Consider the following 72,089-nt stretch of genomic DNA (forward strand, 5'->3'; position numbering starts at 1 on the left):
CGTGTCCCCCTGCTTAAGCCAGTACATGTCCAGGCCCGTCTGAAGTTTGCTAGAGTGCATTTGGATGATCCAGAAGAGGATTGGGAGAATGTCATATGGTCAGATGAAACCAAAATATAACTTTTTGGTAAAAACTCAACTCGTCGTGTTTGGAGGACAAAGAATGCTGAGTTGCATCCAAAGAACACCATACCTACTGTGAAGCATGGGGGTGGAAACATCATGCTTTGGGGCTGTTTTTCTGCAAAGGGACCAGGACGACTGATCCGTGTAAAGGAAAGAGTGAATGGGGCCAAGTATCGTGAGATTTTGAGTGAAAACCTCCTTCCATCAGCAAGGGCATTGAAGATGAAACGTGGCTGGGTCTTTCAGTATGACAATGATGCCAAACACACCGCCCGGGCAACGAAGGAGTGGCTTCGTAAGAAGCATTTCAAGGTACTGGAGTGGCCTAGCCAGTCTCCAGATCTCAACCCCATAGAAAATCTTTGGAGGGAGTTGAAAGTCCGTGTTGCCCAGCGACAGCCCCAAAACATCACTGCTCTAGAGGAGATCTGCATGGAGGAATGGGCCATAATACCAGCAACAGTGTGTGAAAACCTTGTGAAGACTTACAGAAAACGTTTGACCTGTGTCATTGCCAACAAAGGGTATAACAAAGTATTGAGAAACTTTTGTTATTGACCAAATACTTATTTTCCACCATAATTTGCAAATAAATTCATAAAAAATCCTACAATGTGATTTTCTTGATTTTTTTCTTCTCATTTTGTCTGTCATAATTGACGTGTACCTATGATGAAAATTACAGGCCTCTCTCATCTTTTTAAGTGGGAGAACTTGCACAATTGGTGGTTGACTAAATACTTTTTTTCCCCACTGTATCTAAGAAAGTCTTGAGGTTTTGCTTGCCTGAGGTAGAGTATCTCATGATAAGCTGTAGACCACACTATCTACCAATAGAGTTTTCATCTATATTCTTCGTAGCTGTCTATTTACCACCAAAAAAATGATGTTGGCACTAAGACCACACTCAATGAACTGTATACGGCCATAAGCAAAAAGGAAAATGCTCATCCAGAGGCGGCGCTCCTAGTGTCCGGGGACTTTAAAGCAGGGAAACTTATATCAGTTTTACCTAATTTCTACCAGCATGTTAAATGTGCAACCAGAGGGAAAACAACTCTAGAACACCTTTACTCCACACACAGAGACGCGTACAAAGCTCTCCCTCGCCCTCCATTTGGCAAATCTGACCATAATTCTATCCCCCTGATTGACTCAGTCAATAAAAAAGTGGTCAGATGAAGCAGATGCTAAGCTACAGGACTGTTTTGCTAGAACAGACTGGAATATGTTCCGGGATTCTTCCGATGGCATTGAGGAGTACACCATATCAGTCACTGGCTTCATCAATAAGTGCATCGATGACGTCGTCCACACAGTGACTGTACGTACACACCCCAACCAGAAGCCATGGATTACAGGCAACATCCGCACTGAGCTAAAGGTTAGAGCTGCCGCATTCAAGGAGTGGGACTCTAACCCGGACGCTTATAAGAAATCCCGCTATGCCCTCCGACGAAACATCAAATAGGCAAAGAGTCAATACAGGACTAAGATTGAATCGTACTACACCGGCTTTGACGCTCGTCGGATGTGGCAGTACTTACAAACTATTACAGACTACAAAGGGAAGCACAGCCGCGAGCTGCCCAGTGACACGAGCCTACCAGACGAGCCAAATTACTTCTATGCTCGTTTCGAGGCAAGTAACACTGAAACATGCATGAGAGCATCAGCTGTTCCGGACGACTATGTGATCACGCTCTCCGTAGCCGATGTGAGTAAGACCTTTAAACAGGTCAACATTCACAGACGGATTACCAGGACATGTACTCCTAGCATGTGCTGACCAACTGGCAAGGGGCTTCACTGACATTTTCAACCTCTCCCTGTCTGAGTCTGTAATACCAACATGTTTCAAGCAGACCACCATAGTCCCTGTGCCCAAGAACACTAGGGTAACCTGCCTAAATGACTACCGACCCGTAGCACTCACATCTGTAGCCATGAAGTGCTTTGAAAGGCTGGTCATGGCTCACATCAACACCATTATCCCAGAAACCCTAGACCCATGCCAATTTGCATACCGCCCCAACAGATCCACAGATGATGCAATCTCTATTGCTCTCCACACTGCCCTTTCACACCTGGACAAAAGGAACACCTACATGAGAATGCTATTCATTGACTACAGCTCAGCATTCAACACCATAGTGCCCTCAAAGCTCATCACTAAGCTAAGGACCCTGGGACTAAACACCTCCCTCTGCAACTGGATCCTGGACTTCCTGACGGGCCGCCCGCAGGTGGTATGGGTAGCTAACAACACATCTGCCACGTTGATCCTCAACACGGGGGCCCCTCAGGGGTGCGTGCTCAGTCCCCTCCTGTACTCCCTGTTCACTCAAGACTGCATGGCCAGGCATGACTCCAACACCATCATTAAGTTTGCCGATGACACAACAGTGGTAGGCCTGATCACCAACAATGATGAGACAGCCTATAGGGAGGAGGTCAGAGACCTGGCCGTGTGGTGCCAGGATAATAACCTCTCCCTCAACGTGATCAAGACAAAGGAGATGATTGTGGACTACAGGAAAAAGAAGAGGACCGAGCACGACCCCATTCTCATCGACGGGGCTGTAGTGGAGCAGGTTGAGAGCTTCAAGTTCCTTGGTGTCCACATCACCAACAAACTAACATGGTCCAAGCACACCAAGACAGTCGTGAAGAGGTCACAACAAAACCTATTCCCCCTAAGGAGACTGAAAATATTTGGCATGGGTCCTCAGATACTCAAAAGGTTCTACAGCTGCACCATCAAGAGCATCCTGACTGGTTGCATCACCGCCTGGTATGGCAACTGCTCGGCCTCCGACCGCAAGGCATTACAGAGGGTAGTGCGTACGGCCCAGTACATCACTGGGGCCAAGCTTCCTGCCATCCAGGACCTCTATACCAGGCGGTGTCAGAGGAAGGCCCTAAAAATTGTCAAAGACTCCAGCCACCCTAGTCATAGACTGTTCTCTCTGCAACCGCACGGCAAGCGGTACTGGAGCGCCAAGTCTAGGTCCAAGAGGCTTCTAAACAGCTTCTATCCACAAGCCATAAGACTTCTGAACTACTAATCAAATGGCTACCCAGACTATTTGCATCCCCCCCTCTTTTACGCTGCTGCTGCTCTCTGTTTATTATCTAATCTATGCATAGTCACTTGAATAAATCTTCCTACATTGACTCGGTACCGGTACCCCCTGCATATTGCCACGCTATTGTTATTTTTACTGCTGCTCTTTAATTATTTGTTAATTTTATTTTGTATTATTTGATATTGTATTTTTTTGTGTGATTGTTTTGGTATTCTTTCTTAAAACTGCATTGTTGGTTAAGGGTTGTAAGTAACCATTTCACTGTAAGGTCTACACCTGTTGTATTCGGCGCATGTGACAAATAAGAATTGATTTGATTTAATTTGATTTTGAACCCTGGTCTCCCATGGGAGAAACCAAAGTCTTAACCAATAGCCCAAAAGGAAAGTCCCTTTACTTCAACACGAGACCAACTCACCTAAATGAGTAAGAGTCCAGCCGTGATGTATAGGTCATTCACAACTTAGGCATGCATGTCAAGTATACAGTATATCCCCACCGTATACTGTAGAGTGCTCCGACACCGACCACAGACAATTACTATTTGCAGTCATCACATCATAGTTGTCAACAAGTGAATGTAGTTATACGTGTTATACGTGTGAGGCGCCGCCATCTTGAATCAAAAGTGAATGTCAATAATATTTGTTTTTATCAATATATATATATATATATATATATATATATATAGATAAAAACAAATATTATTGACATTCACTTTTGATTCAATATGGTGGCGCCTCACACGTATAACAGGTCAAGGCAGGTAACGCTCAAGGTCACAGCCATGTCTAAGGAGGGCTTAGGAGAGGTTAGGAGGGCCTAATTCCAAGCCTTCAGCCATGGCTATATGCAGCATTCTCCCTCTTAGGGACCAGTGATGGATAGGTTGTGTCACCATGCTGTCCATAAGGGGTTTAGGTGATACATGAGTAGAGTAAAAGAAAATGTACACCAGGAGGCCATGTCCTGTTATTGTATCTAACTTTTGATAATCAAAAATAATGTATCTGGTTATATTTGTTATATTTGTTATTGTGGTTATATTTGTTATTGTGGTTATATTTGTTTGGTTTATATTTGGTTATATTTAGGGTTTCTCAGCAATGCTGTGAAACCTATTGTTATTGTCTGAATTCTAATTATTTTTATTTTGCTTGACTTGATCAAAAAACTCCTAGATTGGTAACTTTTTTTATAATTTGGCACACAGAAACAAGAGGCCATGAGTAACTTGGTCAAAAAGAATGGCACCGATTTGGCGATAGAGGGTGCTGTTATAAGCAGTCTCACTAAAACCCACATATCCGTTGCCCAGTTTGACCTAGAGACTTGAAACTTTCTAGATTGGTGTCTTTAATCATGCTGAACAAATCTGCCTCAAGGACCCATAAGGTCCGTCAGGATAGATTTTCCTCCATCTTGGAAATTCAGTATGTAGGCCCATGGTACATCTTTTAACTTAGTTTAAGAAAAGCTAAGGGATTGGTTAAGAGATGGCTGAGTTATTGATAAATCAGGAAATCCATGTCCATTTAAATCCTTTGCAAATCCACTTCACAATGGCCTATCAAAGACATTACCATGACGAACCATGTTAAGTTTGGCATTGATATCTTAAAAAATAAGGAAACTATTAACAATTCAATTTTTTTACAATACACTTTTTAGCGTTACGCTAATGCTTAAAATAACCTAAATAAAATATTATCATGGACAAACAGTCAGATTCATTCCAAATTTGATCTTTGCACTCATCACCTGCTGCATTAAAAGATAGCCAACCTACAGCACTAGACTAAACTTCACTTGTGTCATCCTTGTGGTATTGAGAGATAAACATGGTAATGCTTTCACTGACTGCACATAAAGGAAGATAGTTCCTACATGATAGAGGGCTTGCTTTGTTGTCCAAATGATATTGCGTCCTTTCTGTCGTCCTGTGAACCCCGTTCATTGCTGCTCGCTGCTATATTTACTCTTTCCTTTTATAACGCTCAAATTCAAAGCCATATTGTGCATATTTTTAAGACACAGCTATCAACGTGTTCCACCTAGTTCTTGTCCAGTGGAACATTTTGTTGACCATTGTTGGAACATTCCGTTGGAATTTTGGTAGTCGGAAGACATGCATGTTCCCAGACAGAAGGCAAAGCTGCTCAGAAGAACTTCATACTCTAGAGAAGCAAACATGATCCAAATCATATCTTCACAAACAGAGTGCACTATTCCAATATTCCTCACGTTCCATCATTCCATCAGGGTCCTCCTCCAGTTTTCTTTTAGAAACAAGATTCTCTGGTCTGATGAAACCAAGATTGAACTCTTTGGACTGAATGCCAAGTGTCACGTCTGGAGGAAACCTGCAGGCCAGCTGCCGCTACTAAGGTCATAGTGCTTACCGGGGACCCAAACACAGTATGTCGTCATGGGAGACGAATGATGGTAAACCTGATGCGACCACATCCAGGTAAGATAGGCTAAATACAGGTGACTATACATTTGTGAAAATTATACCAATATAGGTGTTGTAATTATATGCCTCACATAAAAGTGGTCTGGCTCTGGCATCCCAGTAAAAACTGCCACACAGTTGTTACAGTACACATTTGATAGAAAATACTAATGGAAACACTCATTTTATTCAAAGGTTCTTCTGGCCTTGATGACGCCAAGAAGATCTACAACTACCACCATCCCTACGGTGAAGCATGGTGGTGGCAGCATCATGCTGTGGGGATGTTTTTCAGCAGCAGGGACTGGGATACTAGTCAGGATCAAGGGAAAGATGAACTGTGCAAAGTACAGAGAGATCCTTGATGAAAACCTGCTCCTCAGTGCTCAGGACCTCAGACTGGGGCAAAGTTTCACCTTATAACAGGACAACGACCCTAAACACACAGCCAAGACAACGCAGGAGTGGCTTCGGGACAAGTCTCTGAATGTCCTTGAGTAGCCCAGCCAGAGCTCTGACTTGAACCCGATCAAACATCTCTGGAGAGACCTGAAAATAGCTGTGCAGCATCGCTCCCTATCCAACCTAACAGAGCTTGAGAGGATCTGCAGAGAAGAATGGGAGAAACTCCCCAAATACAGGTGTGCCAAGCTTGTAGGGTCATACCCAAGAAGACTTGAGGCTGTAATTGCTGCCAATGGTGCTTTAACAAAGTACTGAGTAAAGGGTCTGAATACTTATGTAGATGTGATATTTCAGTTGTACATTTGTAACACATTTGCATTTAAAGGTCTTTGCTTTGTCATTATGGGGTATTGTGTGTAGATTGATGAGGGAAAAAACCGATTTAATCCATTTTAGGATAAGGCTGTAACGTAACAAAATTTTGAAAAAGTCAAGGGGTCTGAATATTTTCTGAATGCACTGTACATTTTACATTTTAGTCATTTAGCAGACGCACTTATCCAGAGCGACTTACAGTTAGTGAGTGCATACATTATTATTATTAGTATTATTTATTTTATTTTTTCATACTGGCCCCCCCATGGGAATCGAACCCACAACCCTGGCGTTGCAAACGCCATGCTATACCAAGTAAGCTACATCCCTGCCCTGTAGGCTAGAGTCGATTGAGTTTCACCTCAGTAGAGTCAGTATACAGTGGAAACACTGTTTAGCTTTATCATGAATAACAAGGCATAGTGTTGCAAAATTCCGGTAACTTTCCCAAAATTACCAGGTTTTCCAGATATCCCAGTTGGAGGATTCCTGGATTTCCTGTTATTCCCTCCTGATTCCAGGGTCTTTCAACCAGGATTTCTGGAAAACCTGGGAATTTGGGTATAGTTACTGGAATTTTGCAACCCTAACAAGGAATCACATTGTGGGAGTTAGTTCCACCTGCTACAAAATCTGAAATTACACAGAAAGTGTTTTTTGATCTAATATTGACACCTTATTTCAAATAAAGTATTAGAGACACAGAGAGAAAAAGTAGTAACAGAAGTCGTAACCTCCCATGTGAGGGTAAATAGTCTCTTTAAAACAGTCATATTAGATTACCTTGATCCCATTAGCTAACACAACCTTTGGCACATCGCTGCTAACCACACTGCCAAATACGCATGGTGAGGATCGCACTGATGAATAGTTGGCCAGTTGATCTAGTTGATGCTGTGTTTGGTTGGAACTGTATGTTGGTTGGTTGGTTGGTTGGTTGGTAATAAAGGTTGGTTGGGTGTCATGTTGTTGTCATATATTCTCATGGGCTTTTACAGCTGTACTGGACCCAGGACAGAAATGGCCAGGAACCTGGGGAAACAAAGTTCTGGGAGTGAAATCAATTTAACATGTACAAAGGAGCTTTTTAAGGTGAATTCAAGGATTTTACATTGGTGGGTTCCCAGAGTTACTTTTTTTCCAAATGTCTTTCCCTGAATAGAACCATGTTGTTAGGTATGTCATTTCAATGGTGGCGCTATTTTAAGCCACTTCAAATTGCCTACTGTTGTTAGAAAGTGTATCTGACCAGACAGACAATGTGAACTCTTCTCACTCCAACAGTATCCCGCTACTTTTAATCCCCTCTTTGCACCACAGCTAGTAACTCATCCTGTGTTCATTCAGGGTGCGACTAAGCGAGGTTAATACGACTAGTAGAAATAGTAAAACTCCACTATGCTAAAACAGATAAACAGCCTACCCACTGGGTACACACTGGTTGAATCAACATGGTTTCCACGTCATTTCAATGAAATGACATTGAACCGACGTCTGTGCCCAGTGGCTACTGTACTAGTCAAAGTGAAAAATATGGCTAGGTTGTGGATTCAAAGGACCATTAAAATAGGGGAAAACTTAGGTGCTTGTAATAGGCCGGTAGTAATCACTACAGAATGTCCGTCCAGAACAATGAGGAGTCATAATGTCCAGGTAAGGGGGTTTAATTGACAAGAAGGATAGACACACACACACACACACACACACACACACACAGCTGACACCACTCTGACATCAATGAATAATTGTAGATAGAGCTAAACATGGTGCAACTTGTAACTTCTCTTCCGAGGAGAGCACACAAACTGTCCACTTGTCTTCACCGCAACTCACTGGCTGGAGGCGGGACTTTCAATGAGCAATTGATAGAGAATGTCTCTGATTAGCAAGAAACGTAAGAGTGATTGACTGAGGGGCTGTCGGGCATTCTAACTAAAGGGACAAACTAGGGGTGCATAGAGACAGACAATAACTGACTGTCTGGCCATTTTTACAAAAACACTATCCTGGGCCCTAAATAAAGGACCATAAAGATGTTTTTGGTAACCAATAGCACATTTTTCCTGTGTCATGTACTCAACTCAAGTGACTGGGCAATAAGGATAGATAATAAACAGAGTAGCAGCAGCGTATTTCAAGAGTGTGAAAGAGTGTCTCTATGTGTGTGTGTGTGTGTGTGTGTGTGTGTGTGTGTGTGTGTGTGTGTGTGTGTGTGTGTGTGTGTGTGTGTGTGTGTGTGTGTGTGTGTGTGTGTGTGTGTGTGGCGTCAATATGCGTGTGTGTGTGTGTGTGCGTGTGGCTTCAATATGTGTGTGTGTGTTTTGTGTGTGTGAGAGTATCCCGTGTGTGTGTGTGTTTGGAGTGTCAGTGTAGTCCGTGTGAGTGTGTGGGTAGCATCCAGTAATTGTGCATAGAGCCAGTGCAAAAAAAAAGGAGGTCAGTGCAAATAGAACGGGTAGCAGAGGAGTTTGGTGGCAACTTAATGGCCTGCCGATTTATTTATTTTTTCCATGACCTTGTTCAGCCACAACTTGGAGAAACATAGGATATTACAGTTTTCAGATCACGTTGATAGGATAGTCTCGATCGGAGCTCGTCCAGTTTATTCTCCAGTGATTGCACATTCGCCAATAGAACGGAGGGTAGAGGCGGTTTATCCACTTGCCGTCTCGTCAGGTATCCCGCCTCTATAACGCAGCCACTTCCTTTTTCGAGTGTCAGGGCTTTGGACCTGGTCCAGGATGAGCAGTATGTCCTTCACCACAGACTCATTGAAGTAGAAATCCTCATCCAAATCGAGGTTAGTGATCGCTGTTCTGATGTCCAGAAGCTCTTTTCGGTCATCGATGGCGGAAACATTATGTACAAAAAAAATTGGTTAAAATCACAGGTGATAAAATCATGGCCACGTCACCTGGTATTGGTCAATCTAATGTAAAGTGTGCAACAATATTGTCTCTGTAGTGTCAAATACCTATATCGAATTCCTTGTTATGGTTTCTGAAGTGTTATTGTCACTAGACTATATCGAATACCTTGTTATGGTTTCTGAAGTGGGATTGTCACTAGTCTATATCGAATACCTTGTTATGGTTTTTGAAGTGTGATTGTCACTAGCCTATATCAAATACCTTTTTATGGTTTCTGAAGTGGGATTGTCATTAGCCTATATCGAATACCTTGTTATTGTTTCTGAAGTGTTATTGTCACTAGCCTATATCGAATACCTTGTTATGGTTTCTGAAGTGGGATTGTCACTAGCCTATATCGAATACCTTGTTATGGTTTCTGAAGTGGGATTGTCACTAGCCTATATCGAATACTTTGTTATGGTTTCTGAAGTGTTATTGTCACTAGCCTATATTGAATACCTTGTTATTGTTTCTGAAGTGGGATTGTCACTAGGCTATATCGAATACCTTGTTATGGTTTCTGAAGTGGGATTGTCACTAGCCTATATCGAATACTTTGTTATGGTTTCTGAAGTGTTATTGTCACTAGCCTATATTGAATACCTTGTTATTGTTTCTGAAGTGGGATTGTCACTAGGCTATATCAAATACCTTGTTATGGTTTATGCCAGGTCAGGGTAGGTCCTTTCGGGATGTCTGACCACAGCTATCGAGAACCCAAGGCGGCTTGCAGGTTCCCCCTCTTGGGTTCTCAGCTGATGGTATGGACCACAGACGGCTCCATGTGAACTACTATCCCAACGCTCTGTTTTAACATTTGCTGTAGAAACGTTTTGGAAAAATAAAGCCCTCGACTTTCAAGCCACATTAAATTAATTTCACAAACGCAAAATATACACTTACTGTTTAAACGGTTTTAACACAGTTGCAGCCCTCAGTATTTTTCGGTTACAACACTATTCTGGGGTCCTTCTTCCGTTGCGCGGAGGTGTTTGGGAGACGCTCCGATAGCTAATTAAATCACCTGGACACCTCTGTCTTCTGTAAACAAGCGCTGTAACATGGAAATATGGCCCTGTGATAACCATAACCCTATAAAGGTGTGTATTAATTGAACCTTTAGTTAAAAAATATATATATTTCTTGAATATGTGAAAGTTAAGTTCCAAATGTTTCTAAAACCGTATCGCAAATAACGTGTATTTACATTTAGAGTAAGCTTTGGGACAGCGTCGGTGCATTTGCATAATAATAATATGCCATTTAGCAGACGCTTTTATCCAAAGCGACTTACAGTCATGCGTGCATACATTTTTTTTTTGTGTATGGGTGGTCCCGGGGATCGAACCCAATACCTTGGCGTTACAAGCGCCGTGCTCTACCAGCTGAGCTACAGAGGACCACAATGAATATATGATCATGAATATATGTTATAAGTTTAACATTACCGTCTATGAACGTGCCCAATTGTGATATATTGTCAAATTATTAGCAAAATAGCTGATCTGATTGGCCAAAATACCAATTGGTGGAAAAAGATCAGAATTAGGCTGCCTGTGTAAACGCAGCCATGAAGTTACAGAGCTCTAGGCCTACCTTAGGGTGGCTTCCACTGGGAAGTGGGAAGTCTTAAGTCCGACATGAATGTGTTGAGGTGCCTTGGAACAATTAAGCTAGCTAATAATAAAGTTAGCTAGTTTGCTTAACATTGAAATATGGTAAAATTAACTACATTCTCCATATTGATAAGGTTAAAATTGTCAAAATAGATTTGTAATCTTTTGGTTTAAAAGGTTAAAGGTCAGTGGAGGAACTCTGAAAAAAATGAGGTCAAGGTCAAATATTCAGTTCGGAAAGTCTGAGCTCTAGAAAGCGCTGGAAAGGTGGCATCCTATGAAGGTGCCACGTTGAAAGTCACTGAGCTCTTCAGTACAGGCCATTCTACTGCCAATGTTTGTCTATGGCGATTGCATGGCTGTGTGCTCGATTTTATACACCTGTTGCTGAAATAGCCGACTCCATTAATTTGTAGGGGTGTCCACATACTTTTGGTGATGTAGTGTATAGGCCAGTAGGCATTTTGCCTTTTGTGCTTGAGAGGAATATAGCTATTTAAAATTTGGCCAAGTAGGCCTACCTTAACGTTAGTTTTTCAAGTATTTATCAATTATCAATTTTCGCCATTACTTAATTGTAAATAACCTACATCTCTGGATCTAGTCTTCTCTATCACCTTCACTGTAAATAGATACCACCAATTTTGCAGCTAATGCCGAGTCCTCATCTATTTTTATTTATTTCCCTTTTCTAGTCAGTCACCTAAAAGTGCCTAAAGCTGAACCAATATGCTGCTGCTCCTCATTAAAGGATTTGACTCGATGCTACCCCCTCCCGACTGAAAATCATCATTACAGCAGGTTACAGAAGAATTCCGTAAACATCCCAAGCGTCACTTCCGGTTATATTTTGACAGCAAAACACTGCACATTTTTGCAAATCGAAACTCTGATCCCCGTTATATGGTTATTTTAACACCTTTTGTGTTTTATACTGCACATTTATTAGCTAATTTTACTTGTGTGGCGGAATTGACAGTGTTCAGAAAGAGATCAGTCTTCTGCTTCTAGCAAAAGATGAAGGTGAGTATTTTGTTGAATCGTACCCTTAGCTACGCTTTTGAAATGCAAGTCTAAGGCAGCAATCTCACATTTTCGCATTCAAGATAAAGAAAATGTGTCTTTATTGCAGTTGTATTGCAGACGTTTCACGTAGTGTACAATGCTGGTGTCATACAGGAAAATGCACATCGTGTACTTCACTCGAGTTCCTCCCCCCTAAATAGCCAGCCCACTGTGATGCTCTTTCAGTAAAAACAAGAGACTATTTGTTTGCTACGTATGTAGCGACTTCACTGCTGCAGAACATGTTGCTGATTACTTTGTGTACGTTTGTTGCTGATTACTTTGTGTACGTTTGTTACAGACACGTGATACACAGCAGCCACTTTGACATGTAACAGTATTCCTGCTGTCTCTATTGTCTGGCCAATTATAAGTGTGTCAGTGTAATAGGATTATTTTACCTAGCGCCACATCATCATTGTTTCTATTCTATTATGTTTAATTATTTAGATCAAACATAAAGTTTTCATATTAAGCTTTTTTTTGGTAACTTTCTTTATTCTAAATTTATTTATTTGATCCCTGCACTATTTATCCCCATAAGCATACTGCATAAGATTATTATTATGTTATCATGAATGATTTCCTCATTTGAACTGGGAAATGCAACTATATGAGATATAATAACCCAATATAATATTACACGCTGACTTGTCCTGTAGGTTCCTAGTGATGAAAATGAGTTGGTGGAGGAAGCCAGTAGCAGTTCAACATCAGTAGACAACTCCAACAACGAGGAGATTCCTCCTTATCTACGTGAAGAACCTCCTGAAGGTACGATCATGCTCTCTAATTAATCAGATCTATCTGAGTTTTGGTTCAAACAAACTACTGAAAAGGGCTCGAATATTGAAACATGTATTTTTGTGTTTGTGACTGAAGAGTCCATTGCAATGAACATTAATCAACATGGGATATAATTTATATGATATGTTCTCTGACATGGATGTCTTAGTTTCCTTGCACTGTGCTCTTATAGAGATATAGCTTACATGAATTAATGTCCACTCTGAAACTACTGTAACAGCAGTTTGTATTTGCTCTGAGAGGGCGTCCAGCCGTAGTTCAGAAATAGTCAAGTCATTCGCCTCATGATCATATCTGATGACGCAGTATATCTGATGATGCAGTATAGCCTAGCAGCCTGCAGAGGGGCATATTGGCCAACAGAAGGTTTTGATCATCATTTAACATGCAACAACATAGAAACAGTAGGTGGTAGTGAAGCCACATCCCAAGACCTAGGTTCTGTCTGTCATTTGCCGTGCTTATACAGGCTAAAATATAATGGTATTGGTCATTACTTTAATTTACACCCCTAGAGTCAGAGTAAATGCTACATTTAATTATTCTGCACTACAACCATGTATGCCAATTCGCACAGCTCGTGGCTGCGCTATAATATAATGATATGAGGCGATTGCTATCTGTCTTGTGGGGATAATGAGATAATTCATTTCTTCAAGAAACAGGCTGCATCCCAAATGGCATCCTATTCCCTATATAGTGCACTACATTTGACCAGAGCGCTATGGGCCCCGGTGAAATGTAGTGCGCTATGTAGGGAATAGGGTTTTATTTGGGACACACAAACTGTATGTAAATGAGTCAAATAATGATCAGCTGCCTCATCATTATTCCAGATCTTGCTCCTGATACAGGCTAATGTTTTAAGCAGACCTGGCTTCAAATACTATTTCAAGTATCAAACTATTCCAAATCTTTAGAAACTTTTACCGTTGGCTTTAGTCTGCGTGGAGTGCCAAATGGGGTTTGCACTATTCTATTGGTTAAATTGCGCCAGGCTCATTCAAGACGGTGAAGTATTTTAAATAGTCAAATAGTATTTGAAGCCAGGTCTGCTGTTAAGATGAAGACATTCATACATCTGTTTTTCACACTGATGCCTTCCACTTTCCACACTCTCCTCCCAACATTACATTAATCAGATCTAGGCCTAATTGTGTCTGTCAATATCCAACTTCAGTGGAAAGAAATGTACGCCTAACTCACCTCATTTAAGTGCATAGGTCCTAATCCCATGTGCAAAGAAAGCATGAAGCTGTCAGTACATTTTAGGTAACATAAAACGGAATATGGATATAAACTCTGCCTTCGTCTTCTCTTTGAGAAAACTATTTTTATGCCTCTCTTTTTTAATGTCATTTATGGACACTACAAAGCAACTAAGTTATGGTAATTCTCTTTCTGGAAACAAACAAACCCTATTTTTGGTCAAGGACTGGAAATAGCTTCAATCTGATCCACCAAAGTATCACTGCTGTATATTTGAAACAATTTGTTGCTATCATTTACAGAGGCATTGCCAGAATGGGAGGTTATTATATCTGGTGATCAGGCTGTATTAGGGAATAATACTGATTTTGGCTTTTCATCCTACGTTGAAAGTAGTATGAGCTTGGTATGGGTATTTTAATTGTGTGTACCTGATGCCTGGTACAATAACTAGGTTGCATTACATCCCTATCTTTATAGTTGCCCTGTGAATAGCCTATGTGAATGTTAAGTGTTTTACGTCCTATAAAGTTATGTTTTTAACAATCTCCCAGCATGGAGTCTCATGTATTAGTGGTCGTTATAAGTCTACAAGATTTTTAATTTCTATTTTTTTTTCATCACCATCATGTCAGAGAGGTATATGTAAGTCTTTCTTGGGAGGAAAGGGACTTAAAGTGATTTTCTACTCTAGCAGTTCTACATTTTACCCGGCTGCAGTTGAGAGCTAGTCTAAGACCCAGTACAAATCTGTATTCTCTGGAACCCAAACAAACAGGATTAAAACAGGAAATGGCCGACAGGATATGCTGTGCCATGTTCACAGAATCAGCATCAGTCAGCCAGTGTACTGTGCCCCTAGAATCCATCTGTATTACTGGGCCAGGCCTTCTATGCTTCCTTTTCAATCATAGGAAGGCCTCCACAGTAGGTTTGATGAGTTACAGTGGGTGGCCATTCTATTGCATACCAGATTGAATAGGCCTAGTTGTTGTATTTTCTATTTCTTTTTATTTGTATTGGATCTGGTTGAGAACAATAACTATGTCAGGCATTTCATTGACCAATTATATGGTTCAGTGCAGCTCAAGGACTCCATCCTACAGATAATGTGGGATGTGAAGTTAGGAGATGTCCATGTACTTGCCATTTGATGTTCACCTGCAGTATGAGTACTGTACCCATCAGAAATCAATCGTCAATTAATTACATAGCAACTCGAATCAGTCATTCTCATGACAGTCACATATCATCAGTAGAAACCACTACAACACGACCTGCCCATCCCTTCCACACCACTACAACATCAAAACAGCCTAAAATACATGGCTTGTTTGTTCCTTGTCATAACTTCTTACCAAAGTTTCTCCTGAGGGGTATCGGCTAGAATTCCATCTGTTACGAGTTATTAATAGAACCAAATTAAGTTTGATCGACTTTTTCTCCCTGTTTCTCCTGTCCTGTTTGCTGGTGCAGTGTAGGCTGCTCCATCATGCTGACAGCTCCAGTGCATGTCAGGGGAAAATGGTGATGTACAGAGTAACTGTGATGGATGGACTGTCACACAGCTGAACTCTCAGCCAGACTGTGTGTGTGTGTGTGTGTGTGTGTGTGTGTGTGTGTGTGTGTGTGTGTGTGTGTGTGACAGTGCGTGCGTGCTACTCCCCCCAAGTCCTATCCCAACAGCCTGTCCACCTGTGTCTCTGCCTAGCTTTTGATTAGTAGGAGAACACCTCCCAGCTCCAGTCTTCTGTGTGACCCGATCCCAGGCATCACAGAGACACAGCCTTGATCTGGTCACAGTGATACAGATGAAGGATCTTAATTTGAGCTAGTGTGTGTGTCCATCTCCATCACAGGCCTCCTGCGAGGAGTCGGGGGGGAGACGACCCTTCTGTGTTTAATGAGAAGGAAACACACACACACACAAAGCAAACATAGAGTGCAGAGAGAGAGTCGTTCAGTTCCTAGGCCTGTACTCCACCCTGTGTGTTATTGTCAAATCCTGTCTGGACGCCATCTGGAACTATCTCCATCCACTCTGTGGCTGTGTCCAAAATAGCACCCTATTCCCTGCCCTGTATGTAGTGCCTATGTAGTACACAGTGTAGGGAATAGGGTGCTATTTCAGATTCAGCCCGTGTCTGCCTGCTTCCAGGAAGACCTCGCTTCAAATTTGTGTCACCTCGATGCGTCGTCGGCTCAGTGGAAATGGTTATCTGGCCATAAAATGCACCGTCATGCTGAGGTGCCATACTGTTGGTTGAGGAGAGCTCCTCAGTCTATCACTTACAATCAACATCACTGGTCTGACTGGGAGTTTGATTTACTGGCTACTCTGAGATCTGTCAGTAAAGCTCAAAAAATGTTTTGCTAATCTCCATAACCATAGAAAAGTGAGGAGAGAGGACTGAATGCACACACGTACTATAGGTATCCACGCACGCACACACACACACACACGTCAGTGGTCAAATCAAATCAAATCAAATTGTATTGGTCACATGCGCCGAATACATGCGCCGAATACAACATTCTGTCCTATAACAATATCACTCACCCATTTAAGTATGGATCACACCACTGGCATACAAGCGTATATGCCAGGCCTAATAAACATTGGAGAATATAGACAGTATTATCTCAGGGAGGGAACAACTAGAAGGCAACTACGTCATTGTTTATCATGAAACAGAAATGGAGGAAAAGATTTGATGACTGTTCACTGTGTTTGTATCCCATTTGACCACATAGATGTATTTTTATTGAAGACATCCCCTGAATGTTTGTTCACATGTCTGTGTTACTGTTAACCAAATCCTCCTCTGGGAGGCTTGGCAAATATATACTTGTCAAATATGAGCAATTTAGATTAAGAAAAGTGAGCTGTTTGTGTTGTGGATGTTCATATCCAATTATTTTCCACAGCGTGTTATTTTGTCTTATCAGCTAATTTCTGTCAGCAGTCATACATTGATAATGTGGTTGGGCTGACAGGTTGAGAGAAGAACTCTCCTTCCTCACTGCTGCTGTGTTCAAAGCACTGACAGTCTCTCTATAGCAGACTTTCTGCAAGAACAATTAAAATCAGCAAGGTGCCAAGTCTGCCATCTGTGCTGGCAAATTATGACACTTCATTACTTTATTGGCCCATCTCTCTCTCTCTCTCTCTCTCTCTCTCTCTCTCTCTCTCTCTCTCTCTCTCTCTCTCTCTCTCTCTCTCTCTCTCTCTCTCTCTCTCTCTCTCTCTCTCTCTCTCTCTCTCTCTCTCTCTCCTGTCTCTTTCTCTTCTCTCTCTCTCTCTCTCTCTCTCTCTCTCTCTCTCTCTCTCTCTCTCTCTCTCTCTCTCTCTCTCCTGTCTCTTTCTCTTCCGTCTCTTTCTCTCTGAAACCTACAGTAGTTAGCCTACCTTTTGTATCATAAGGAATCAGAGGTTAATCTAGCCAAATCTAGATGTAATATTTCCGTTCTGTTGCTGCTCTACCACAATTTATATGGTGCTACGAGCAGCGGCGAGTATCTCATGTGTTGGGTGGAGAAATGGCCTAAACTGTCTAGTACCCACAGCGGCCAATGTAACTCAGATGCCAATGTAACTCAGATGCCAATGTAACTCAGATGCCAATGTAACTCAGATGCCAATGTAACTCAGATGCCAATGTAACTCAGATGCCAATGTAACTCAGATGCCAATGTAACTCAGATGCCAATGTAACTCAGATGCCAATGTAACTCAGCCTGTGTTATTATGTGGCAGTAGTAGGTCAGCAGAGAGGAGTGTGTATTTATTCAGCCTAACTCATCTGTCTGGTCCTAAACTGGCTCAGCTACTCAGGTATTAAAGTCACATTCCTCATCTGCCCCAGGTGCATGGATATTGAATACATTCATTGATGGTTGCAGAGGAAAATGGAACTCAGAGCTTTGTCCATCTTTGGTTTTCTGGGACACAAGGGGATGCTAGCCGTCAGCGATACTACAAGCATTACCACCAACCAACGTGTTCGAAGTTAAAGTCCTGTAGTTGACAATGCCTTCACTTCTGAATCCTGCTGTATATCCTGCCATCTGGCCAGATCACAAGGACAACCATTGTAGGAGAGATAGCTGAGATGAGAGCATAACTTTCAGCTTTGCTCCTCTTCTTTCCATGGACACTAGGGATTGTTCAGAGAGACACGCTACAAACATAATTATCAACCAACCTGTCAAAAGTTGCTTTACTGTAGACAGTTTACCTTTACTTTTCAATACTTCCTGTGTCTTCTGTTCTGCCATATGGCCTTAGCACAAGGACAGAGTAGATAGAGGATAGAGAACCTTTGCTCAGATTAAAGCACAGCTTTCGCTGTAAACTCCCAGGTCTCCAAGACAACACACCACCACATGCCTTTGTGTGTTGAAGTATTGAAAATAATCTTCACCTGTAACCTCTGACCTCTCACCTTCCCATTGAAACTTCCAGGTGTACCTTCATGCTTTATGCAGTGTGGTGCACATAGTGATCATAGAAAATAAACATATTATTGCTCATAGTGAAAATGGAACAGAAACGACATCTTACCATGTCTAGTAGTTTGTATTTCAGCATTCGTTAAAAACATTTACCTCGGGGGGCTTAATTTTCAGTCCACTAAGCTAGATGTCGATCAGTTGTACTGTACAGTGGGGAAAAAAAGTATTTAGTCAGCCACCAATTGTGCAAGTTCTCCCACTTAAAAGGATGAGAGAGGCCTGTAATTTTCATCATAGGTACACGTCAACTATGACAGACAAATTGAGATTTTTTTTCTCCAGAAAATCACATTGTAGGATTTTTAATTAATTAATTTGCAAATTATGGTGGAAAATAAGTATTTGGTCACCTACAAACAAGCAAGATTTCTGGCTCTCACAGACCTGTAACTTCTTCTTTAAGAGGCTCCTCTGTCCTCCACTCGTTACCTGTATTAATGGCACCTGTTTGAACTTGTTATCAGTATAAAAGACACCTGTCCACAACCTCAAACAGTCACACTCCAAACTCTACTATGGCCAACACCAAAGAGCTGTCAAAGGACACCAGAAACAAAATTGTAGACCTGCACCAGGCTGGGAAGACTGAATCTGCAATAGGTAAGCAGCTTGGTTTGAAGAAATCAACTGTGGGAGCAATTATTAGGAAATGGAAGACATACAAGACCACTGATAATCTCCCTCGATCTGGGGCTCCACGCAAGATCTCACCCCGTGGGGTCAAAATGATCACAAGAACGGTGAGCAAAAATCCCAGAACCACACGGGGGGACCTAGTGAATGACCTGCAGAGAGCTGGGACCAAAGTAACAAAGCCTACCATCAGTAACACACTACGCCGCCAGGGACTCAAATCCTGCAGTGCCAGACGTGTCCCCCTGCTTAAGCCAGTACATGTCCAGGCCCGTCTGAAGTTTGCTAGAGTGCATTTGGATGATCCAGAAGAGGATTGGGAGAATGTCATATGGTCAGATGAAACCAAAATATAACTTTTTGGTAAAAACTCAACTCGTCGTGTTTGGAGGACAAAGAATGCTGAGTTGCATCCAAAGAACACCATACCTACTGTGAAGCATGGGGGTGGAAACATCATGCTTTGGGGCTGTTTTTCTGCAAAGGGACCAGGACGACTGATCCGTGTAAAGGAAAGAATGAATGGGGCCATGTATCGTGAAAACCTGAAGATGAAACGTGGCTGGGTCTTTCAGCATGACAATTATCCCAAACACACCGCCCGGGCAACGAAGGAGTGGCTTCGTAAGAAGCATTTCAAGGTCCTGGAGTGGCCTAGCCAGTCTCCAGATCTCAACCCCATAGAAAATCTTTGGAGGGAGTTGAAAGTCCGTGTTGCCCAGTGACAGCCCCAAAACATCACTGTTCTAGAGGAGATCTGCATGGAGGAATGGGCCAAAATACCAGCAACAGTATGTGAAAACCTTGTGAAGACTTACAGAAAACGTTTGACCTGTGACATTGCCAACAAAGGGTATATAACAAAGTATTGAGAAACTTTTGTTATTGACCAAATACTTATTTTCCACCATAATTTGCAAATAAATTCATAAAAAATCCTACAATGTGATTTTCTGGATTTTTTTTCCTCATTTTGTCTGTCATAGTTGACGTGTACCTATGATGAAAATTACAGGCCTCTCTCATCTTTTTAAGTGGGAGAACTTGCACAATTGGTGGCTGACTAAATACTTTTTTCCCCACTGTACGTTGGTCTTGCCTGCTGATAATTACATATTGATCAGTTAAATCACCAGATCAGCTTTCATCTCCAACATGATCAAAGGAAACTGCCTGCCTACTATTCTCTGTCTCTCTCTCTCTTTCTCTGTCTCTCTCTTTCTGTCTATCTTTCTCTGTTATCTGTCTCTCTGTCTCTGTCTCTCTCTGTCTCTGTCTCTTTCTCTCTCTTTCTCTGTCTCTCTGTCCCTTTCTCTGTCTCTGTCTCTGTCTCTGTCTCTGTCTCTGTCTCTGTCTCTCCCCCCCCCCCCCCCCCCTTTTATACACACCCACCCTGCTACCATCCAAATGTGGCCATACATCCCATAAACAGAACCTGTATGGCTGCCGTGGAAACGGCTCGGGTGATGGATGGATGTCTCTGTTAGATCCCTCACAGCACAAACACTGACACGAAATGCTGTGTTTGTGTGTGTGTGTGTGTGTGTGTGACATGAGATGTAGGAGCTGAACAGCTTTGATTTTATTCCATAAATCCCAGCAGATGAGGGATTGGGTCCTGTCAGGGCCAGCAGAAATTCAGACTTATTTCTCATCCAGCCTCCCAGTCAGTGTCCGAGTGGGCTGAGGGGAGAGGCTCAGAGAGGGGAGAGCTGGACTTCAAGCGGGCAGGCAGTCTGGGATTTGGGAAGCTGTTTAATGGTAATTTCAATTATTGATGTATACCCATTGATTCCTGATGAATAGAATGAGTTTAGCACCACCGCCTGTCTTTATTATGTTAATGTTTTAAATGTATGTAAATGGTGAAGTATTTTGTCTGTAATGTATTTTTCGATATGTGTCGGACCCCAATAACCCTAAGTCCTACAACAGAGTAGTGGACAGGAAGCATGGGAATGGCTTATAGGACAATACTAGTTTTGTTTACCAGACCATGCTATTTCATATCAAGGAAATCATGTTTTCTTTTCTTGAAAAGCTTCTGTGCTGTACAAACCTTGCCTGTTATATGTTGTCGTGACGTGACTTTCATTAATATGATGACTGTTATTTATCGAATCAATTAACTATGTTTAATTGTTACTAGATTAAATTAATCATGTAACAATTAACTCATTAGGATTTGGGGCACCACGGAATAAGTTGTTTATAGAGTTACCATCTCCCGAATTAAACTGTAAAGGTCTTTACCTATCAATATGTATGAAACAGTCAACGTATTAATCATTACCTCTTATCAGTCTCATTCTGAACGGTCGTAGACTTCTTGGATCCACAAGAACCCCAGCTTTACTTATGATTCACCACTACACAAATTGGCTTAATTATTTATTTACTAGCTAACTAAATAATAACACAGAATACATACATACTTAATACATGAGAAAAAGTCCCTAGCGGACTAACAACAGCATGACTGCTTGGATATCAAAAGAGGGAGGAGTAGATAGAGAGAGTCAAACTTATCCTTGATACATTTGGAAGCTACCCTCAAAGTTTAATTTAGAGTTCAATGTGTCAAATCGGAGGGCCTGTTGTCTGGACCTCTGGCCGTCTCTATGGGGGTGCCACAGGGTTCAATTCTTGGGCCGACTCTATTCTCTGTGTATATCAATGATGTTGCTCTTGCTGCTGGTGAAGCTCGGCTCCACCTCTATGCGGACGACACCATTTTGTATACATCTGGCCCTTCATTGGACACTGTGTTAACAAACCTCCAAACGAGCTTCAACGCCATACAACACTCCTTCCGTAGCCTCCAACTGCTCTTAAACACTAGTAAAACTAAATGCATGCTGTTCAATCGAACGCTGCTTGCACCCGCCCACCCCACTAGAATCACTACTCTCGGCGGGGCTGACCTAGAGTATGTGGACAACTACAAATACCTAGGTGTCTGGTTAGACTGTAAACTCTCCTTCCAGACACACATTAAGCATCTCCAATCAAAAATTAGATCTAGAATCGGCTTCCTATTTCGCAACAAAGCCTCCTTCACTCATGCTGCCAAATATGCCCTCGTAAAACGGACTATCCTACCGATCCTTGACTTCGGCGATGTCATTTACAAAATAGCCTCCAACACTCTACTCAGCAAATTGGATGTAGTCTATCACAGTGCCATCCGTTTAGTCACCAAAGCCCCATATACTACCCACCATTGTGACCTGTACGCTCTTGTTGGCTGGCCCTCACTACATATTCGTCGCCAAACCCACTGGCTCCAGGTCATCTATAAATCACTGCTAGGCAAATCCCTGTCTTATCTTAGCTCACTGGTCACCATAGCAACACCCACCCGTAGTCTGCGCTCCAGCAGGTATATCTCACTGGTCATCCACAAAGCCAACACCTCCTTTGGCCGCCATTCCTTCCAGTTCCCTGCTGCCAATGACTGGAACAAACTCCAAAAATCTCTGAAGCTGGAGACTCTTATCTCCCTCACTAAATTTAAGCATCAGTTGTCAGAGCAGCTTACCGATCACTGCACCTGTACACAGCCATTCTGGAATTAGCCCACCCAACTACCTCATCCCCATATTGTTATTTATTTTGCTAATTTGCACCCCAGTATCTCTATTTGCACATCATCTTTTGCACATCTATCATTCCAGTGTTAATACGAAATTGTAACAATTTTGCACTATGGCCTATTTATTGCCTTACCTCCATAACTTACTACATTCGCACACACTGTATATATATTTTCTGTTTGTATTTTTGACTTTCTGTTTTGTTTACCCCATATGTAACTCTGTGTTGTTGTTTTTATCGCACTGCTTTGCTTTATCTTGGCCAGGTCGCAGTTGTAAATGAGAACTTGTTCTCAACTGACTTACCTGGTTAAATAAAGGTGAAATAAATAAATAAATAAAAAAGTAATCATAATACTTTGCTCACGAACCACCGCCCGTTTGGGGTAAGAAATCATGAATGTATTTACGTGTAGAATGTCTTCCTTTGTCATTTATCTCTGTTGGACTCAAGCCTTCTTGGGAAGGGGTCAGTTGGTGTCCTGAGTCAGTGTAAGACTCTGGTTGTCCACCAGAGGTCAGAATGTCCTTCTTCTTAGTTGTCCTGGTCTTATAATAATAATAATAATAATAATATGCCATTTAGCAGACGCTTTTATCCAAAGCGACTTACAGTCATGTGTGCATACATTTTTACGTATGGGTGGTCTCGGGGATTGAACCCACTACCCTGGCGTTACAAGCGCCATGCTCTACCAATTGAGCTACAGAGGACCACAGTGGAGTGTTTTCAGAGCAGAAACTCAGATGCACCAATGATTGTCTAAAATGGGATGTTCTCCTTCCCACCTCCTGTGGTTAGTCAAAGTTCTAGATCCATTTACACGGACAGCTGCAGACTGGCAATGTTCTGGTCTGGTGAGTTTATCTTCTTAACCCCGGGTTGAGGTTCAAAGTTCTAACCATTTCAAACGTGTGGACTACCGTCTCCACGCTTTCTGGTCTAACCATTTTAAGCCATGTAGCCACAGATCCACGCTTTCTGGTCTAACCATTTTAAGCCATGTAGCCACAGCTCCACGCTTTCTGGTCTGATGTGAAAGGCTTTTTATGCGCTCTGGGTAAAAAGGGGCGTTCCATCATGCTGACACGATCTCTGATCTCACTTGGGGCGTGGCTAGTTTATATAAAAACCATTAGCTCATTAGAAAACTAAAATCACATTCCTATCTTAACAAAAATACTCTAATCCTTAATCATATATTTTATACAACATTTGGATGTAAACTTGGCAGATAGAATGTGCACACTTTCCGAGTTACAGTATTTTCTTTATACCATCCTTAATGACATCACAAAATAATAAACAATGTGACGTGATTATTCTTTAGATCCCCACTGACCATTCCAAACATTCGGATGTTAGAAATATTGTTCCAGTGTTTACTTTTTGGACGTTATAGTTTTGGCGGCAAAAGTATTCTGTAGACAAAGTGCATTCCTTTAGTAATACTGAAGAGCAAGAGGGAGATTCCCCTCCTGCCTAATTTATGACAGAGTGTTAAGGTGTCAAAATCGGCCCAGCCCCCCTCCTCCCCTCTTCTGTGGGTGAGAGAGGGTCTGGCTATTGTCAACCATTGAAAAGCTGATCTGAGGCCTTGGATACTCAGCCAGGAGAGTCATGACAATGTTGTATTGTATAGTGCAGTGTTTCCTCTTCGTTCATTTAAGTGTGGCGCTGTGCCACGGCAGAATCATTGCCGCCACACCAAAATAAATGGTGTTCAATAATGTTCTGTAAAGCACATTTGCTTTTCTTGGTAAATAGATAATATGTCTGTGTTCAAAACCGTTCTGAAGGTTATTTAGCTCTGTGAGTTGTGGCAGGCAGCCTGCAACTCAAGAAACACAGCGCGCCAGTGACTAGTGTGTGAGTGACCAGTGCTCAATACAGACGCTCTGCGCGCGAAACACAATTCACTTGAATCACTTCAAAATGCACCTGCGCGAGAAACGGCACACCAGGGACCAGTGCGCGAGCGAGTGACCAGTGCACAATATAGAAGCTCTGCGGCGCGAAACACAATTCACTTGAATCACTTCAAAATGCACCTGCGCGAGAAACGGCACACCAGGGACCAGTGCGCGAGCGAGTGACCAGTGCACAATACAGAAGCTCTGCGGCGCGAAACACAATTCACTTGAATCACCTCAGAGTGCTCCTATGTGAGAAACTGCAAGAAAGGTATGTTAGCTTGTTTGTTTGACTAATGATAGCTAACCAACTAGTTAACCACATAAGCTAGCTATATCCTAAAAACTCTACTAACAGCTATCCAATATCCACAAATATGTTGATGATAGAAGCATGGTTAACTAATGTTACTAGTCTAGCAAGTTAGCTAGCTAGTTTGTTTGGAACTGTATCAAGTGCAAGCAAGATAGCTACATTTATCTGTCTTCGATTAGATTTTTTTTCCCCGGGTGAGTTTTATTGAAATATTTCCAGCCGCAGCGAGAGAGAAAGGGGGAGCAGGGACAAGAGTGTCAGGTGACGTTAACTTAGCTATCTAACGTCAAATCAGCCTGAATTATACTAAACTTTCTTTAGTTAGCTAACTCTTAAGCTATCGTTTTTATAACAAGTGTATGGCTTATTTTACTAGACAGAGAAGAGGCAGAATCCCGGGAGTGAGGTAGGGACAGAAAGGAGCAGAGGAGAGGAGAGAGCCAGGAGGGGAGATGGAAGGAGAAAAGGAGAGAGGAGAGCAGTGGAACAGAGGAAAGGAGAGAGGAGAGCAGAGAGGAACAGAGGAAAGGAGAGAGGAGAGCAGAGTGGAACAGAGGAAAGGAGAGAGGAGAGCAGAGTGGAACAGAGGAAAGGAGAGAGGAGAGCAGAGAGGAACAGAGGAAAGGAGAGAGGAGAGCAGAGTGGAACAGAGGAAAGGAGAGAGGAGAGCAGAGTGGAACAGAGGAAAGGAGAGGAGAGCAGAGTGGAACAGAGGAAAGGAGAGGAGAGCGGAGTGGAACAGAGGAAAGGAGAGAGCCAGGAGGGGAGATGGAAGGAGAAAAGGAGAGAGGAGAGCAGAGAGAAGGAGAAGAAAAAGGAGTAGATAGAGGATAGAGGAGAGGAGGAGGAGAGAAGAGTAAGGCCAAGTGCGCACCACCGGCAATCCGGATGGGCCCCAAAGTGGCTTAAAATTGACAGACTGAAGCCGTGGCTATATAATACGCCACATGGTTCGTCAAATGTGCTTTAATTAGGCTAAGGGCTAAAAATGTTTGTGCGTATTTAGTCTGTACAAGTCTACAGCATTATGTGTTTATTTCTGAGCCAACTCCACCAGGACCTCGATGACCCAATGGGTCTGGGCGCATTCAACATCAAGGAGGAGGAGGAGAGGGAGAGGCCAGGTGGAGAAGACCAAGACCAGGGAGCAGTTCTGGGCTCGGTTCAGAGAGGAGGTAAAAACATTTGTTTTCAAATGCTGTGATGAAACCAATTTATTCATCGTGTGTTGGATAAACTAAAACAAACAGCTATTAATGACTTATTTTCTGTTTTGTGCTGTAATTAGGTCATGGATCCATATCTTGTTGGCCTCCAGGACAGCCTAGACCGGAGGTTCCAACACCTGGAGATTCTGGGGGCCTTCAGTGTGTTGGGACCTCAGGCTGTGTTCTCTAGTGAGAGGATCAACACCTTAATCTGACCCTCCTCTCCAGGCAGTTCTTGCAAGCGCCAGAGGTTGCTGTGTTGCAAGAGTTGCCCTCTTACAAGCAACGTGCTAGTTGGAGCATTCAAGGTATGGCATGAGTGTGACAATATTTTGAAGAGAACATTTTAGTTCAGTGTTTCCCAACCCTTTTTCCTGTTGAACTACCACTCTGTTTGCTCTTCTTTAATGTTGTACATCTTTTAGTTTTTCATGTATTTCAGGGGTTGGACCAGCTGACGGCAATGACAAAGTTGTTTGATGAGTGGGGGCAGTCTACCCCTGCCTTAGCCAGCTGGCAGCAATCGCACTGACCATACCAGTGTCTTCCGTTAATTGTGAAAGGGACTTTGCAATGAAACGAGTAAAACATTTAAATGTGAAAGTAGATCCTCTTTGTCCCTCTCCCTTCTCTTATTATTATCTCTGTTATTGCAGGTCAAAACAGACTTGAGGAACAGACTGCAGGGAGAGCATCTAGCCGCCTGCATGTGGCTCTCCATCAACGGCCCCCCCATCAAGGAGTTCAATTACAGGAGGGTGTTGGAAATCTTTTTCCCAAATCCCAGAAGAATAAAGTGCTCTGACAAAGGCTGTAAACTATGTCAGAACTAAGTTTTTGTCAGAACCTGGAAAGAGATTTCCAACGCCCTCCTTTTGTGATTAACATGAATTAGTGGGCTCTAATTAATGTTCAGTCAAATGTTCCTCTGTTTATTTTGTCAAGATAAACTATTTTTTTTCAGAAAGAAGGTCTCTGTTATGTTTCTTTAGATAGCTGCAGCACTCAACCTTAAACTGCATCCTGTATACTATAATAATTTTACCAATACGTTATTGAGCTAATTTCTGGGGGTGGAAATTATATTTTAGATGGTTTATTTGATTTTTTTTCCTTTTAAAAAGTCACCAGAACCAAAGCTTTTCAGACCTCGGAACCCCCACACCCCCACTAACCTTTCCCCCCACAGCTAACACATTTCCCAGAGGAAACACTGGTATAGTGGTTCTATGGGTTTATTATTAGCATAACGTATTTCCTCAAGTCTTTTACCAGGCACAATAGTGAGAATAGTTTTTGTTGAGCAGTGTAGCTAGCTAAGCTTATATCTATAAATAATTTCACCAGCAAACTGAATCCTTGCTGCATTCTCAGCCTCTATATTAAAAGTTGTGTGCTTGGACGGGACATGTTTTATGTCTATTATCTGACTTGGAATCTGGTGATTATTCGTTGAGCTGTTTTTAGAAGTATTATTCTTCTGTTTCTTTACAGTAGCCTACAACCATTCACCATCAGGGGCATTCCTATTGTCCTGCTGCAGAACAAGCCTTGTACTACACTGTATTATATTCTCTCAGTGTAGGATAGTTTTCATTCCCACCACGTTTGGTTTCAACATGACTAGGCCTTCTATACGAGCACAATGGTTTATTCCTGTCTTCTCTCCTCTTTTTGAAACTTCTTTTATTCTGCCTTTTTTTCCCCCATTCTCATTGTTTTTGTTTGAGTATGCAGTTGTACTGATGATATATGCCAGATTCAGAGATGTGCTGATGAGATATCCCAGAGTCAGAGATGATATATCCCAGAGTCATGATGATATATCCCAGAGTCAGAGATGTTCTGATGATATATCCCAGAGTCAGAGATGATATATCTCAGAGTCAGAGATGATATATCTCAGAGTCAGAGATTATATATCTCAGAGTCAGAGATGATATATCCCAGAGTCAGAGCTGTTCTGATGATATATCCCAGTCAGAGCTGTGCTGATGATATATCCCAGAGTCAGAGCTGTGCTGATGATATATCCCAGTCAGAACTGTGCTGATGATATATCCCAGAGTCAGAGCTGTTCTGATGATATATCCCAGTCAGAGCTGTGCTGATGATATATCCTCTGTAGCTCAATTGGTAGAGCATGGCGCTTGTAACGCCAGGGTAGTGGGTTCGATCCCCGGGACCACCCATACGTAAAAATTTATGCACACACGACTGTAAGTCGCTTTGGATAAAAGCGTCTGCTAAATGGCATATTATTATTATTATTATTATTATGATATATCCCAGAGTCAGAGCTGTTCTGATGATATATCCCAGAGTCAGAGCTGTGCTGATGATATATCCCAGAGTCAGAGCTGTTCTGATGATATATCCCAGAGTCAGAGCTGTTCTGATGATATATCCCAGAGTCAGAGCTGTTCTGATGATATATCCCAGAGTCAGAGCTGTTCTGATGATATATCCCAGAGTCAGAGCTGTGCTGATGATATATCCCAGAGTCAGAGCTGTTCTGATGATATATCCCAGAGTCAGAGCTATGCTGATGATATATCCCAGAGTCAGAGCTGTGCTGATGATATATCCCAGTCAGAGCTGTGCTGATGATATATCCCAGAGTCAGAGCTGTTCTGATGATATATCCCAGTCAGAGCTGTGCTGATGATATATCCCAGAGTCAGAGCTGTGCTGATGATATATCCCAGTCAGAACTGTGCTGATGATATATCCCAGTCAGAGCTGTGCTGATGATATATCCCAGAGTCAGAGCTGTGCTGATGATATATCCCAGTCAGAGCTGTGCTGATGATATATCCCAGAGTCAGAGCTGTTCTGATGATATATCCCAGTCAGAGCTGTTCTGATGATATATCCCAGTCAGAGCTGTGCTGATGATATATCCCAGTCAGAGCTGTGCTGATGATATATCCCAGTCAGAGCTGTTCTGATGATATATCCCAGTCAGAGCTGTGCTGATGATATATCCCAGTCAGAGCTGTGCTGATGATATATCCCAGTCAGAGCTGTTCTGATGATATATCCCAGAGTCAGAGCTGTGCTGATGATATATCCCAGAGTCAGAGCTGTGCTGATGATATATCCCAGTCAAAGCTGTGCTGATGATATATCCCAGTCAGAGCTGTTCTGATGATATATCCCAGAGTCAGAGCTGTGCTGATGATATATCCCAGAGTCAGAGCTGTGCTGATGATATATCCCAGTCAGAGATGTGCTGATGATATATCCCAGTCAGAGCTGTTCTGATGATATATCCCAGTCAGAGCTGTGCTGATGATATATCCCAGTCAGAGCTGTGCTGATGATATATCCCAGAGTCAGAGCTGTGCTGATGATATATCCCAGAGTCAGAGCTGTTCTGATGATATATCCCAGAGTCAGAGCTGTTCTGATGATATATCCCAGAGTCAGAGCTGTTCTGATGATATATCCCAGAGTCAGAGCTGTTCTGATGATATATCCCAGAGTCAGAGCTGTTCTGATGATATATCCCAGAGTCAGAGCTGTTCTGATGGTATATCCCAGTCAGAGCTGTTCTGATGATATATCCCAGAGTCAGAGCTGTTCTGATGATATATCCCAGAGTCAGAGCTGTTCTGATGATATATCCCAGAGTCAGAGCTGTTCTGATGATATATCCCAGAGTCAGAGCTGCTCTGATGATATATCCCAGAGTCAGAGCTGTTCTGATGATATATCCCAGAGTCAGAGCTGTTCTGATGATATATCCCAGAGTCAGAGCTGTTCTGATTATATATCCCAGTCAGTGCTGTTCTGATGATATATCCCTGAGTCAGAGCTGTTCTGATGATATATCCCAGAGTCAGAGCTGTTCTGATGATATATCCCAGAGTCAGAGCTGTGCTGATGATATATCCCAGAGTCAGAGCTGTTCTGATGATATATCCCAGTCAGAGCTGTGCTGATGATATATCCCAGAGTCAGAGCTGTTCTGATGATATATCCCAGAGTCAGAGCTGTTCTGATGATATATCCCAGAGTCAGAGCTGTTCTGATGATATATCCCAGAGTCAGAGCTGTTCTGATGATATATCCCAGAGTCAGAGCTGTTCTGATGATATATCCCAGAGTCAGAGCTGTTCTGATGATATATCACAGAGTCAGAGCTGTTCTGATGATATATCCCAGAGTCAGAGCTGTTCTGATGATATATCCCAGAGTCAGAGCTGTTCTGATGATATATCCCAGAGTCAGAGCTGTGCTGATGATATATCCCAGAGTCAGAGCTGTTCTGATGATATATCCCAGAGTCAGAGCTGTTCTGATGATATATCCCAGAGTCAGAGCTGTTCTGATGATATATCCCAGAGTCAGAGCTGTTCTGATGATATATCCCAGAGTCAGAGCTGCTGCCGCGTCTGGCAGCGAAAGATGATGATATATTCCATCAGGGCAGAGAGAGAGAAGACATTGTTGGATGTAGTGATGGAAGTAAAGTATGCCTATATACAGTCATTTACTCTGTTCAGACGAGTATGTGTCTCAAATGTCACCCTATTCCAATTACATTCAGCCGCGGGCCGATTTCTTTCTCGAGCGGATGGTCGGGGGGCCGGAACAAAGTTATAAATAATTTTTCAGAATTTTACTTTGGGGACCGATGATATGGGATCTTTTTCTGGGTGAATGTTGAACGTCCACAGGAAAATGGTTAGTCTAAATAGGTACATCACAGATGACCTTTAACACTGTTTACTCTGTTGATATAGCCGATATACTGTAGCTTTGTTTCTCATTCAGGCTTTTGTCATTTCACCAGTCATTAGGCTACATGTTGTTTCCACACCCACCACAACTGTACAATCAACCAGTCTGCTAAGGTGCAGAGAAATTAGCAACAAAAAAACATGCTAAAATGAGAAAATAACTAATGTACACTTTGTAACAGTGAGTGAGAACTGCTTACACCTCATTGGAAGAACCCCCCTCCCTCCTGGTCCCTAGAAAGAGGAACATCTTAATTTAACCTTTTCGGCAGAACCTTGAAATGTCATAGTTCTGTGGCAAGTATCAAAAGACAAAGTTACATTTTATTAATGACTGTGGAATTGGCTTGATCTTTAACACCCTTGTTGGAAAGTGCAAAGTGCTATATTCCCAGAAGAGGGTGAGAGGAAATAGGAAGCAAGGGGAAAGTATTATTATTTTGCGGCTTTCTTCAGAGGATGACAAACAGGAGGTTTCTTTTGAGGTTTGGGCTGAAGAGGATAAATAATTCAGACTTTCAGGCTGAATAAGAGGGAAATAACACAGATAGTATCATACCATTTGAAGTCTAGCATCTTCTGAAAAATAGATGGAAATTCAGCGATGGAACGAGTGATGTTTTGTTGTTGTTTTTTGACACAAGTGGTAGTTGCCTGGAAACGAGGCGATGAAGTGTTGGTCGACGTGATATTTGAAGAAATAAGGTGCTGCATGAAATCAACAACCCGCAAGACCAATATTGATTCAGATATCTGCCAACTGACACACACACACACACACACACACAAACTCTCACACAGATTCCTGAGCTAATTTACCACAGAGCACAGGCACTCCATTTTGTGACAGACTAATCTATTGTTTAACTGCCTGCTTGGTTTCCCCACTGCCATAGGCTGCTAATTGTTCAACAGAACTCTGTCTTAGACACTTAGCTACTTCTACCCAACAACAGTAACTAACAGTGTAATGGCAGATTAGTGGAAGGAACATATGATAGCAGACAGTCTGACAGGTGGGAGATGGGAGGGGGGAGGGGAAGGGTGGTCAGGTCATATATAGCCAGAAGCAGTCTAGGGAAGGTTGTGTTGTTGGGAGTTAGGTTGAGTTATGCAGCCTTGAGGAGAGGAATGTGTGGGAGGATAATCAGCACTAGTCAATGGGTCGTATGCAGAGTCATGAGGGAAAATACAACGCTGAGACATGATTGGTTTGCCTGATGTTTGTACACATCTCCATCACCCTGCCCTGGTTATCCTTAGGACTGACTGGCCCTTACTGGCCCTGCTGTCTGTAGAGACCATGTTCATGTGTTAGCAGTGTAGGCACGGATACCGCCTGTCAGCAAAGCTCCTTGAAGAGCCTCGGCCTGTAGATATTGGAGTTGACCTATGGACCTGTGTATGTGTTGGGGGGGGTGTGGTGTATGTTTATATATGTGTGTGTGTTCGTGCGTGTGTGTTTGCGTGACTGACTGTACGTGTACTTTTATGAAGGCTATGTGATGTATGTGATGTGTGTGTATAATGTCTTTGTGCTGGGTAGTTGGGAGAGGTCTGTATTTTACATAAGGAGCTTACGACCTCAAACCTATTGTTCAGCCTATGACGAGAGTTTGTTTCTATAATACTGAGTGTGCAGGTAGCAAGTAAAATTTGACTGAAGCATAAGTAAAGAATGCAATCGGATATAAACACCGCCAGTAGCAGAAATACAGGATCTGGCCTTGCTGCGAACAACAGAGTGGAGACGATTCAGTGTCCTATTTGAAACCGCTGTAGGTAGGTTAAGGCTAAGCAAAACAGAGGCAGTTTTTAAAGTGTGCTTCCCATATGGCACCCTATTCCCTTTGTAGTGCACTACTTTTGACCAGGGCCTATAGGACTCTGGTCAACAAAAGTAGTCCACTAAGGACAGAATCGGGTGCCATTTGGGATGCGGCCTTAATGTGTTAGTGTAACACTGCTCCAAGGTAATTGAGTGAGAAAGACATAATAGCCAAGTGCCAGGTCTAGATGCTTGCAGCTAGCTTTTAATTGCATTGCAGATATGATGTGTGCTGTGCTGTTCTGTGGAGGAGGTTTCACTGAGTTCACTGAGACTGGAGTCATCATCACCTCAGTTAACAGCACTACTCAGCTCAGCATCGCCTTGCCTTGACTTCCTGAAGACAACACTAGTTAAGAAGTACTGAGAGAAGCTGAGACTGAGGCTGAGAGAGAGACAGATAAAGACAAAGAGATAGAGAGAGACAGAGAGAGACAGAGAGAGACAGACAGAGAGAGACAGAGACAGACAGAGAGAGACAGAGAGAGACAGAGAGAGACAGAGAGAGAGAGACAGAGAGAGACAGAGAGAGAGAGAGAGAGAGAGAGAGACAGAGCGAGACAGAGAGAGACAGAGACAACACTGTATATATACATAATATTACATTTGAAATGTCTTTATTCTTTTGGAACTTCTGAGTGTAATGTTTACTGTTAACTGTTAATTTATTGTTTATTTCACTTTTGTTTGCTATCTACTTAACTTGCTTTGGCAATGTTAACAATTGTTTCCCATGCCAATAAAGCCCTTAAATTGAATTGAATTGAGAGACAGAGCGAGAGAGAGAGAGACTGAGAGAGACTGAGAGAGACTGAGATAGAGAGAGAGAGAGAGAGAGAGAGAGAGAGAGAGAGAGAGAGAGAGAGAGAGAGAGAGAGAGAGAGAGAGAGAGAGAGAGAGAGAGAGAGAGAGAGAGAGAGAGAGAGAGAGAGAGAGAGAGAGAGAGAGAGAGAGAGAGAGAGAGAGAGAGAGAGAGAGAGAGAGAGAGAGAGAGAGAGAGAGAGAGACTAGGCTGTTAGGGTGAAGTCTTTTCTTACCCTAATGTGTGGTGACGTGGAGGAGGCTACATGGTGACAAAAGCAGTCGGTGAACAGAAATGTTATTTTCAGGTAATTGAGGAACAGTGTGAAATCAGTCTAAAATGTGTGACCAAATGTGTAAAATGCCCAGACCCTGTGAATCAAACTCAGTCTGAGATTTAAATAACAGGTATATTTATTGTCAATTCTTACCACCATTGCCTTTAGATGAGGTCAATAGTTGAGCCAATTAGACACAGACACAGTATCAGTATTCCTTAAATAATACATATTTATTTCAACAACAGTTATTATCTTACAAAGCATTCAATCTGGAAAACTGTTGGCTATCTAAATGATTGTGTTTGGTGTATACTTACCAACTATTTCCAGGGTGTGAACACTAACGGACTCCACGCCAGGAAGGACCCAAAATATTTTTGGTATCTCTGATTATTCTGGCAATTTTCACATAGAAACTTCATTGGGATGAAGGATGTTTTACATGCTTTTTGCATTTTTATCACAATTTGTTTTGTTGTTGATGAAAGTGGTCATTTTAGGCCCTTTTTAGACCTATACTGTACATGCCTCTTGTAAGACCGTATGATCTGTGAACCGCACATGATGCAGACAACATTTTGGTGTCATTGTACTCCTTATAGTGTGCTCTAAAATATGAAGGATGTCCATTAATTGATTCAACATTAAAACTAAGAGTGTGCAAAGCTGTCATCAAGGCAAAGGGTGGCTATTTGAAGAATCTCAAATATAAAATATATTTAGATTTGTTTAACACTTTTTTGGTTACTACATGATTCCATATGTGTTATTTCATAGTTTTGATGTCTTCACTATTATTCTACAATGTAGAAAATAGTAAAAATTAAGAAAAACCCTTGAATGTGTAGGTGTTCTAAAACTTTTGAACGGTAGTGTACGTTCTAGAAAGGGCCTAAAATGGCCACTTTCATCAGGATATTCAAAAAAAAATGGTTTGTGATACAAATGTAAAAAGCATATCAAACATCCTTCCTACCAATTAAGTTTCTATTTGAGAATTGGCAGAACAATCTGAGATACCAAAAATATTTTCGGGCCATCCAGGTGTGGAATCACCCTAACGGTCAACATCAGATAGCATGTTGTTTAGCTTTGTCTCCTGTTGTCTCCCTCACTGAGACACTGAGGCGGTGGTGGTAGTATCCACTGTAGATCTCCTGTCATGGTGGTAGGATCCACTGTAGATCTCCTGTCATGGTGGTAGTATCCACTGTAGATCTCCTGTCATGGTGGTAGGATCCACTGTATATCTCATGTCATGGTGGTAGTATCCACTGTAGATCTCCTGTCATGGTGGTAGTATCCACTGTAGATCTCCTGTCATGGTGGTAGTATCCACTGTAGATCTCCTGTCATGGTGGTAGTATCCACTGTAGATCTCCTGTCATGGTGGTAGTATCCACTGTAGATCTCCTGTCATGGTGGTAGTATCCACTGTAGATCTCCTGTCATGGTGGTAGGATCCACTGTAGATCTCCTGTCATGGTGGTAGTATCCACTGTAGATCTCCTGTCATGGTGGTAGGATCCACTGTAGATCTCCTGTCATGGTGGTAGTATCCACTGTAGATCTCCTGTCATGGTGGTAGTATCCACTGTAGATCTCCTGTCATGGTGGTAGTATCCACTGTAGATCTCCTGTCATGGTGGTAGTATCCACTGTAGATCTCCTGTCATGGTGGTAGTATCCACTGTAGATCTCCTGTCCCGACTGCTCTCCTTGTTCACGTAGACCAGTTGTTTGTCTACCCTGAGGCCTTCCTGCCTGTCTCCAATCGATCTGAGGGAGAGGTTCAGCTCTTATTTCCCTCTTTGCACATTGTCCCAAATACTCTGAGGTATCGATTGAGAGAGCAGTATGGTATTGATATCATTCTCTAGTTCAGTGGTTCCCAACCTTTTTTGGTTACTGTACCACCAACTGAATTTTGCTCTGCCCAGATATCCCTGAAGTACCCCCTCTTGTGCATTTTACCAGTAGGCCTATGGTCTCATGAGTCTTCTCAAGTACCCCCTGTGGATAGGCCAAGTACCCCTAGGGGTCCTAGTACCTCTAGTTTCTTTTTTCTTTTTTCTTTTTTTTTCTTATAGTTTTATTTGTCATTTAGCAGACGCTCTTATCCAGAGCGACTTACAGGAGCAATTAGGGTTAAGTGCCTTGCTCAAGGGCACATCGACAGATTTTTCACCTAGTCGGCTCGGGGATTAGAACCAGCGACCTTTCGTTTACTGGCACACCGCTCTTAACCACTAAGTTCACAACCTGTGTGTAATGCTGAATAGTTTGAGCACTAAGCAGTGTTGGAGAAATAGGACAAATCTAATCTAACAAAAGACTGTGAAGTGTGAGGTGTGAAGTGTGTGAAGTGTGGAGGAATCCGGCTGCTCTGCTGGTAATTTATTATGGAACAGTCAAGTGTAAAGTCATACTTACCTAAACACAAGGATATTAAAGGTTTAGAGAGGCTAGCCGTGTTTTGCACAAAGCTCTCCAATAAATAAACACAAAAGTCCTGGTTAAAGCTAGAATCCTTAGTTGAAACAATAACAAAGCGACACCCCGCCTCTGTTTTGGTAAAAAGCTGAGGGATGGGCCTGGAGAAATGTAACCACTTTCAAATTCATAAACAGAACTATGAATGCAAGGACTGACCATCCATGATATCACAATTATAGTTTTAACCATGTTTTGAAGCTTTACGGTGATTGTTTACATTGACATTGTTTACAAACAAGTAAAACAAGCTTATATTTGGGGTTCTGATGGGGTACGACAGTTGAACTAAGCTCATGAGGCATTTATAAGTTATGGATATATAATTAATTTATAATTCCAAAAATGGATGTAGCAACTAAGGATTCTAGCTTTAACTTGTTAAGCTGCAATGTAGGCCTAGGATGAATAGCATGTGCTCTAGTATATAGCCCAAACACGGTTGGCAAGATGGCACTAAAGATCTGGGACATACATGGTACAGTAGGTAGATCTTGTCTGTTATAGCAGCATGGAGCTCTTGGTTGTGTAATCGCTAAGCAGGCCAGTATTCCCATTAAGATGTTATGAGGTAGTTAATATGCAGGAGGCGAAGGAATGGTCTGAGTGAGGATCTGCATATTGTACAGGAGAGGGATCCTGGGCTTCTTATCCACCAGGGTCCAATGTAAAACACACACACACACACACATCATACATACAACAACAAAAAAACACACACACACACACACACATACATACAAAAAAACAAACACACACACACACGTGCAGACACACACAGAGTAGAGGAGAGAGATGATGCCATGGCAGCAGCAGCTCCCAGCTCCCTGTACGCTCATCAATTCACATTAAAGCTAGTTTCTAATTGTCTAGTGTGTGTGTGTGTGTGTGTGTGTGTGTGTGTGTGTGTGTGTGTGTCTGTCTCTAATGGGCCGTCTGGGATTCAGTGAGTCTCCACACTGCAGTATCTACATGCTGCAGTCTGGAACCTCTTTCTCATTGGGTCGCGTCCCAAATGGTACCCTTTTTTTCTGTATGGTGGACTACTTTTGAACAGAGCCTATGAGGCCTATGGTCAATAGAAGTACACTGTAAAGGGAATAGGGTGCCATTTGGGACGTAACTTTATCCCCTCAGCAGAGGCTGAATTAGCCTGCAGGCTGCTAAAGCTCCCTCTCCTGTTATAATTGAACTAGCCTACCATGTAGGTATGATACCCTCAACAGGTTTATTGGCTGGTCCCTAATAGCAGCCTATTCCCTATATAGTGTACTTTTGAGTAGAGCCCTGGTCAAAAGCAGTGCACTACATAGGGAATAGGGTGCGATTTGGGACACGGCCATTGTCTTTTTGTTTTATGGGATTATTATTGATGGCATGCATTATGGCAGGCATACCTTACCTCTGCAATATACCGGCCTCCTGAGAGAGGTTCCTCACTAAGAAGAGACAAGGGTTTCGTCCCAAATGGCACCCTATTCCCTATATAGTGCTCTACCTTTTGACAAAAGTAGTACAATAAATAGGGTATAAGGTGCCATTTGGGACGCAGCCAAGGATGGTTTTAAAGGTTGTTCTAGAACAGAGGCGGTGAGGGAATATTTGGCTCCATCAGCGTCTGGGTTTAATATCGGTCCGTGACATTAGGTTGTATGGACTAATCAGAAGTAGAGGACTTGGGATATATGGTATCTCACATGCTCACTGCAGAGGATGGAAAGCAAGGCTGCTGTTTAGAGACAAAATGGATGTCAAAACATAGTTTTCTTTGCCCTATGTCATTATAAATGACATAATTAATCATGAGATTGTTCTCTACAATATCATAGCCTTAATAGACTTGTACTTGACAGTGTTGATGAAATAAGAATGTTAATTTGCTGTGACCATTGCTAGTTTAGACTGCACCCCTCTTGGTTGTATCTCTTCCATATTTGGTGTTGTGAGGTGGTACCATTTGGAGGTGTTTCCGCTGGTTGGACCAATCAAAATCAACTTGATACCTAAGTCATTTTCACCTCCAGGTCCTTGGCTTTCATTGCCTATATTGACAGTCAATCTACTTTGAGAGGGGCCGTTTCTATGGCGATTTAAAGGGAAAGACTCAGAAATACGCAACAGGAACAGATTGTCTTCGTGGAGGGTTGCAATTGAAATTCAGTCTGTTAGCTTTGTAAATAAATATATATTTACTCCGTATTTAGTTTTACATTCAGCGGATTTCATTTAGAAAAAGCCCATATTTTCACTCACAAACCTGCAGCCACTAGTTAGCTTGTCAGTTGAAGTTCGACGTTAGCGCCGTTCTTCTGCGGAGCAGCGCCACAGAGTTCTATTGAGCAGTGACCACTTTTTGATCATGCCTGTGATTACATTCCATTCACTCTAAACATGCTACATTTTCAGAGTAAATTGTAACTTTTGAACCATGTATTGTACAGTCGTGGTCAAAAGTTTTGAGAATGACACAAATATAAATTTTCACAAAGTCTGCTGCCTCAGGTTTTATGATGGCAATTTGCATATACTCCAGAATATTATGAAGAGTGATCAGATGAATTGCAGTTAATTGCAAACTCCCTCTTTGCCATGAAAATGAACTTAATCCCCAAAAAACATTTCCACTGCATTCCAGCCCTGCCACAAAAGGACCAGCTGACATCATGTCAGTGATTCTCTCGTTAACACAGGTGAGAGTGTTGATGAGGACAAGGCTGGAGATCACTCTGTCATGCTGATTGAGTTAGAATAACAGACTGGAAGCTATAAAAGGAGGGTGCTTGAAATCATTGTTAACCATGGTTACCTGCAAGGAAACACGTGCCGTCATCATTGCTTTGCACAAAAAGGGCTTCACAGGCAAGGATATTGCTGCTAGTAAGATTGCACCTAAATCAACCATTTATTGGATCATCAAGAACTTCAAGGAGAGAGGTTCAATTGTTGTGAAGAAGGCTTCAGGGCGCCCAAGAAAGTCCAGCAAGCACCAGGACCGTCTCCTAAAGTTGATTCAGCTGCGGGATCGGGGCACCACCAGTGCAGAGCTTGCTCAGGAATGGCAGCAGGCAGGTGTGAGTGCATCTGCACGCACAGTGAGGCGAAGACTTTTGGAGGATGGCCTGGTGTCAAGAAGGGCAGCGAGGAAGCCACTTCTCTCCAGGAAAAACATCAGGGACAGACTGATATTCTGCAAAAGGTACAGGGATTGGACTGCTGAGGACTGGGGTAAAGTCACCATTCATGTGTGGGGCTGCTTCTCAGCCAAGGGAGTGGGCTCACTCACAATTTTGCCTAATAACACAGCCATGAATAAAGAATGGTACCAACACATCCTCCGAGAGCAACTTTTCCCAACCATCCAAGAACAGTTTGGTGACGAACAATGCCTTTTCCAGCATGATGGAGCACCTTGCCATAAGGCAAAAGTGATAACTAAGTGGCTCGGGGAACAAAACATCGACATTTTGGGTCCATGGCCAGGAAACTCCCCAGACCTTAATCCCATTGAGAACTTGTGGTCAATCCTCAAGAGGCGGGTGGACAAACTAAACCCCACAAATTCTGACAAACTCCAAGCATTGATTATGTAAGAATGGGCTGCCATCAGTCAGGATGTGGCCCAGAAGTTAATTGACAGCATGCCAGGGCGGATTGCAGAGGTCTTGAAAAAGAAGAGTCAACACTGCAAATATTGACTCTTTGCATAAACTTAATGTAATTGTCAATAAAAGCCTTTGACACTTATGGAATGCTTGTAATTATACTTCAGTATACCATAGTAACATCTGACAAAAATATCTAAAAACACTGAAGCAGCAAACTTTGTGAAGACCAATACTTGTGTCATTCTCAAAACTTTTGACCACGACTGTAGAGACATGGGGTTCAGACTATTGTTTTTCTGACTGAATTTTCTATTGAATGGACATATTTGTTTAAACTTTTAATGAATTAATCATTTTATGGGTGAACATCCTAGAGCAGGGTTCCCCAACTGGCAGCCCACAGGCCGAATTTGGCCCGCGGGTGGTCATATTTGGCCCCCCAAATTTTCTGAGCAAATGTGGAATTTTCATTGTTGGACAAAAAATACTTTAAAAACACCAGGAAATCAGCTCCAAGTGATTTTAATTTAAGAAATCTGTTCTACTTGGCCTACTTGGCCTATTTCCATGCAAAATAGAGAGACACATGATCATATACTAATGTAAACAAGGTTTGAATTGATAATGATTTAGTCAAACATATCTGTTTGGGCTTCTTGCAGTCAATTTGCCATCTACAAATTATTTGTAATTATGTTCCAGCCCCCCGACCATCCGCTCAGTATATGGCCAATATACCACGGCTAAGGGCTGTATCCAGGCACTCCACGTTGCATTGTGCATAAGAACAGCCTTTAGCCGTGGTATATTGGCCATATACCACACCCCCTCAGGCCTTATTGCTTAAATATAGAAGAAGCCTATAGCCTGCCGTGGTGCATTATCTGGTTATATTGGACGAGGCTATCCCTAACCCTAACTGAGGAGCCAGAATACAGCCTCTGCCGCCTCATAGAACGACTGTGTGTGTGTGTGTGTGTGTGTGTGTGTGTGTGTGTGTGTGTGTGTGTGTGTGTGTGTGTGTGTGTGTGTGTGTGTGTGTGTGTGTGTGTGTGTGTGTGTGTGTGTGTGTGTGTGTGTGTGTGTGTGTGTGTGTGTGTGTGTGTGTGTCTGTGTCTGTGTCTGTGTCTGTCACATTGTGGTCCTCTATTGCTCAGTCGGGAGAGGCTGGTGCTTGCAATACCAATGGTTGTGAAATGTGAGTGTTGATTTGATTTGTGTGTGGGCCTGCTTAAACTGACTTCGGAGTTCTGGTTCAGACTGAATAAGACTGAGGTGTGATTCTGATTGTGATGACCTCTACTTAATTCTGAAATGCCTCAGGAAAAATCAATACCTTTATTATTATATTCACTGAGTCTGCCTTCTTAAAACCTTTAGATCCAAACCACTGATGCATGTTCCTTCAACCAACATCAGGCTAATATTTTGGGAGTTTGTTCTTACTTCCTACAGACCAACAGACTAATGTTTTGGGAGTTTGTTCCTACTTCCAACAGACTAATGTTTTGGGAGTATGTTCCTACTTCCTACAGACCAACAGACTAATGTTTTGGGAGTTTGTTCCTACTTCCAACAGACTAATGTTTTGGGAGTATGTTCCTACTTCCTACAGACCATCAGGCTACTGTTTTCTGTGTTGTCTGAAGCCCTGTTTAGAGCCATCGTCATATTAGACATTAATAGCCATGACAACAGGAGTGTTGTTGACTCACAGTGTGTTTATGCGTTGTGTTTGACAGAGAATTCATACAGAATTCCTGGTACTCTTAACGATGTAGCGCATTCTGGTGTTGCTTAGGAGGTGTAAGTTTGTGACATTCTACTATTTGTATGTATTTGTATATATTATGGATCCCCATTAGTTCCTGCCAAGGCAGCAGCTACTCTTCCTGGGGTTTATTAAGGATCCCCATTAGTTCCTGCAAAGGCAGCAGCTACTCTTCCTGGGGTTTATTAAGGATCCCCATTAGTTCCTGCAAAGGCAGCAGCTACTCTTCCTGGGGTTTATTAAGGATCCCCATTAGTTCCTGCCAAGGCAGCAGCTAGTGTTCCTGGGGTTTATTATGGATCTCCGTTAGTTCCTGCCAAGGCAGCAGCTACTCTTCCTGGGGTTTATTATAGATCCCCATTAGTTCCTGCCAAGGCAGCAGCTACTTTTCCTGGGGTTTATTATGAATCCCCATTAGTTCCTGCCAAGGCAGCAGCTAGTGTTCCTGGGGTTTATTTTGGATCCCCATTAGTTCCTGCCAAGGCAGCAGCTACTTTTCCTGGGGTCCAGTAACATTAAGGCAGTTATACAATTTAAAATATTACATGACATTACATTCCTAACACTTTTCACAACACATTAAGTATGTTCCCTCAGGCCACTACTCTACCACCACATATCTACAATACAACATCCATGTGTACGTGTGTGTAGAGTGCGTGTGTTATGTGTATGTGACAGCCCCTGATAAAGATGTCTAGAATAGCATATGGTAAAGGCTCTGCCAACACACTGGCATCTGTTTATTTGTTCTTATTCGTTTTACCTTGACAGGGAGTCATGCTGAGACCAAGGTCTCTTTTACATATATACACTATATGGGCGGCAGGTAGCCTAGTGGTTAAGAGCGTTGGGCCAGTAACCGAAAACTCGCTGGTTCGAATCCCCGAGCCAGCAAATTGGAACAATCTGCCGTTCTGCCCTTGAGCAAGGCATTTATCCCCCGAACAACAACTGCTCCCCGAGCGCCGGTGCTGTGGACATCGATTAAGGCAGTTGAATGCATTCAGTTGTGCAACTGACAAGGTATCCCCCTTCCCTACACACATCAATTTACACCTTAATATGCACAGACACATCAATACACGAAAAGCAACACAATCATATAAAACAAACACATTCTTTAGTAAAAAGGTCCTCAATCAGTCGTCTGAATTGCCCTGGAGGCTCCATCTCTTCCAATTTTAGAGAGCTTTGGAGATTATTTCACAAATAAGGTGTAAAAAAAAAAAAAAAAAAGCAGATTTTTCCTAACTCAGTGGAGATCGAAGGAATCTCCAGAGTTAGCTATCCCTGAGACCGAGTCTGGTAGCTCGTACGTCTGCAGGTTAACAATGAAGTAAGGTACGGTGGAAGTGTACTGTATGCAGGAGGGCTTTATAAACAAAAAGAGTGCAATGCATCGATCTAGGAGACTTCAAGGAGGGCCAGCCTACTTTCTGATACAAAATGCAATGATGTTTAATGAACCTGTCACCCGTAATAAAGCGTTGTGCGCTATGATAAACTGCGTCCAATGGCTTCAATACAGTGGCAGTTGCATTCATATAAACAATATCACCATAGTCAATAACCAGAATGAATGTTGACTAAATTAAATGTTTTCTGTTATTTAACAAAAAGCATGTCCTATTCCTATAAAGGAAGCCCATTTCATTCTTACCTTCTTTACTAACTCATCAATATGCTTTCTGAAAGACAGCTTCTCGTCAATCCAGACACCCATATATTTGGGTACAGCCTGGGAAAGAGACAGAATGTGTTGTCGTGCCTACATATTAACACGCAGTTGGTTTTATGTCTGTACCTGTATGCGGATAGGAAGCTATTGAACATATGACCTAAATGCTATTGTAGTAGGTCTATTGAATAGGAGGTCTATTGAATATTCTTTTTTAAGGCTACATCACTTTCTTTATTTTTATTTTACAACATTTAAACAGATGCTTGGTGTCCTATTGCGTCTTCTTGGAATAGTGAAGTAGCCTACATGTATAATTTGCATGTTCTCAGTTAGTTGACAGTTCCCAGTCAGATTGTGGTGGGTCAGATAACCTAGCAGGGGGTGTATGTGCCCTTAAGTAGAGGGAGAGAGGAGGAGCAGGACGCCTAATCTTAATGGTTTTTATAAAGACATTGTCAGTGTAGAAAGGGATGACATGAACAGCTCACCCTGTCTGAGTGTCTCTCTCCCACTCACCCCTCGCTAGCTACTACAGTACATTAGTGAACGCATGTTTTGTCAAGCCAAAGGGGGTGGGAGGGGAAATGGGTCTGGAAGACATGCAACACTGTCACCCCGATGTTCTGCTTGGATTGAGAGGGGAAAATAGACAGAACTGTGTCAAATCATGCAAAGATGTGACAGGGACTACTTTATCTGCTGGGGTGGAGTGGTGGATGATTTCTGGGCTATGGGGAGATTGGGTAATGGGGCCGTAAAGGCCTATTTACTGCACAATGCAGTCAATGGACTAGATTCACCCAAAAATGATGATGCATTAATCAGGGAATGATAATGACTTCACTAAATGCTAGAGACATTTATTAGCATGGCACACTTTGGAGAGTACCATTACAAGCTCAAGGACCTCTCTCTCTCTCTCTCTCTCTCTCTCTCTCTCTCTCTCTCACTCTCTCTCATTCTCTCTCTCTCTCTCTCTCTCTCGTTCTCTCATGAAGTTTCTTTTAAAAGCTTTTTCTGTCCATATTTTATGCCACATTTTAAAGCCTTGGCCTATGACTCAGACAAAACACTTTAGTGGTTGGTGCCATTCACAAAACCAAGGACATGAATTGTGATTCACTACAGAGCCACAGACCATACATAGACCATAAACACCATAACCCATTTTATAGGTGGCTTTATTTTCCCCAGACTGTAGAGCCAAGTTTCCACTAATAAAAGGTTTATATCAACAGGCTTGGATTCCACTGTGCAGGAAAACTGTCCCTATGATTAGTGACCAGGTTGTATAGCCAAGCAATTATATTGTGATGTATGTAAATAGGAGATGTTAACAGTGTGAGAGATAATAAAGTGAACTCTGAGTCATCAGTCAGGTGTTTGCAGACCTGAGGCTTTGGAGCAGACAAGAACCATTATACTAATGACTGATACAGTCAAGCCCCAATTTAACATCCTCCTCCATCCCTAAGTACATTTTACATTTGAGTCATTTAGCAGACGCTGTTATTCAGAGCGACTTACAGGAGCAATTAGGATTACGTGCTTTGCACAAGCGCACATCGACAGATTTTTCACTTAGTCGGCTCTGGGATTTGAACCAGCAACCGTTCAGTTACTGTCCCAACACTCTAACCGCTAGGCTACCTGCAGATATAAATATCAGACATGTGACATTCATCTTTGAATTGAGATGTTGTACTTTAAGGAGGACCACTGACGACAATAACGGCAATCCATCAATCTTACATTTCCCAGCGTCCCTTTGTGTCCCAAATGGCACCCTATTCCCTACATAGTGCACTACGTTTGACCAGAGCCTCATTAGGCCCAGGTCAAAAGTCTTCCACTATGGGATTGATGGATTGGCGTTATTGTAATCAGTGGTCCTGTTTGTTCCAATGAGGGACTGGAAAGTTAATCTGCTTTGTTTTCCTCCGTTTAACGTCTACCGCTATAAACACCATGGAAGAAAACTAATGGAAAGCTTTCACCTGGAACTTTCTTTCAGGCACCTAGACACAAATTATGAATCTATAAATTATGTTTTTTTACTCTCTCTCTCTCTCTCTCTCTCTCTCTCTCTCTCTCTCTCACCCCTACCCCTGCAGACGGAGAGAAGGACCACCCTAAGACAGAGGCGGGGGTCATCTGGAGGGTGACCGGCGGTCTCTTCAACATGACCAGAGGGGCGGTCGGAGCGACATGGGGAGGCGTGGCCTGGGTAGGCTGTAAGAGCTATGACATCACCAAGACGGTGGTGACCAGCGTGCCGGCCGCCGGCGTGGGATTGGTCAAGGGTGGCGTTTCCGTGGTGACAGGAGGAGTGGGGGCGGTAGGGTCCGCTGTAGCCAGTAAAGTTACACCAAAGAAAAAGGACAAGTCTGATTAGGCCAAGACCCAACTACCACCCCATTGCTACAGTATAGTTTATAAATGTCTCCCTATCTGTCTGCTGTGTATAGGTTCCATTTGGTTGCTTGGGGTAACCATTCAGAGTTGAAAAAGGCACAAGTAACTTGGATTTCCGTGTAAATCATTCATTGACGTCAATGGGAGATTTGCACGGAAATCTGAGTTAAGGTTGCGGATCTCAAGTCAGAATACTGCCCTAAGGAAGCATTACAGAGGGGATGTTATGGGAAAGTTGATTTTTTATGATATAGGAATTGACAAGAATGTTGAACTTCCTGCCGAGGTACTCTTGAGAGGGATCTCATGTCCTTTTGGTTGATCTGGGTCTGGGATGGGAAGGGCATGATAATATGACGACCAACCACAATGTGTGTCAAGCACAATCTGGTAGCGATTCAGCAAGGACACATCTACTCATTTCTCAAAGACTTGAGGTTATTTAAATTCTTCCAGTTTTACTATGAAACGGTATCTTTACATCGACAAGTATTAAAACAAAGTGAAAGGTACTTTACACAACTTCATTTCATCAGTTTGACATCAGTGATTGGGGAATACACACCTAACAATGTGTGTATGTGGGAATATGTATGTGTTATAAAGGATATGTGAATAATAGGCATATTATTCTTATTGATGCAGACAGAGAAGGATAGAGGAACCTAGCAGTGTTGCAGTAAATTTGATGTGGAACTTGGATTTATATTGTACTGCAGGTGAGGGGTCGTTTTTGTTTTGTTTCTTCATGAGGTGGAGATGTGTTAAATATGTTATTGCATAGAAACGAACAGAAGAAGTCATGGAAATTATATTTCTACATACGTGTTACATATACCATTTCACCACCAAGGAAACACACATACGTAAGGTCAAGGGTCATAGTTCAGGTCTGCATCCCAAATGGCACCCTATTCCCTTTATAGTGCACTACTTTTGACCAGGGCCCATAAGGCTGTAGCCAAATTAGTTCACTATATAGGGAATAACGTGCTATGTATATTTATGTGCCTACATATACATGGGGTGGCAGGTAGCTTAGTGGTTAAGAGCGTTGTGCCAGTAACCGAAAGGTCGCTGGTTCTAATCCCCAAGCCAACTAGGTGAAAAATGTGAGGGATTTGAGCAAGGCACTTAACCCTAATTGCTCCTGTAAATCGCTCTGGATAACAGCGTCTGCTAAATGACTAAAATGTAAAAATGTAAATTAGATCAGGGACCGCGGCCCCACTTTTGTAGACCCGCGGATACATTTACAAAAAATGAAACATAAATAAATAATAATACATTAAAAAAATTGGAACTGAGTTGGGGTCTCAACTTACTGTCGAGAGTTAGAATAATAGAATACACAAGGTGCATTTTCGAAATGTGGTTGTGCATCAGAAGTTTTTGTCTTATGTCAGTCACTGACAGTCACTGAATTAGCCCATGTCAGCTTACATTTTTTAGATTGGTAAATTAGTCTATCCAGCTATCTAAACTTGTAGTAATCAAGGTCGAATTACGGACGGGGAGCCCCGATTTGATATTAACAAAATGTGTAGAATTACAGGAAATGTACTTAAAAACTGCAAACCTTTCTCTCCACCCTATGGCAAAATCTGTAGAATTGCTGGAAATTAGCTTTAAAACTGCAAATCTTTCTCTCCGCCCCACAGCAAAATGAGTAGAATTGCATGGAATTAGTTATATAATTGCTCAATTTTCTCTACTCCACATGGCAAAAAGTGTAGAATTGTATCAAACTTGTTTTAAAAGTGCAAAATGTTCTCGATGCTCCATTGCAAAATGTGTATAATTGCAAGAAATTAACAATAAAAAAATATATACAGTGCTATGAAAAAGTATTTGCCCTCTTTCTAATTTTCTCTACCTTTGCATATTTGTGATACTGAATGTTATCAGATCTTCAACCAAAACCTAATATTAGATAAAGGGAACATAAGTGAACAAATAACACAACAATTACATATTTATTTCATTTATTACATAAACAAAGTTATGCAACACCCAATTCCCCTGTGTGAAAAAGTAATTGCCCCCTTACACTCAATAACTGGTTGTGCCACCTTTAGCTGCAATGACTCCAACCAAATGCTTCCTGTAGTTATTGATCAGTCTCTCACGTCGCTGTGGAGGAATTTTGGCCCACTCTTCCATGCAGAACTGCTTTAACTCTGTGACGTGTGGGTTTTCAAGCATGAACTGCTCGTTTCAAGTCCTGCCACAACATCTAAATTGGGATTAGGTCTGGACTTTGACTAGGCCATTCCAAAACTTCCAATTTTTTTCATTTTTTTCTGTTTTTTATTTTTTATTGGGGGTGGACGACGACTTCCAATTTGTTGCTTTTTAGCAATTTTCACGTAGACTTGATTGTGTGTTTTGGATCATTGTCTTGCTGCATGACCCAGCTGCGCTTCAGCTTCAGCTCACAGACGGATGGTCTGACATTCTCCTGTAGAATTCTCTGATACAGAGCAGAATTCATGGTTCCTTCTATTAAGGCAAGTCGTCCAGGTCCTGAGGCAGCAAAGCATCCCCAAACCATCACACCACCACCACCACCATGCTTAACCTTTGGTATGATGTTCTTACTGTGGAATGCAGAGTTTGGTTTTCGCCAGGAAATGTGTATTTGAAGTAAAGAAGGAGAATACACTTGGCATGGTATTTCCACACCCTCACATTATGCATCGCATGTTTCAAGAGGTCCTTTTTTCCTTTTTCCTGAACACAATATGCTGTTTATTATTATGACAAGTCTTGTCTATTTCAAGTTTATGCTGTTTCATCTTGTCCTGTCTTTTTACTGTTTTCCTCTGCACTTATTTCTGCTAGTGAATATATGTCTTGGAGACTCTGTTACTATAAACTGGGGCTGCGTCCCAAATTACACCCTATTCCCTATTTAGTGCACTACTTTTGACCAGGGCTCTGGTCAAATATAGTGCACAATACACTGAGTTTACAAAACATTCCAACTATTGAGTTACACCCCAGTTTGCCCTCAGAACAGCCTCAATTTGTCGGGGCATGGACTCTGCAAGGTGTCGAAAGCGTTCCACACGGATGCTGGCCCATATTGACTCCAATGTTTCCCACAGTTGTGTCAAGTTGGCTGGATATCCTTTGGGTGGTGGACCATTCTTGATACACAAATGGAAACTGGTGAGCGTGAAAAACCCAGCAGCGTTGCAGTTTTTAACACTCTCAAACCGGTGCGCCTGGCACCTACTAACATTCCCCGTTCAAAGGCACTTAAATATTTTGTGTTGTCCAGTCACCCTCTGAATGGCACACATACACAATCCATGTCTCAGTTGTCTCAAGGCTTAAAAATCGTTCTTTAACCTGTCTCCTCCCATTCATCTACACTGATTCAAGTGGCTTTAACAAGTGACATCAATAAGGGATCATAGCTTTCACCTGGTCAGTCTATGTCATGGAAAGAGCAGCTGTTCATAATGTTTTGTACACTCAGTGTATAGCGAATAGTGTGCCATTGAGGACGCAGCCCTCTGGACTTTTAAGACCAAGTAGATTTTTGTCTATGATAGAACTATTTTTGCAAAAACTGATGCTGTATTCTATAAATAAAGCTACTCTGTATTTTAATTCTGATTTGTTGCATTTTATTCGTTCGCTAAAATAGGGTATTGCTTTAGTCACTTATTCAGAGCCACTTACACTATTGAGTGGATACATTTCTGTACTTTTTCCCATACTGGTCCCCCATGGGAATCAAACCCACAACCCTGCAAGCGCCATGCTCTACCAACTGAGCCACACGGGACCCCTTATGTCTGTATGTATCACCCTCTGCCCTCTCTCTACCCTCACCCTCAGAGGAAGTTATGGGTCCAGTAATAGGTCAAGCTGATGGGAAGGTAATTCATGGTATCATGTATTGGAAAAACAGGACACATTTGTGAGAATATTCCAATATTAGTCTGCTTTTGCATTACGTGATAATAGTAATTTGAAGTATTACTACTCTGCTGCTGGTGATGCTGCCTCCCTGATTTCTCCCTCTACTCACCTACCTTATCCTGTGGTGTCTGTCTGCTGTGGTGTCAGTCTGCTGTGGTGTCAGTCTCCTGTGGTGTCTGTCTGCTGTGGTGTCAGTCTGCTGTGGTGTCAGTCTCCTGTGGTGTCAGTCTCCTGTGGTGTCAGTCTCCTGTTGTGTCTGTCTCCTGTGGTGTCAGTCTCCTGTGGTGTCAGTCTCCTGTGGTGTCTGTATCCTGTGGTGTCAGTCTCCTGTCGTGTCTGTCTCCTGTGGTGTCAGTCTCCTGTGGTGTCAGTCTCCTGTGGTGTTTGTCTCATGTGGTGTCTGTCTCATGTGGTGTCTGTCTCATGTGGTGTCTGTCTCATGTGGTGTCAGTCTTCTGTGGTGTCAGTCTCCTGTGGTGTCATGCTGCTGTGGTGTCAGTCTCCTGTGGTGTCAGTCTCCTGTGGTGTCAGTCTCCTGTGGTGTCAGGCTGCTGTGGTGTCAGTCTGCTGTCATGTCAGTCTGCTGTCATGTCAGTCTGCTGTGGTGTCAGTCTGCTGTGGTGTCAGTCTGCTGTGGTGTCAGTCTCCTGTGGTGTCAGTCTGCTGTGTACTAGGAGCAGTAATAGGAGAGGAGATGAGAATAAAGGTTCAGGTGGTTTTCAACTACTCCAAAGATGTGAAATAATGTACTTCCCAGTTTCTATTCCATCCGGCTGTGGATGTGCGGTTGATTTCAGCTTCGGTCATAGCCTCTATAATCTGTTAAATGACACACGGCAACACAGTCAGCACCACACCTTCTATCACTGAGGCTGCAACCAAGATGGAACCCTGTTACCTATACAGAGGCCCTATGGGCCCTGGTCAAAGGGAGCGCACTCTAAAGGGAATAGGGTGCCATTTTGGACGCAGGCTGAGCATGTAGGAAGTGGTTCAAGCTGTGCTCCAACATCTCTCTCCTCTCTCCTGTGTTGTGTTGTGCCCTGTGCTATATCATCACGTCAGACAGACGAGAGGAGGAGTTGGATCTCTGATGTTACTGGGGTAGAAGGATTACTTTATCCTATCCCAGGTATTCCTTAAAGAGGTGGGGTTTCAAATGTCTCCGGAAGGTGGTGAGTGACTCCGCTGTCCTGGCGTCGTGAGGGACAGTGCACAAGCATTGCATACGGTCACACTGTATCCCTATAGCTGTCAATTATGCCAATTTAAACCAAGGGAAATGTAAGTAAACCTTGGTTTGAGATCAGTGTTCAGTGTATAAAAGACCAGTGTTTCTCTATACACTAGCTCTATACACTAGCTCTATACGCTAACTTGTATACACTAGCTCTATACATTAACTTGTATACACTAGCTCTATACACTAACTTGTATACACTAGCTCTATACACTAGCTCTATACACTAACTTGTATACACTAGCTCTATACACTAACTTGTATACACTAGCTCTATACACTAACTTGTATACACTAGCTCTATACACTAGCTCTATACACTAACTTGTATACACCAGCTCTATACACTAACGTGTATACACTAGCTCTATACACTAACTTGTATACACTAGCTCTATACACTAGCTCTATACACTAGCTCTATAAACTAACTTGTATACACCAGCTCTATACACTAACGTGTATACACTAGCTCTATACACTAACTTGTATACACTAGCTCTATACACTAACTTGTATACACTAGCTCTATACACTAGCTTGTATACACTAGCTCTATACACTAGCTCTATACATTAACTCTTTACACTAGCTCTATACACTAACGTGTATACACTAGCTCTATACACTAACTTGTATACACTAGCTCTATACACTAACTTGTATACACTAGCTCTATACACTAACTTGTATACACTAGCTCTATACACTAGCTCTATACACTAACTTGTATACACTAGCTCTATACACTAGCTCTATACACTAACTTGTATACACCAGCTCTATACACTAACGTGTATACACTAGCTCTATACACTAACTTGTATACACTAGCTCTATACACTAGCTCTATACACTAGCTCTATAAACTAACTTGTATACACCAGCTCTATACACTAACGTGTATACACTAGCTCTATACACTAACTTGTATACACTAGCTCTATACACTAACTTGTATACACTAGCTCTATACACAAGCTCTATACACTAACTTGTATACACTAGCTCTATACACTAGCTTGTATACACTAGCTCTATACACTAACTTGTATACACTAGCTCTATACGCTAACTTGTATACACTAGCTCTATACACTAACTTGTATACACTAGCTCTATACACTAACTTGTATACACTAGCTCTATACACTAACTCTATACACTAGCTCTATACACTAGCTTGTATACACTAGCTCTATACACTAGCTCTATACACTAACTTGTATACACTAGCTCTATACACTAACTTGTATACACTAGCTCTATACACTAACTTGTATACACTAGCTCTATACACTAGCTCTATACACTAGCTCTATACACTAACTTGTATACACTAGCTCTATACACTAGCTCTATACACTAGCTCTATACGCTAACTTGTATACACTAGCTCTATACACTAACTTGTATACACTAGCTCTATACACTAGCTCTATACACTAGCTCTATACACTAGCTTGTATACACTAGCTCTATACACTAGCTCTATACACTAGCTCTATACACTAACTTGTATACACTAGCTCTATACACTAACTTGTATACACTAGCTCTATACACTAGCTCTATACACTAACTTGTATACACTAGCTCTATACACTAACTTGTATACACTAGCTCTATACACTAGCTCTATACACTAGCTTGTATACACTAGCTCTATACACTAGCTCTATACACTAGCTCTATACACTAGCTTGTATACACTAGCTCTATACACTAACTTGTATACACTAGCTCTATACACTAACTTGTATACACTAGCTTGTATACACTAGCTCTATACACTAACTTGTATACACTAGCTCTATACACTAACTTGTATACACTAGCTCTATACACTAGCTTGTATACACTAGCTCTATACACTAGCTCTATACACTAGCTCTATACACTAACTTGTATACACTAGCTCTATACACTAACTTGTATACACTAGCTCTATACACTAGCTTGTATACACTAGCTCTATACACTAGCTCTATACACTAGCTTGTATACACTAGCTCTATACACTAACTTGTATACACTAGCTCTATACACTAGCTCTATACACTAGCTCTATACACTAGCTTGTATACACTAGCTCTATACACTAACTTGTATACACTAGCTCTATACACTAGCTTGTATACACTAGCTCTATACACTAGCTCTATACACTAACTTGTATACACTAGCTATATACACTAGCTTGTATACACTAGCTCTATACACTAGCTCTATACACTAACTTGTATACACTAGCTCTATACACTAACTTGTATACACTAGCTCTATACACTAGCTTGTATACACTAGCTCTATACACTAGCTCTATACACTAACTTGTATACACTAGCTCTATACACTAGCTTGTATACACTAGCTCTATACACTAGCTCTATACACTAGCTTGTATACACTAGCTCTATACACTAACTTGTATACACTAGCTCTATACACTAACTTGTATACACTAGCTCTATACACTAGCTTCTATACACTAGCTCTATACACTAGCTCTATACACTAACTTGTATACACTAGCTCTATACACTAGCTTCTATACACTAGCTCTATACACTAGCTCTATACACTAACTCTTTACACTAGCTCTATACACTAACTTGTATACACTAGCTCTATACACTAGCTCTATAAACTAGCTTGTATACACTAGCTCTATACACTAACTTGTATACACTAGCTCTATACACTAGCTCAATACACTAGTTTGTATACACTAGCTCTATACACTAGCTTGTATACACTAGCTCTATACACTAACTTGTATACACTAACTTGTATACACTAGCTCTATACACTAGCTCTATACACTAGCTCTATATACTAGCTTGTATACACTAGCTCTATACACTAACTCTTTACACTAGCTCTATACACTAACTTGTATACACTAGCTCTATACACTAACTTGTATACACTAAATTGTATACACTAGCTCTATACACTAGCTCTATACACTAGCTCTATACACTAGCTCTATACACTAGCTTGTATACACTAGCTCTATACACTAACTTGTATACACTAGCTCTATACACTAGCTCTATACACTAGCTTGTATACACTAGCTCTATACACTAGCTTGTATACACTAGCTCTATACACTAACTTGTATACACTAACTTGTATACACTAGCTCTATACACTAGCTCTATACACTAGCTCTATACACTAGCTCTATACACTAGCTCTATACACTAGCTTGTATACACTAGCTCTATACACTAACTTGTATACACTAGCTCTATACACTAGCTTGTATACACTAGCTCTATACACTAGCTCTACACACTAACTTGTATACACTAGCTCTATACACTAGCTTGTATACACTAGCTCTATACACTAACTTGTATACACTAGCTCTATACACTAGCTCTATACACTAGCTTGTATACACTAGCTCTATACACTAACTTGTTTACACTAGCTCTATACACTAGCTCTATACACTAGCTTGTATACACTAGCTCTACACACTAGCTCTATACACTAGCTCTATACACTAGCTCTATACACTAGCTTGTATACACTAGCTCTATACACTAACTTGTATACACTTGCTCTATACACTAGCTTGTATACACTAGCTCTATACACTAACTTGTATACACTAGCTCTATACACTAACTCTATACACTAGCTCTATACACTAGCTTGTATACACTAGCTCTATACACTAACTTGTATACACTAGCTCTATACACTATCTTGTATACACTAGCTCTATACACTAACTTGTATACACTAGCTCTATACACTAGCTTGTATACACTAGCTCTATACACTAGCTCTATACACTAACTTGTATACACTAGCTCTATACACTAGCTTGTATACACTAGCTCTATACACTAGCTTGTATACACTAGCTTGTATACACTAGCTCTATACACTAGCTCTATACACTAACTTGTATACACTAGCTTGTATACACTAGCTCTATACACTAGCTCTATACACTAACTTGTATACACTAGCTCTATACACTAGCTTGTATACACTAGCTCTATACACTAGCTCTATACACTAACTTGTATACACTAGCTCTATACACTAGCTTGTACACACTAGCTCTATACACTAGCTTGTATACACTAGCTTGTATACACTAGCTCTATACACTAGCTCTATACACTAGCTTGTATACACTAGCTCTATACACTAGCTCTATACACTAGCTCTATACACTAACTTGTATACACTAGCTCTATACACTAGCTCTATACACTAGCTCTATACACTAGCTCTATACACTAACTTGTATACACTAGCTCTATACACTAGCTTGTATACACTAGCTCTATACACTAGCTCTATACACATTAGCTCTATACACTAGCTCTATACACTAGCTCTATACACATTAGCTCTATACACTAACTTGTATACACTAGCTCTATACACTAGCTTGTATACACTAGCTCTATACACTAGCTCTATACACATTAGCTCTATACACTAACTTGTATACACTAGCTCTATACACTAGCTTGTATACACTAGCTCTATACACTAGCTCTATACACATTAGCTCTATACACTAGCTCTATACACTAACTTGTATGCACTAGCTCTATACACTAGCTCTATACACTAACTTCTATACACTAGCTCTATACACTAACTTGTATACACTAGCTCTATACACTAACTTGTATACACTAGCTCTATACACTAACTTGTATACACTAGCTCTATACACTAGCTCTATACACTAACTTGTATACACTAGCTCTATACACTAGCTCTATACACTAGCTCTATACACTAGCTTGTATACACTAGCTCTATACACTAACTTGTAAACACTAGCTCTATACACTAACTTGTATACACTAGCTCTATACACTAGCTCTTTACACTAACTTGTATACACTAGCTCTATACACTAGCTCTATACACTAGCTTGTATACACTAGCTCTATACACTAACTTGTATACACTAGCTCTATACACTAACTTGTATACACTAGCTCTATACACTAGCTCTATACACTAGCTTGTATACACTAGCTCTATACACTAGCTTGTATACACTAGCTCTATACACTAACTTGTATACACTAGCTCTATACACTAACTTGTATACACTAGCTCTATACACTAGCTCTATACACTAGCTCTATACACTAACTTGTATACACTAGCTCTATACAGTAGGTACAGTAGGCTCCTTTCGGGCATCTCGCTTTCCACAGGAGTCTAACAGTGACACAAAACGAAGAACAGAACTCTACCCCTATACCTAACAACTGTACCTCTGCCAACCTACAAAGAACTGTAATAAAACCATTGTGAGAACAGATTGTTCTCCTCCGTTCATATTGTAGTACAGCTCTCTCGCTCTCTATCCCCCCTTTCGCTCTCTCCCTCTCTCCCCCTCTCTCTCTGCTTCTCTCCCAACGATTTGTTCAAATAATACTTCTCAATCAACTCTTTAAATCCACACAAGCATACTACTGGGAATGAGGCAGTGTATTTGCATTGCATTCTAAGAAGAATAAAAAAAAAAGTAATTTAAAAAATGAACACCGTACCATTGTTAAGTTGCCTTTCTTGCACTAACCCTTGCACTTGTCTTTTCTTAATGGCACTGAATGATAGAGGCAAAGTTTTACTTCCTAAGACTGTGATGTGTAGTTGTCTCTCCTAGGTACCTGAAGATGAATGCACAAACTGTAGTTGTTCTGGATAAGAGTCTTTGCTAATTTACTTGTATACACTAGCTCTATACACTAGCTTGTATACACTAGCTCTATACACTAGCTCTATACACTAGCTCTATACACTAACTTGTATACACTAGCTCTATACAATAGCTCTATACACTAGCTCTATACACTAACTTGTATACACTAGCTCTATACACTAGCTTGTATACACTAGCTCTATACACTAGCTCTATACACTAACTTGTATACACTAGCTCTATACACTAGCTTGTATACACTAGCTCTATACACTAGCTCTATTCACTAGCTTGTATACACTAGCTCTATACACTAGCTCTATACACTAACTTGTATACACTAGCTCTATACACTAGCTCTATACACTAGCTTGTATACACTAGCTATATACACTAGCTTGTATACACTAGCTCTATACACTAGCTCTATACACTAACTTGTATACACTAGCTCTATACACTAACTTGTATACACTAGCTTGTATACACTAGCTTGTATACACTAGCTTGTATACACTAGCTCTATACACTAGCTCTATACACTAACTTGTATACACTAGCTTGTATACACTAGGTCTATACACTAGCTCTATACACTAACTTGTATACACTAGCTCTATACACTAGCTCTATACACTAGCTCTATACACTAACTTGTATACACTAGCTCTATACACTAGCTCTATACACTAGCTCTATACACTAACTTGTATACACTAGCTCTATACACTAACTTGTATACACTAGCTCTATACAGTAGGTACAGTAGGCTCCTTTCGGGCATCTCGTTTTCCACAGGAGTCTAACAGTGACACAAAACGAAGAACAGAACTCTACCCCTATACCTAACAACTGTACCTCTGCCAACCTACAAAGAACTGTAATAAAACCATTGTGAGAACAGATTGTTCTCCTCCGTTCATATTGTAGTACAGCTCTCTCTCGCTCTCTATCCCCCCTTTCGCTCTCTCCCTCTCTCCCCCTCTCTCTCTGCTTCTCTCCCAACGATTTGTTCAAATAATACTTCTCAATCAACTCTTTAAATCCACACAAGCATACTACTGGGAATGAGGCGGTGTATTTGCATTGCATTCTAAGAAGAATAAAAAAAAAAGTAATTTAAAAAATGAACACCGTACCATTGTTAAGTTGCCTTTCTTGCACTAACCCTTGCACTTGTCTTTTCTTAATGGCACTGAATGATAGAGGCAAAGTTTTACTTACTAAGACTGTGATGTGTAGTTGTCTCTCCTAGCTACCTGAAGATGAATGCACAAACTGTAGTTGTTCTGGATAAGAGTCTTTGCTAATTTACTCAAATGTAAATGTAGGTGGTATGCTGGTATGGATATTGGAACATTACCTGTGTTGTACTGCACACAACAGAGGGGTAAATAGCCAACATAAATATATCAGAACTCTGGCCATATACAGTGTATTGTCTTGATGGAACGATAGCGACCACAGGCCTGTGGATTGCTTCCTGAACACACTGTTATTGTTTATAGATGAAAAAGCACTACAAGTCAAGGTGGCCTGTTAATGAATGATGGTTGCTCATTTGAAAATAGAGAGAACATTTTGAATTGAAGCTGTACTCCATAGACAGAAAGAATCTGTCCCCAAACCAGCAACCTTACAAACAGTCTTTTTATTATAGCCATCGAAATGTTAGCTATTAAAATCAGATCCAACAATAATATCAAGGGGCTAGAAATCCAGGCCTGATGATTCATGTTTTCTTTTAAATACACAATTTGGATCCCTTCACAGCCTCATAGAGGATCTAGATGTTTTTTCTAACCTCTCTGGATTACAACCAAATTGTGATAAGTGTACTATATTACGTATTGGAACACAAAAAAAAAAGCTTTTACATTACTATGTAGTGTTTACCAATAAAATGGTCTGACGGTGAAGTGGACATACTCGGTATCAGGGGCGCAACTTTGGTTTTAGAAGTGGGGGGGACATAAATTATTTATTTATTTTCTTGTGTTGGATAAACACTCCAAACAGCCTACCTGACCGCTCAAAGGCGTCCACATGGTCCTGAAGCACACCGTTGCTTTGTTTTGTATCACAGTCCAATGATAAAACAGAGAAGGACAAAAATGCAATTTCAGAATGTGGGGTTGGACATCTCCTCCGTCCCCCCCCCCCCCCCCCCCCTGTCCGTCCGTCCCCTCGTCCCCAGTGAACAATGCGCCCCTGCTCGGTATTCATATCCCAAAATAAATAAATGATCTCACTACAATATATTTTAATAGAAAGTTAGCAAAAATAGATAAGATCTTGCTACCATGGAAAGGCAAATACCTGTCTATTTGTGAAAAAATCACCCTGATTAACTCTTTATTCATATCCCAGTTTACCTATTTGCTTATGGCCTTGCCTACACCTAGTGACTTGTTTTTTAAATTATATGAGCAAAAAATATTCAATTTTATTTGGAACGGCAAGCCAGACAAAATTAAACTGCCCTATTTATATAATTCATAAGATTCCGGAGGGCAGAAATTATTATTACGTATTAAAACATTGGACCTCTCACTAAAGGCTTCAGTCATACAAAAGGTATACTTAAATCCGAACTGGTTCTCTAGCAAATTAGTAAGAATGTCTGACCCCATGTTCAAGAATGGTCTTTTTCCATTTATTCTTTTTAAAACAAGCCATAGAAAGTTGGTTGCAATTTCAGTTTAATCCACCAGAAAAGACAGAACAAATATTACAACAAATATTATGGTTAAACTCAAATATACTAATTGATCATTTAAAAAAATGATATTTTTGGAAAAAATGATATCATAAATAGGACTGGTGTCACACATGCAGCTAACAAAAATATATGGAAATATCTGCTCTACTCAAAATTACAACCAACTAATTGTAGCATTACCACAAAAATGGAAGAGGCAAGTGGAAGGGGGAGAAAGTAAGGAACTTGTCTGTCGGCCCTGCATTAAAGACCAAGAATTGGTTAAAGAAAATTGTGATGAATAAAAAAGTTTACCAGTTTAATTTAAGGACCTTTTTTTTTTTTTTTTTTTACAGCTGTGCCATATAGATTGCAAAATAATTGGGAAGAGATTTTTGATGTACCGATTCCATGACACATGGTTTATGAACTGATACACAAAACAACACTGGATTCAAAACTTAGAGTTTTTCCATTTAAATTATTATACAAAATTATTGCAACCAATAGAATGTTATATATATATACTGTATATGGGGGATACAACCATCCCAGCTCTGCAGATTTTGCTGCGAAGAGACAGAATCATTAGATCATTTGTTTTGGTACTGTCCATATTTAGCTTGTTTTTGGTCGCAGGTTCAGGAATGGCTGAAGAATTGCAACATTTACCTGGAGCTAACTCTGCAAAGAGCACTGCTGGGTGATTTAAAAAGTCATAGTCAATTGATCAATAATATAATAATACTCTTAGCAAAGAAAAGTGTCTTTAATTTACAATCTATAGAAACTATGAGAATAGAAAGGTTCAGAACGTGTGTGAAACATCACAGCACAGTGGAAAAACACATGGCAAATAGAAATCAAAACTGGATGGTTTTCAGAGATAGATGGGAGGGGTTGAGGGTAGCTAAAGGATGGGACTAAAAACAAACAAAAGATAACTATTGTAAAATATACTGTGTCTGTAAAATGTATATAGTATGTATAAGCTAAAAGTAGAAGCCTAAGTGTTGTTGTCCATTAGTTTACTCCAATTAGGGGAGGGGTGGCATGGTTGGGGGAAAATAATAAAGGAAAATGTTTTTTTAAACAGTGTCTTTGAGGAGTAAAGAACTTTATGAACGACACCCCTTCAATATTTCAGAGGATTCCAAGGGGATTGGAATTTCCCAGCCTGTCACTGTTTCATGCAAGTCATATTAGTACATGTTTGTAAAGTAATAACTCAAAATAAATAAATAGAGAATAACAAAGGCCTTCCTCACATATTGTGACAGCATAATGGTCCATTTCTGTTGACAAATGGAAAATAAAATACTGTATTCTATTCTATTCTATTCTATCCAATTCTATTCTATTCCTTCCAGAGATTGAAAACTCCACTACCCTGATAATGTTGTGAAGACAGCAGCTAGCTTACCTGTATAAGACTAATCATCCACTGCAGCTGTCTCCTATTGCTTGCCTGCTGCACATTGTCAGTAGATGGCTGGGAAGTCTAACTAAACATTTCCAACACCTCGCTGACACTTGGATGATCAGGGTAAACTATGCTTGCGTCTGCAATGGCACCCTATTCCCTACACAGTGCACTACTTTTGACCAGAGACCTATTGGCCCTGATCAAAAGTAGTGCACTACATAGGTAATAGGGACGAAGCCTTTGTAAAATCTCTGTTGTTCTGCACTCATTACCCTTTGGTGAGGGTGGATTTGACAACCCTCAGTTAACCTATAACAACACGATTAAAGTGCCACTCCTTAATTCTTACCCTCAGTAACATTTAAACAACACAATTTAAATTGACTGCATGGTTGTATCATAGTCCTACACCTCAGCATTTATCAGTTAAGATATGATTAGGTACATTCCCTAACAACATTGTACAGTAGGTCCAGTTTTTTGATGTACAAATATTAACATTCACTTTTGTCAATGCAACAGTCAGCATTCAGGGATCTTAAGTAGGATGGTGCTTCACTGTAGGTTGTTCATGTCAATTAACCTAACATTATTGTCCCTTCGATATTGATAAAACATTGATACTGAAATCTCTAAAACAGTATTCCCAAATGATGTTTCTTGTGCTGTTCTGGATGTCTTAAATCTTACCACAGGAGTCGTCAAGATTTCTGAGGTTTAGTGCAAGTCTGAGAAGAAATTAAGGCAACAATATAAATATATCAAAAATAGTTGTGCGTTGTGATGGACCTTGCTTTACTACAAAAAAGGTAAAAAAGTTTTGTCCTCGATGAGAGTGAGAGACAGATTTTTCAGCTCCTCGGGCGAGCTGACAGTCTTATAACCCAGCTCCTGTAGAACTTGCTGACACACAGTCTGTGTGTAATCAACCATGTCATAAGACAATTTGAGCCTCCAGCTTTCTGCGTTGGCCGCTGAGTCCCGAACAGTGCCGTATTTATGCTTGGCTGACAGATCATTGCTTCCCCTAGTGTTGTTCTGGATCCAGTCTCCTACGTTCTTGTCCATGACCAGACCCAGGTAATCATAGATCTTCTTGGTCTTCTGGAGAGGGTTCTTGGCCAGGTCCTCGTACCTGACCAGCATATACCTCCCTTTGAGCCAGGGGGGCTTGCTGAGCCCAGTGGTCACAGATCCCAGGAAGTCCTCACAGACCATGGTAAGCTGGGTGAGGTCCAGGTTGTAGGGCCTCCTCCCAGTGGCCTTCCAGATCCTCCAGAGGCGGTAGGTGTCCCTGAAGGTCTCAATGCGGGAGGCCAGGATCCCTCGGGGGTCCCTAACCAGCTGGATCACCTTGAGGTTGAGCCTAGGGTCCTCCACCAGAGCCCTGAGGTCGCTCACCTCCGGTATCCGCACGGTCTTGATGGCCACATGGCGCCGCTCCCGGCAGGCTTCCGACGCCAGCGTCATGTTGAGACCCCCACACCTCCTGACGCACTCTCCTTCATCGATGTTCGACTCTCCAGGACTGAAGGCGTCGCAGACCGGCAGGGAGCACAGAGCCTTGCTGGCTCCCCTTCGGAACAGCTTGTCTGTGCTGTGATTGGCCGGCTGGGGTTTGATGTAGCTCTCCAGGAAATAAAGGTCACAGTCGTAGAGGCTCCGGAGCAGGTCCCTGCTAGCCCCCAGCATCACCCTGGTGTCGCCTGCCGTCCTGCTGTGGGACAGGCGGGGGAGCAGGGTGGTCTGGACGTGGTAGAGCGGCTCAAACAGATAAAACACATCCTGGTGCTGGTTAAACAGCTGACCCACAAAGGAGCTGCCGCTGCGGGTCGTGGCCAGGATGAGAACGTGGGTCTTCCTGGAGACGTTGGAGGAGAAGTAAAGAAAGTCGTCACAGATGCGCTTGTCAAAGGACAAGTCCACAGCATCCTGCCCCAGCATGCCACAGTTCAGAGGGTTGGAGATTGTCTCTGGACACATCTGGAATGGCTTGGCTGTGAAGGTCCTGATGGCTGTGTACTGGATCGCTATGGACGCTAAGGCTAGCAGAATCACAGCCTTCCAGGAACATTGCATGGCTGAATTCATTCATTTAGATAGATGATGCAGTCTGTTCAGATCCTGGTGGAGTAAAAAAGAAACAGAATGATTATTCATGCTGTATAGAATCCACAAACACAGACAGAGAGAAGTAGCAAAATGGCTTATACAGCAGTCTCACTAACTTTTCTGAAACAGAAAAGTTAGTGTTTTCAACCTCGTACTTTTCTTCCTAGAGATTTACTGTGTTGATCTTATAATTTGTTTTATTATTGTTGTTTTATTGAACTGTAATAAAGGCCGTACCCTCATATAATTCTGTACTTTGAGCAGTAGGCAACCCCAAATTACAGAACGCAATTAGATACAACATCAAAGACTATAGGATTCCTAGGATCTAAGATTCCATAATGTAGATTCTAATTTCCATAATGGAGATATTTTATGTAGATAACATTTACATGAAATAGCTTCACCATGTTCAGATCTCCAGCGGCAGTAATACAATCAATAAAACATAATTGATTAAAATACAATCAATTGTTTATGTCAAGGATACATTTTAGCCTATATTGTTCATGTATATATTTATACTTTATGGTATTCTCTAGTCGACTAATATTCTCTATACTCCACAGATAAGAAAAATGGTTTTCAACTTTAAAATGTATTGATCTAAAATACAAATAAACGTAACTAAGAAGTTGTTTGTCAATACTGGTGGCTTTCTTCTGATGAGAATATAAGATACACAACATTTAATTTTACTTTGTAAAAAGGAATTCAGTGATTGAATTCAGTCAAATGCAAAAAACTGTCTGAATTTATTTCAGTCACTCAGCGTGATAAAAGGCTGGCGGCACCTGTGGAAAAGCGTCCTGTAATTTCTCTGACAAGGCTAAATCTGGCAAAGGATAGATGTGACAACGAACAACTGACGACAGACAGCGCGATGAAATCTGTGATTTACCGCAGTGCAACAGAATATGCTTTCATTTGAAGAAGATTAGCCTACCTAAATGGGCTAGACGTCTAGGCATAGCCTCAATAACACTTTTTCATATTTTAAAAGCGTAAATAACAGTAATGTTATTCTTCTTAATACACACAAAACACATTTTAAACAAAAATAAAATGGATAAACACCAAAGAATCCAATAAACTACTTTCTTACCTCATAAATTCATAGTGGGTAAATAAAAGGTGTCCGTGAAAAACAATAGAAAAGCAATGTGACGGTTCAAAACGTGTCGTCACAAAAATCTGATATTTTCGGACTAAACATTCTCGAAGCGCTGCTGTCCCGTCTTCTTCCAACGTTCATCTGAATAGCAAACCGACAGGAACTGCTCCCACATGTAGAATAATCAGAATCAGTCCGTGTTATACAAGGATGAGATCATGATAAGATAAATAAATCAAAGCTGCAAGGCAGAAGAAGAAAATGAAACTCCAAGGCAGAATAGATTAGAGAATAATGCTGCAGCCACAGCCTTCCCGAAGCCCGCCGCCGCACGGACGTGTAGGCTATTCCAGATTGCCTTGACTAATGCGCATGTTGTAGTCTAGGCTATAGGTCGGTGGTTTGGCCGTGTGTGAGGTGTGCCAACCAGAGCCCCCGCGTTCTGGACCACCCCAAACCACCTCTACATCCCTCCATCAACCCTCCCACCCACAGCCCCTGGCAAGCACATGTTGCAGTCTGAGATGCCTACAGCCACATGGAGTAAGTGAGCAAACCTGGGTTCAAATACATGCCTATTTAAGTATTTGTATTTTCCCAAAAATATTTTGAGTATTTTCTATAAATACTGGAATATTTTAAACTTTTCTAATATATTTGTAAAATACTGAGAGTTACAATCACTATGAAGACTATTTCTTGCATAAATTCTTCTAATTTATGCAAGGTATTGGTAAGGATTAATGAGAGAGAGAAAATAGTAAAAAAATAAAGAAAAACCCTTGAATAAGTAGGTGTTTCCAAACTTTTGACTGGTACTGTAATACAATATCTTCTGTAACCTCTGCCTCTTTCTTTCTGTCACACTCTCTCTCTCTCTCTCTCTCTCTCTCTCTCTCTCTCTCTCTCTCTCTCTCTCTCTCTCTCTCTCTCTCTCTCTCTCTCTCTCTCTCTCTCTCTCTCTCTCTCTCTCAAGTAATCCGGCATACTTATTATTAGTGTGCTTGCTTAAGGCAAGGTACAGTGGGGAAAAAAAGTATTTAGTCAGCCACCAATTGTGCAAGTTCTCCCACTAAAAAAGATGAGAGAGGCCTGTAATTTACATCATAGGTACACGTAAGACAAATTGAGAAAACAAATCCAGAAAATCACATTGTAGGATTTTTAATGAATTTATTTGCAAATTATGGTGGAAAATAAGTATTTGGTCACCTACAAACAAGCAAGATTTCTGGCTCTCACAGACCTGTAACTTCTTCTTTAAGAGGCTCCTCTGTCCTCCAGTCGTTACCTGTATTAATGGCACCTGTTTGAACTTGTTATCAGTATAAAAGACACCTGTCCACAACCTCAAACAGTCACACTCCAAACTCCACTATGGCCAACACCAAAGAGCTGTCAAAGGACACCAGAAACACAATTGTAGACCTGCACCAGGCTGGGAAGACTGAATCTGCAATAGGTAAGCAGCTTGGTTTGAAGAAATCAACTGTGGGAGCAATTATTAGGAAATGGAAGACATACAAGACCACTGATAATCTCACTCGATCTGGGGCTCCACGCAAGATCTCACCCCGTGGGGTCAAAATGATCACAAGAACGGTGAGCAAAAATCCCAGAACCACACGGGGGGACCTAGTGAATGATCTGCAGAGAGCTGGGACCAAAGTAACAAAGCCTACCATCAGTAACACACTACGCCGCCAGGGGCTCAAATCCTGCAGTGCCAGACGTGTCCCCCTGCTTAAGCCAGTACATGTCCAGGCCCATCTGAAGTTTGCTAGAGTGCATTTGGATGATCCAGAAGAGGATTGGGAGAATGTCATATGGTCAGATGAAACCAAAATATAACTTTTTGGTAAAAACTCAACTCGTCGTGTTTGGAGGACAAAGAATGCTGAGTTGTATCCAAAGAACACCATACCTACTGTGAAGCATGGGGGTGGAAACATCATGCTTTGAGGCTGTTTTTCTGCAAAGGGACCAGGACGACTGATCCATGTAAAGGAAAGAATGAATGGGGCCATGTATCATGAGATTTTGAGTGAAAACCTCCTTCCATCAGCAAGGGCATTGAAGATGAAACGTGGCTGGGACTTTCAGCAAGACAATGATCCCAAACACACCGCCCGGGCAACGAAGGAGTGGCTTCGTAAGAAGCATTTCAAGGTCCTGGAGTGGCCTAGCCAGTCTCCAGATCTCAACCCCATAGAAAATCTTTGGAGGGAGTTGAAAGTCTGTGTTGCCCAGAGACAGCCCCAAAACATCACTGCTCTAGAGGAGATCTGCATGGAGGAATGGGCCAAAATACCAGCAACAGTGTGTGAAAACCTTGTGAAGACTTACAGAAAACGTTTGACCTGTGTCATTGCCAACAAAGGGTATATAACAAAGTATTGAGAAACTTTTGTTATTGACCAAATACTTATTTTCCACCATAATTTGCAAATAAATTCATAAAAAATCCTACAATGTGATTTTCTGGATTTCTTTTCCTCATTTTTTCTGTCATAGTTGACGTGTACCTATGATGAAAATTACAGGCCTCTCTCATCTTTTTAAGTGGGAGAACTTGCACAATTGGTGGCTGACTAAATACTTTTTTCCCCCCACTGTATCTAGCAGGTCAACATTTTAACATAATAAAGGGCTCTGCTTTGGAGCCGTAGACTTGACCAACTTGACCTCTACAAGACTATAGATCAACACCGACTAGATTGTAGATCTAGACCACTACTAAACATGCATCTAACTAAACTGTAGATCTAAGACAAGTTTCAAGTTTTAATGTCACATGCACAAGTACAGTGAAATGCCTTTCTTGCTAAATCAAAACTCATAGCTCAAAACTCATAGCTCATAGCTCAAAACGCATAGCTCATAGCTCAAACCTCATAGCTCAAAACTCATAGCTCAAACTCAAAACTCATAGCTCAAAACTCAAAACTCATAGCTCAAACTCAAATCTCATAGTTCAAAACGCATAGCTCAAAACTCATAGCTCAAAACGTATAGCTCAAAAATCATAGCTCAAACTCAAAACTCATAGCTCAAACTCAAAACTCTTAGCTCAAACTCAAAACTCACAGCTCAAACTCAAAACTCACAGCTCAAACTCAAAACTCTTAGCTCAAACTCAAAACTCTTAGCTCAAACTCAAAACTCTTAGCTCAAACTCAAAACTCACAGCTCAAACTCAAAACTCATAGCTCAAACTCAAAACTCTTAGCTCAAACTCAAAACTCTTAGCTCAAACTCAAAACTCATTGCTCAAAACTGAAAACTCATAGCTCAAACTCAAAACTCATAGCTCAAACTCAAAGCTCATAACTCATAGCAACTAATAGCTGAAGAAAGTGAACCTTTTCTAGTAGCAAGTCTGAAAACAAAGAGAGAAGACCTTCACACATGGTCTCTCATGGCCTCTCCTCCTCTCCTCTCCTCTCCTCTCCTCTCCTCTCCTCTCCTCTCCTCTCCTCTCCTCTCCTCTCCTCTCCTCTCCTCCCCCTCTCCTCTCCTCCTCCTCTCCTCTCCCCTCAGTCCCCCGGCCTCAATGCTTCTGTTTTTTCCTCTCCTGCTCAATTTGCTTGAACCCAGACTTTTGCATTTGAAATAGGATTTTCTCTCACCGGCTCCCGCCAAGCAATTTCATCCTAACCCCTATACTGACAAAAGTGAGATTATGGTTGGCTTTAGCTAAATCAGTTTCATCTTTGTGTGTTCAACGCAACTTCAGTTTCAATCAGAATGTGTGCTCAAGCATTGTAAAATATCTGCGTGGTGAGGTGTGTGGTTGAGCGGAGATGGGCCTGTGCTCTTTAATCCACCCTGGTGAGCGTTAGTAATAAGCTCTCCATATGTGTTGAGGAGACACACATACAGGCCTGTCCAGTCTCCTCTATGCTAAACCACTCTTTATCTTCAGTAATGCAGAGCGACTCCACAACTAACTATTTATGAAAAATGACTAGCTAAGCCTAGGAACCTGAGTAGTGCCTTGGCTCAGCTATATGCAAAGACTACAAATTATTAAGCAGAGATAGACAAAAACGCTATGTCTTCATCCATGGCATCTATATAGTGTACTACATTTGACCATAGCCCATATGGTGCCATTTGGGAGACAGCCTGTCAAGGTCGAGGTAAGGAGTAGACCAAGGCGCAGCGTGATGAACAAACATACTTTAATTAGTTAAAGCATCAAAATACAAAACAAAACACGACTCGTGACGTCCACGGTATCAATGACCGAACACGGAACAAGAACCCACAAACACAAAGGGAAAACAGACAGTTTAAATATGGCTCCCAATCAGAGACAACCAACGACAGCTGACACTCGTTGCCTCTGATTGGGAGTCACTCTGGCCAACCTAGAAATAAACACAACAGAACTACCAACATAGAAATAAACACATAGAATGAACACACCCTGGCTCAACATATAGAGTCCCAGAGCCAGGGTGTGACACAGCCCAAGGCTAAAGGTCCATTATCATTCCAGCCAGGTTGAGAGGGAGGCTTGCTAATAGCCCAAGGTATGACATTGGGTTGGAGTATAAACATTTGACATCTGCGTTAGCATGCCAATTCACATTTTAGTAGACACTTTTATCCAGAGCGTCTTACAGGAGCAATTAGGGTTAAGTGCCTTGCTCAAAGGCACATCAACAGATTTTTCACCTAGTCAACTCGGGGAGTCAAACCAGCAACCATTTGATTACCAGCCCAGTGCTCGTAACCGCTAGGCTACATGCTGCCCTACGAAAGACTGAATCATTAACGGAAGCCTAGGCAGTAATCATTGCTTCAGAGCACATTCCGTCTAGCTGTTCATAATTGAATGTAAACACAATCTCTAGCTGCAATAAGATGCGGGGGAAAACATCAGCATCTGTGTCTGCATAGTCAATAAGTCACACCGGCTAGAGAGAGACAGTTGGAATAAGATCAAGACAAGCTCCCTGGGGAATTACTGGGAATTACTGGGAATTACTGTGAATTGCTGTGAATTGCTGTGAATTACTGTGAATTACTGTGATATTCTGTGATATGCTGTGATAATCAACCTTGCAAATGGTTTACACCTCCACATCCCACAGACATTGCGAGAGTGAAATATGAATAAGTGAGATATGAATAGCCCACCGTGTGTGTGCGTGCGTGTGCGTGCGTGTATGTGTACGTGTGTGTGTGTATGCCTCCCATAGCTGATCATTTGAATGGAACAGAAGCCAAGAACATGCCACACAGTTGGTCAAGGTTGTTCTCCCAGCTGTCTGCGGATGCTTCCAGGGACCGACTGGGACCAGAAATTAGCCCAGGCATTTCTAACACACTGGCCCATTTTTTATCTTAAGATTTTTCTTGAGGCCCCTATTAGTAGCCAAATAATGGTCATTCTGCACACAAAACAATAACTATTTAGATGGGTTCACTGGGCTAAAGATGGAACGGCCCATCTGGCATTTGCCCAAACTTCCCTATGGCCGTTTCCGGGTCCCTCCCTCCCTCCCTCCCTCCAGACGAGACAGATGACTTGATTTGGAATAATTGGAATGAGTTAGTCTAGAGGAGAGAAGAGAGAAGTGCTTGGAAAACAGTCTGCTGTCAGGTTCAACTCTAATTAAGACAAGAACAGGGCATGGCAGTCTTGGGACGCATCCCAAATGGTATCCTATTAAATACATAGTGCACTACCTTTGACCAGGGGGCTCTGCTCAAAAGTAGTACACTATATAGGGAATAGTGTGCAATTTGGGACACAGCCTGTGTTTTCCATTATTCAGAGAAGCTGTTGACAGATGCCACCTCTATTAGCAGGAAGGGAAATAGCTTTTTTGGCACCAGTTTTTAGTTTCAGTGAACAGCTCATAATTTTACTGAAAGTGGCACTCCGTAGTAGACTGTCTGATCAAAACAGTCTAAAAAGTTTTCAGAGGTTAGCCTACATTTTCCTATGCATTGTGGATTAGCCAGCAGCATACCACCCTGCATCCCACTGCTGGCTTGCCTCTGAAGCTAAACAGGATTGATCCTGGATGGGAGACCAGATGCTGCTGAAAGTGGTATTGGAGGGCCAGTAGGAGGCACTCTTTCCTCTGGTCTAAAAGAAAACATATCCCAGGGCAGTGATTGGGGACATTGCCCTGTATAGCTTACAATTGGCTCATTCATCCCACCTCCTCTCCCCTGTAACTATTCCCCAGGTCATTGCTGTAAATGAGAATGTGTTCTCAGTCAACTTATCTGGTGAAATAAAAAATTAAGTGTAATATAGTAAGAAACTACATGGTTAAATGATCATTTATCTGTTGAATTACTTGTTGGTTTATTCAGGATTCATTCAAACAAGCACAGCATAGATGTGTATTTGTGCTGTGAAAATGTACTTTATGCTTTTTGGAATGTCCTGTTACCTTATAGTGAGCTGTGGTTGAAAATATGTATGTTGAGGCTCTTGCAAAGAGAGTAGTTGTACCGTTGATACATACAGTATTGTGTGGCCTATAATAATGCTGTTAGTGGTTTCTGTATTCTGTCAATGGAGCAAAGGAGCGTTAGAAATACTGTGTTGAATAATGCAGTGTTGTCCTTCTCTTCAACACCATGTGTTCTCCCGAGTGGCGCAGTGGTCTAAGGCACTGCATCGCAGTGCTAGCTGTGCCACTAGAGATCCTGGTTCGAATCCAGGCTCTGTCGTAGCCGGCCGCGACCGGGAGATCCATGGGGCGGCGCACAATTGGTCCAGGGTAGGGGAGGGAATGGCCGGCAGGGATGTAGCTCAGTTGGTAGAGCATGGTGTTTGCAACGCCAGGGTTGTGGGTTCGTTTCCCACGGGGGGCTAGTATGAAAATAAAAAAATAAAACACAATTTATAATGTATGCACTCACTAACTGTAAGTCGCTCTGGATAAGAGCGTCTGCTAAATGACTAAAATGTAAATGTAATGATGCTGAATATGCAGAGCCCATCTTCACTCATATTGGGCCAGGAGTTGTTCCTGACGAGGGACCACTATGAATGCACTTAAAGTCGCTCTGGATAAGAGTGTCTGCAAAATGTATATCTTACATTTAAGTCATTTAGCAGACGCTCTTATCCAGAGCGACTTACAAATTGGTGCATTCAACTTAGGATAGCCAGTGGAACAACCACCACTGGGGGGGGGGGGGGGGGGTGTAGAAGGATTACTGTTATACTATTCCAGGTATTCCTTAAAGAGGTAGGGTTTCAAGTGTCTCCGGAAGGTGGTCAGTGACTCTGCTGTCCTGGCGTCGTGGGGGAGCTTGTTCCACCATTGGGGTGCCAGAGCAGCGAATAGCTTTGACTGGGCTGAGCGGGAACTGTGCTTCCGTAGAGGTAGGGGGAATAGCAGGCCAGAGGTGGATGAATGTAGTGCCCTCGTTTGGGTGTAGGGTCTGATCAGAGCCTGAAGGAAAGGAGGTGCCGTTCCCCTCACAGCTCCGTAGGCAAGCACCATGGTTTTGTAGTAGATGCGAGCTTCAACTGGAAGCCAGTGGAGTGTGCAGAGGAGCGGGGCGACATGAGAGAACTTGGGAAGGTTGAACACCAGATGGGCTGCGGCGTTCTGGATAAGTTGTAGGGGTTTAATGGCACAGGCAGGGAGCCCAGCCAACAGCGAGTTGCAGTAATCCAGACGGGGGATGACAAGTGCCTGGATTAGGACCTGTGACACTTTCTGTGTAAGGTAGGGTCGTACTCTGCGAATGTTGTATAGTATGAACCTGCAGGATCTGGTCACCGCTTTGATGTTAGCGGAGAACGACAGGGTGTTGTCCAGGGTCACGCCAAGGTTCTTTGAACTCTGGGAGGAGGACACAATGGAGATGGCAAGATCATGGAGCGGGCAGTCCTTCCCCGGGAGGAAGAGCGGCTCCGTCTTGCCGAGGTTCAGCTTGAGGTGGTGATCTGACATCCACACTGATATGTCAGCCAGACATGCAGACATGTGATTCACCACC

General features: G+C 41.8%; 2 protein-coding genes and 1 long non-coding RNA gene across 3 annotated transcripts; 2 read left to right on the forward strand and 1 right to left on the reverse strand.

Annotated features, from left to right (window-relative positions):
• The first annotated feature begins 11,813 nt into the window (after window positions 1-11,813).
• LOC311135010 (transmembrane protein 263-B-like) lies at window positions 11,814-47,704 on the forward strand. The gene is made up of 3 exons (XM_084168821.1): window positions 11,814-12,001; window positions 12,706-12,817; window positions 45,567-47,704. The coding sequence occupies exons 1-3, from the start codon at window positions 11,996-11,998 to the stop codon at window positions 45,845-45,847; spliced, it is 399 nt and encodes a 132-aa protein (XP_084024947.1). The 5' UTR covers window positions 11,814-11,995; the 3' UTR covers window positions 45,848-47,704.
• LOC311135080 lies at window positions 24,925-27,062 on the forward strand. Its single transcript, XR_014613736.1, has 3 exons — window positions 24,925-26,208; window positions 26,322-26,823; window positions 26,898-27,062. It is a non-coding gene; the product is annotated as an uncharacterized lncRNA (long non-coding RNA).
• Window positions 47,705-61,675: 13,971 nt separating the features above from the next.
• Window positions 61,676-62,968, reverse strand: LOC311134611 (carbohydrate sulfotransferase 1-like; the record flags this gene model as incomplete). The annotated part of the gene is made up of 1 exon (XM_084168346.1): window positions 61,676-62,968. The coding sequence occupies one exon, from the start codon at window positions 62,966-62,968 to the stop codon at window positions 61,676-61,678; it is 1,293 nt and encodes a 430-aa protein (XP_084024472.1).
• Window positions 62,969-72,089: the final 9,121 nt, after the last annotated feature.

Source organism: Coregonus lavaretus, assembly GCF_964263955.1.
Source record: "Coregonus lavaretus genome assembly, chromosome: 9".
NCBI lineage: Eukaryota > Metazoa > Chordata > Actinopteri > Salmoniformes > Salmonidae > Coregonus > Coregonus lavaretus.

Excerpts from the sequence above, each read along its gene's own strand:
- LOC311135010 (XM_084168821.1), top strand. Across the intron at positions 12,818-45,566 it reads ACGTGAAGAACCTCCTGAAG|ACGGAGAGAAGGACCACCCT; the intron begins GTACGATCATGC and ends CTACCCCTGCAG.